Below are 69,456 nucleotides of genomic sequence, written 5' to 3' on the forward strand. Positions count from 1 at the left end.
TGGCAGAAATAACAAAATAGTGCTATTCTCGTTTCATGTAAGTATTTCTCCTCCTTCTAAATACAACTTTAATTAATTAATTACTGTTTGCGAAACTTAATCATCAACAATAATGATCTCTCCTTTCTAGCAACTACACATATTTTTCTGGTAGGGTTTTATGCTTTATATCATGTTCATATCAACATGTCTGTCTCTGTAGTTTGATGGTTTTGCAGTGGGGTGCTGTTAGGTTTTATGCTTTTTATCACTGTAGTTTTTTGTTGCAAAATTACAGTGACAAACCTAACAGCACCCCACTGCAAAACCATCAAACGGGACTTTATTATTTGCAACAGTCAGTTGGATCCTGGAGAGTTGTGCTCCAAGTCTGATATCTCCTTCAAAATGATGACCAAGATGTACATGAATATCTGCCACAAATAGTGCCTCCTGTGTTTAAGTTTGTTTGGTTGCATAGAGATTGATAATGTGAAAAAGAATTCAAGATTTTTATGTACAGAAAATTTCCTGATGCGGTAAAAAAGAAGAATGTGATCACCACGCGACTAGTTCAAAAATTGAAGGTACTTGAAACATTAAAATAAGAGTGCATTTTGAGCTCCTTTTTTCAATAGCTCGCTCTCTCTCTCTCTCTCTCTCTCTCTCTCTCTCTCTCTCTCTCTGATATAATATCTGTCACTGCTATATCTCTGTGTCTCCCTTGGCACACCGGAGGCCACACCTTTGCCTGAGAAAATAATACCTTCATTGACGCAGGGACGAAGCAATTGTAAAAGAATTTGCTTGGAAAGGAACGAAAACTATATATATCTGTGAAGAAACAAATCGCCACGCCGACCTATAAGCTTGAATGAAAAATCAGGTTTTGCTAAGATTTGAGAGTTACTTGTTTCTGAGAGGGCTAATTTATAACGACGATTATCCAGGATAGTGTTATCTTGTCAGACTAGCATATTTAAAAAAGTACTTATGTCACATACAAATCTAAATCATATATTATGGACAAAATCAACTTGAGCCGACAGATAATTTGGTAAAAGAGCATTCAGATATTTATTTATAGTGTGAGATTCTATATCTATAAGAGGGTTTATTTTTTCTTTTATGGAACGAACGTGTCGATTGACAGCTATTTCTTTCTTGCGAGAGTGGAGAAATAGTCACTCCCAATAGGACGCAATTCCCTAGGCCGACGTAAGCGGGCTCACATATCACACACATATACACTCACCTTTAAGGATCAAAAAGTAACTCTATACACACATATACATCATGAGTAAGGAAGGAGTTTATGTTGGAGAATAATGCAAGCCCCACATAGAAATGTCATTTTATTCTACCGACACAATGACCACAACTGATAGATACGCATGTTATGCACACACTACGCAGGACTTGGGAGCTTCCAAAACAGACACATCGTATTGGCTTCAGCAGGTTGCCATTTGGTGCTTAGGAGCTTTGCACCATTTTTTTGAGTTGGTTCTTACGCAATACATTGCGCAATGCTTTGGCTTCTTTTAAACTACTTTAATTGACGGTGCTTATTTTCGTAGGCATGCAAATATTTTGCGCCCAAGCTTCTGTTGACCAAAATTAAAAATCAGGTACAAATAGCTTCTTTGCATTAAGGTTTTCTAGAAGTAGATTTTTGTTAGAAAGTGCTTTTTTCAAAGTCTAAAGGCTTGTTTGGGAGAGTAATTATAGATGTTTTCCAGATGTTTCTACCCAAAAGTAATTATAGCTTATCTAAAATCACTCCCAAAAACCCTAAAACTTTATTCAACTTATTGACTTTCTTCATTGGGGTATGTTACTTGGCATTTGTCCATCTTTTCTGTCCATTTCTATGAATTTTAAGTTTATGGTGAACTTAATAATCAGCCGTGGGAAAAAAAAATGATAAGTTTAGATTGGCCACCTTTGTTTTATATTGGGTGTCACTCAATTAAATTTGGTTGTTTCTTTTGGTTCCCCAAGTTCATTGAACACGCACACAATCTTTCTAACTAATTTCTTTGTAAAAATAATTAATTTTTAATGCACATGGGGTGGCAAGCACCACAGTGGGAAAGTTGGTCAAACTCTCCCCCTTCTCCTCCACAAGTGTGCACCCGAACTCGATTTACGTAGGAGATAATCTTGAGGCAATCTCCCCTCTCTAGCGAATGACAAAAAAAAAAAAAAAAAACTTTGTAATGTCCTTGTAAAAATAATTAACTTTCCAGATTTCTACCACTAAAATACTTGTTTCATTCAAGTGACAGCCCATTAAAGATATAACTTTTTTTTTTCTGGTCAATTAGTGATATTGTGATTATAATTTAAATTACTTCTAGGTGGTTTTATTGAGTTTCCTTCTTCTTCTTTTTGGGTCTTGTGGGATGGGCTTATTTTGTCTTGGGTCAGGAATCTTCTTGAGGTTGGGCTATGTTATGGCTCAATAAGAAATATTACTGGCCCAATTATCATCTTCGTAGCTAATATATAGAGTGGTCGTCAATTATTTTCTTGCTCGGCCGGGGCCCAAAATAATTTTCCAATTATAACTTTTTAAATTTTTTTTGGAGAAGTTTTTCGATTTAATAATAAAATACAGAAATTAAACATGCTTCTTGTTCGGTCTACATATTTCTGAGCCCATTGACAGCAAACAAGAGCGCTCGGAGGGAGAGAGAGAGAGAGGGGAATCTAAACAATCTCTCCTTTTCTCTTCTCTTTTCAACTTTTTATTCTTCTCTGCTCCAGATTTGTTTGAGCAATGGCCGAGGAGCCTGCACCCACTCGATGGTCATTCCAGGTACTCATTACTTCTCTATCATTTTCTGTTTGATTTCTGAGAAAATGTTGTTGCTTGAGGGAAACTATGAGTGGAGTAGCTGTAAGCTTTTTATGAGCTTGAACTTGAAACTGAAGGAACCCAATTTATATATTTGGTTTTGTTTTGGGTTGCTTCTGTTTGCTCAGCTACCAAACACAAACTTAGTGTTCTTGAATATGTACTTTTACTCTTACGGTTACTTATATGCTAGAATTCAAGTAGATTTGGCTTAAATTTTGCTTGTTGAGGTTATTTAGTAGTTGCGATTCTTGATCTGATGGATAGGATTGAATCAAGAATTCGTGGGTTTATCTCAGCCAAAATTATGTGTATTTCTAGGATTTTAAATTGTTTTATGATGCCAAGTTTGGTAGAAAGAAAGTGGCGGAGCCGCAAAACGGGCAGTCTACTGATAAAGCCGTGAGTAATGGGAGTAGTTCGGGGGTGACTGCGAATGGGAATGGTCATGTTAAAAACACAGCTGATTTGGCCATCTATGAGCAATTTCAAAACCAGGTAGCTATTGCATTGTGTCTTATCATGTGCTCAATTGGTGTTGACATCATTGCATGGATTTTGTATAGTCAGATTGATTCGTACTTCGGTTTTGTCTGTTTGTTAGGATAGGAGCTCGGCACCTCACTCGAATGGAGTCTTATCTGATAGGCATGATCAGACACCGTATGGCTTCTCACTGTTTCTCATATTAATTTTATTGTATTAGTTTTTATTACCTTTTGGCTGCATGAGTTCTAGTTAAGGAATCTTAGAGTGAGTAACTAAACATAGTCTCATATCTACTCAAGAGACTAAAAAAAGTTGGAACAAATAATATTTAGCAAATTTCTACTAATTAGGTACTTAGAGGCTAAAATGTGAGTGGGAGTACTATAGTTTGTCAGGTGTTGAAGTCTGCTGTATGTGTTACTTGCATTACTGTGTGGTGCCTAAATGTTTCCTTAATGCATCGTTAATTTATTATTCATGGTATCGCTTGAGTATGCAAAAGCATTAATACAATAGATGAGCCTTATGTAGCCAAGTCCCCCATATTCTATTTAAGGGGCTAAGCGCGACTAAACTTCATCCTTTAATATTTTCACATTTGTCATGTTATTGGCTATTTATTCCTTTAAGATAATCACTCAAGGAAAGATACACAAGGTAAAATGCTTATTCAAGGTCGGACAAAGTAAGAGAGCTGATTTTAGCATGGACAACTTATAAGGCTTCCAATATGCTTAGAAGTACAATTCAAGTGTTGGACTTAAGAAGTTTCTGATGATAACAGTTGAATTTATTTAGACTATTGGACGAATTCTTTCAAGGGCTTTATACTAAACTGATTACTAAGTACTTATGTTACTTCCCATGTTATTTACCTCTTGATGGAAAAATGTTTTTGGATGCCTACTTCTTTAAGAACCTACTGACATGTTTTATGAACTCCACAGGCAGAAGTCTCTGTTGCCGGCTTTTGAATCGGCAGAAGTGCGATCGTTAGCAGAGAGTTTAGCCAGGTATTTTGAACGTAAAAGACTTCACACAGTGGAATACATGTAACTGTTATTGCATACATTTTGTCCAGTGGCCAAGGATAATTTCAGTTGCACCCTGAAAACTTCGTCACTTTTATTACCATGTATCACATCTTGTGCAGGGATATAGTTCGTGGTAATCCAGATGTTAAGTGGGAAAGCATCAAGGGCTTAGAGAATGCGAAACGTTTGCTTAAAGAAGCAGTGGTCATGCCAATTAAATATCCCAAGTAGGTCCAGTTAATGAGCACCTCATGTGCCACAATTTTGTACTCCACATTTATACATGCTTGTTCTTACATTTGTCTTGTCTCCCTGTATTTTCCGCATTGAAAAAGTTTAACAAACTACTTGTGGAATTATAAATCGAGAAAGTGTTGTTGCTTGGTTTCTCTATTCTAGAACTTGAGATCTTTGGAAATAATTTCTTGGGTTTCTTCATATTGATCCATATATGCAAGAGTTTTTTCATACTGTTTCTGGCAGCTACTTTACAAGTTTTGATAAATTTTAGGGCAAGCAGATTGAATTGCTAAATGGTTAAGCTTTTAAAATGATGAAATATCATTCCCAGACCTGATCTTTCCTTTTCCCCCTAGGTACTTTACTGGTCTTTTGTCACCGTGGAAAGGTATTCTCCTCTTTGGCCCTCCAGGGACAGGAAAGGTTCGTAATTTTTCACCTCCTGTTGTTTGTTTATCTTCGCTTTTCTATATTTCCCTGCTTTGGTTATGGTTGGTTTTCCGTTTCCGTGCCCCAGAAAGGTTTGGGGTTTTAGGTAGTTGATATTTTATTTATTAAAATCTGATTTCCTGCAACTTGGAGCTCTTAGCTTGTCTAGAAACATTACATGCTAAATTGCTCTTCCATGCAATGACGTTCTTGTGTCAAATTTACTTAGAAAGGAAGATGAATTCCCAGAATCCTGTATAACTTCAATTATGTTTTACAATGATGCTTTGGAAATAAAGTAAGTTAACATCTGATGTTGCAGACAATGCTTGCAAAGGCCGTTGCAACAGAGTGCAAGACCACATTTTTCAACATTTCAGCCTCATCTGTTGTCAGTAAATGGCGTGGTATGTCGGAGTTGAGCAATTTTCTGAAGATCTTGTTTGTCTGTTTGTTTGTCATAAAATGGTTACTCAATGGGGAAAGTTTAGTGGGGTCCAAATTTGCCACCTTGTTGGAAACTCAAATGAAACTTAATAATAATGACCTAATTGTGCACCGGAAATTTATCTTCTTCTTCATATCCGTTCTTCATTATTTTAATTAAAACAACTACTGGTACCTGAGTTGAAACTTTTTTTTTATTAGGAGAGTTTTATTTTCTTTTTGTAAATTTATGTTGGCTATTTCAATTTTAATGTTTGTGTGACTTTTCAGGCGACTCAGAGAAGTTAGTGAAGGTGTTATTTGAGCTTGCTAGGCACCATGCACCATCAACCATATTTATTGATGAAATTGATGCAATTATTAGTCAACGTGGTGAAGGACGAAGTGAGCATGAAGCAAGTAGGCGTTTGAAGACGGAACTACTCATACAGGTGATGTTTGTTTTCTATGAGTGCTACTTTCTGTATTTTCTTGCTCATCATATGTTCCGATCATCAAAACCTCTTTTGCATATTCCAATTCTGAACATGTCAACTGTGCTTGTTCAAAAATTGATGACTTGTATTAGATTGCAGATGGATGGCTTGACGCGGACAAGTGAACTTGTTTTTGTTTTGGCTGCAACAAACCTTCCTTGGGAACTGGATGCAGCCATGCTTCGGCGTCTTGAGAAGCGAGTATCCTTTTGAAAAGTGAAGTTTATGCTCAGTGATATGTGGTAATAAAACAATTATATCTGTCAATTGGAATTTACCCTAATCGAATGCTTTTGGCATGGATTCTAAATCAACTATATGGAAGCCTTGGAAGTCGTAATTGCTGGCATATTATATAAACAAGTTGTGGCTACTTCAAAGGCCTTTATGCTTGTAAATGGATTACGATTACAATCTAATCTGTTACTTGATTGAGAAACATAGTTTGCAATCGTTAACAGAGCACTAGTTAGTTGAGTGCAGTGCTTATGGTTATAGTTTCACAAACAGATTGCTATTGTTCGGTGTTTTGCATAGGATGCCAGGATACTCGTGATGTCTAAATAGATGTAGGATCATTATGTGGTTAGTTAGAAAACTTGATGTTGGCCCTAGAACAAGGAAAGGTTAAACTACTCTCATCCGTTGGGCCTTGTTTATCTTCTTGCTAGGTATCAAAATATGAGGCAGCTTTTTACATGATCAAGTATATTTTGCATTCAGTCTTTTTATTTATCAGGTTTTCCATTGACCATGAAAAATTAGATTCTTGTGCCTCTGCCTGAACCAGAAGCAAGAAGATCCATGTTTGAGGAGCTCCTGCCACTGGAGCCTGATGAAGAGAAGCTTCCTTATGATTTGTTGGTTGAAAGGACAGAAGGATATTCAGGTTCAGATATTCGATTGGTATGCAAGGAGGCTGCCATGCAGCCTTTGAGACGGTTAATGTCATTCCTTGAAGACAGAGAGGAAATAGTTCCCGAGGATGGTATGTGACTCCTAATTACATGTTTCTTATAACATAAGATGGGAGAAGACTTTTACAATATTAAATTTTAATGCATCTCACAAACGGGAAAATGTTACAAGGTGAGAAACATATAGGTTCATCTGGGGCTCTGAGGCTTTGCTTTGGTGGTAAATACACGAGCGAGATAACCTCCATCTTGTGTCGGGGGCTTAGCAAGGATATCCATCCCATTCTATTATTCAATCAACTCAATTGTTGCTCCCAGTGTTCAACAAAAATTGCATGCATATAAGTTGATATAAATCCTGCAATTTGTGCAAAGGGGCCTTTGCTTAGAATATAAGGGGACATACTCAGTAAGAGCTTATTCCAGGATGTTTTTTATTGCAGAACTGCCTAAGGTTGGACCAATCAAACACGAAGATATTGAGGCAGCTTTGAAGAACACAAGGCCATCTGCTCATCTCCAAGCTCATCGTTATGAGAAGTTCAATGCGGATTACGGTAGTCAAATACTCCAATGACGGCACATAACCTGTCTTGTCTTGTATGGTTAGATTTCTTAGTTCTGGATGTTGCTTAGATTACCATTGCCTATTGGACATCCAAGGGTTGTTCTGAGAAGTGTAATTTGCGTGAAACCGAATAAAAAGTTGGCTGTTTTCAGATGAAAATAGGTTGATTTGTTTTGATTTAAACGATTCAGATTTGATGTATGAAGAGCACAGGTTAGCCAGGACTGGCTTTATCTTTGTCTCTCTCGTTTGTATTCCCTCAAATTTAATTTATTTATTTAGTTGATTTCATTTCAATGAAATTAACAAACACAATTTCAATAATGACAACTGGTAAACTGATAAATATTATATATTCTTATTTTGTTTTTTTAAGGTAATAATTCCACGTTATTCAGCTCTTCCTCATTTGCAATTGCACCAATTATTAGTATTGAACCAACAAGTCCAGTGCAGAATTCAATTGCTTGAGAGAGGGGTCAACAACACTAAACGACGTCGTCTTTGGGCTTACTGAGTTCAATTGAGAGAGAGGTTTTAAACGAGACGATGCAATCATATAAAAATAATAAACGTCGTCGTCTTGGGCTTTCAATAAGCGATCCATAAAAATATAAGAAGAAAGAAAGAAAAGAATCACTATAAAGTAAAAACCTTTCAGAACCCTACTCCCCTCCTCGACGCAGCCGCCATTACCATCTTCTCTTTCCCTCTCACTCTTCCATTGAAGAAGGCTGTGACTGTGAGACTCTCTCTACCAAAGGTGAATGCTCACTCTTCTCTAAATACTCAATCTTCAAAAGTCTTATTTCCTATCTCTGTTTGCATTTTCAACGATTTATTCTCTGCGACTTTCAATCTCTGTTTGCGTTTTTGGCTGGATGATTTACGCAACACAACCTATTATATGTTGTTTTTAGACCTTAAATATAGGATAAGATAAGGGTTCTGATCGCTTTCATGGCTAAATGGGTCAGAGAGATTTATGAAGAACGAAAAAAAAAAAGTTGTAACTTTTGGTTTTGTTTGTGAGACTTCCTATCAAATATTGAGACTTTGGAAATGTTGGTTAGTAGCAGTGCGCTGTTTGCTCTGTTTTTTCTGGAAAATAACATGAAATTGTGATACCCAATTGAGTTCTTTGCTCTGTTTTTTGTATTTTGTAACTTGTGTTCCATTTATAATCGTAATGCTTGATGAAATTGTCTGGTCTCTTGATTCCCAAGTCCGGCATGGCTTGACATTGTTGCTTTCCATTTTACAATCCTCGTGCCGGCCTGCGGGTACTAGTAGGGTGTTCTCTATCTAATTTTACTTTCACTTTTGCTTGAAGAATGGACTCCACTGTGAAGCATGCTGTGGTTGTGAAAGTTATGGGTCGGACTGGATCTCGTGGGCAGGTGACTCAAGTAAGAGTCAAGTTTTTGGATGACCAGAATCGGTTCATCATGAGGAACGTGAAGGGACCAGTGAGGGAGGGGGATATCCTTACCTTGCTCGAGTCTGAGAGGGAAGCTAGAAGGTTGCGTTGATCGGAGATGCTCTCGTTTGTTGATGCTTGAACTTCAAAGTTTTGGTTACTTGCAAGCAACTGTTAATTGCTTTTTAATTTTATTAGTAGCATCGTAGACTTGATTGTTGTGATGAGATTTCTTTGTGGAATCTTTCGGAACTTCCATGTAGGTTTTGTTTGAACAAGTAACAAATATTCCTGCTTGCTGTGTCAAACCTTTGCTCTCCTTCTTGCCTGAGCTCAATGTGCAAATCCTTTCCCAAATCTTGTTGATGTAAAGGAGCGCTGATGATCACAATCTTTTTTTTCCTGACGATTAAACATTTGAAGCAATTCAAGCAACGAAGAAGAGGCCGAAATTTTGATAGAACTCACATATGAACTCACATATAAAGATATACCATAAACGCAATAACTAGTTTTGGAATAATGGCCGGGAAGCACTCAGAAAATACACAACACTTACTGTGTATAGATATGGAACAAGGACTTTGGCCCTTGTTTGCATTCTCGACTAGTTTATGCATCAAAGCATGAGGCAGTTTTTTACATGATCAGGTACATTGAGCAGCTGCAAGGCTTGTAGCTCAAGTGGTTAAGAACGTTTATCCATGCACCTTATCATAAGTTTGATTCTCCTCACTAATATCTGAACTTGTGCCTCGGCCTGAACCAAAAGCAAGAAAATCCATGTTTGAGTTTGAGGAGCTCCTGACAGTAGAGGCTGATTAGGAGAAGCATTCTTACAATTTGTTGCTGGAAAGGCTGCAGAAGGATATTCAGGTTCGGATATTCGATTCCTCAAAGACAAAGAAGAGGATAATAAAGAGGTTAACTTATAAGGTAACACTTATTTCTAAGTAATGAGGTTAACTTTGTCATGCTCTTACATCATAAGCTCGTAAGTACATATCCAGAGCTTAAGTCAAGTGATCAGTTGGCGATTGTATCACCATACAGAGAGCCAGTGGAACGCCTGAAACAACGTTTCAGAAGTACTTACGGTGTGGAGTTTGAGAAATTAGTGGAGATTACTACAGTTGATGGTTGCCAGGTAGGGTGGCTAATTCTTCTCATGGTTTTCGGGTGATCAAACTATTTCTTTTATGCTTGGGCAGCTTCCGAGATCAATTTGTTTGGTGGAATGTAATCATGTAATATGCATCTACTTGTCCACTGACTATTTCATTAGGTAGTGGGATCTGCATCAACATTAAGGAGGAATAAGCATTGGAAAAAGCCAAGTCATTCCGACTCAATGCTTATCATCATATGATATTCATAATTTCACATATATTTGTGATTTGATCATATGACATTGTTCTGGTGATTTATTGCAGGTTCCAAATAAGGACTTCGATTCATTTTTCAGTGATGAGAATATGAAATCGTTTGCAGTCAAGGAAGAATCCTCGTCAACGGAGGCGGTTCGCAATGATGATGTGGACAACTATGCACCTTCCGACAATCTTTGGGATGTTGACCAAGCACAGGAAGATGACAATGACTTTGGAGGAGGCGACATGGACATGGACATGGATAATGCAAGCTGCAGTGATGATTGAGTCTAGAAATTTCCAGGTTACTGATTTGATTTCGAAGCTTGTTGTGTAAGTTACTAGGTTTTACTTGAACCAGCTATTAAGATTAGAAGTGCAAATTGGATAAGGAATTCTTATTCATGACTGATTTCAATCTGCAAACTTCGGCGCACTTGAAACAAATCTCGACATTTGAAATTCCAAAATCTGAAGGAAAAAAAAATCTGGATAGGAACTGGAATGTACGTTAAGATTCCAGTTGGGTCATTTTTTGAAAGTATGAACAAAAAACTTTCATGCAACTCATATAAAAGAGAGAATAAATAAACAAAAAACCCGTTAAAAAAAATTTAGAAAGAAATCGGGTATAGCCGGGCGGCTATACTATTTTAAAAAAATCAAAATAACCGCTTAGCTGCCCACATGTCAAAATCTATACTATTTTTTTGACAAACATTAATAAAACTGCCTATCGCCGCGCGGCTATACCATTTTTTTAAAAAAAGGAAGTATAGGCGACAGGCTATACTGTTTAAGGAATGTTGATCAAACCACGTATAGCCGCGCGGCTATACTATTTAAAAAAAGAAAATAAAAAAATGAGTATCGCCGGACGACTATATTGTTTTTAAAAAAAATTAAAAAACCGGGTATAGCCAACCGGCTATACGATTTATTTATATATATAAAAAAAGGGAACGCTCAAGCGATTAGGTGCCACGTGTAAAAAAAAGCAGCCGGCTATACTTTTTTTATATGAAAAAACTGTTTATAGCCGATCGGCTATACTAATTTTTTTTTACATAAAAAGAGAACCCCCAGCGATTTCGGGACCACAACAAGGCTATTTTTAAAAATTAAAAAACACGGAGTATAGCCGTTCGGCTGTACAATTATGTTTTTTTAAAAAAGAGGACGTCTAACGATTAGGCGCCACATGTCAAAAATAAGTATAGCCGCGGGCTAAAAATCGTAGTATAGCCGCTCGGCTATACTATTTAATATTAAAAAAAAAAGAGAAAGGTGAGTTTGAAACTTCGATATTATAAAACCCAACAGCGATTCGTGAATATTAAAAACTAGAATTATTAATGCCAGTATCTTTCTTTTATTTGAATTATTTATCCTCCTTCGTCCCATCTTTCTTTGTCATTGCTTGGGACTCGAGGAAGAGCAGGCCAGAGCAGGGCAGGGCGGGGGTATTGATTATGCTCAAGACAAGAAAAATTATATATAAAGCAAAGCAAGAAAAAAAAAAGAAAATACCCCTCGGCAGTTTCCCTTTTTTGCATGGAATGATCTCCGCATGCAGCTGCCAATGCCCGGTCGTTCATGCTGCCTGCCTGCCTGCCTGCCTGCCTGCCTGCCAATGTAATATTGGTACTAGTTTTCCTGCTGGACTAGCAAGTTTATGTAATATTGGTACTAGTTTTCATGTGTGTGTAGGTGGTGGTTTGTGCTAAAATAAAATTACAGCTAGCTTTTCAATTAAAACCAACTCATTTCTTAATGACACTTGCTCTTGCATGCTTATTTTCTTCTGGCTAATCATAGAACTAAACTTAATTTGTTTGGTCAAATAATATAGGTTATTTTAATTTTAATTTGTCTTAGCCAAAATGGCCAACAAAGCGTCGAGCTACAACACTTTTCTTCGTAAGGACGTCAAAACCAAAGGAAGGACTCTTTTAGCTAAGAAAGCCATAAGAAGTCTCGAGAGCACAAGATGGCATTGATTGAATATGCATGTGTAGGGTATATATGGTATCCTCACACTTAAACTCGAGAGCAGATGATACTAGAGAGATAATAGCACTTGTCATGGCCATGTTATTAATATGATATGAGTTCAACTACAAATATGATAGTTCCAATACCAAATCCACATCAAATGATCATCGATTAGAGGCTACTACGCGAAACAGAAAGCGTTCCAGCCTACCATCTAAGACTTTAGAAAAAGCTATGTTCAATAGACTTCCATGACATTACAAAGAACCGTCCAGCAACAAAAGGACTAACTACCATAAAGCCTGCCAGAAGCAAAAAAACCACTTAAAATACAATGTTCTATAGCCCCAAATTGATTGAACACCTCTTCGATGATGAATCAGGGGTTTCTCCCGAATTTTGCTTCAGTCCATGCTTTGGCAACTGTTCTTTTCATCTCTGGATCCCCTTCTTCGTACATATTCTGCAAGTTGCATTTCATACAGTTATTAACCAGACAGATATATAGTGTACATGTACGTTTGTTCAATGTGATTGCATTCACATTTTCATATATGACAGTACAGGATTTGCATGCATATACATGTGTACATCCTATCAACCTCAAAGCTTGATAACCTTACCTTCATTATGGCCATGGCTCCTACAAAAGGATCTGGTTCTTCATCCCAATTTGGCATCGGCATCGGCTGCAAGATCAAACAATAAAACAATTAGTTCCATTTCTGCCTTTGCCGAAGCATAAAATGGGCGGTCCGAAGAAAATGATGAAGTACCCTTTCCTCCTTGAACTTCAAATCCAACCAGTAATCCCTTGAAGCTTTAACCAAAGTGATGACAACCTTTTCAGGCCTGGTTATCACCCTACACCTCCCTGGGACAATCTCCTTGTGCAGTTCAGGTATAGCAAATTTGTAATTCTTTCCTTCAACATCATGGACTTTGATGTGAAAGGACGAAGGCGTGAAGCCACCCTCTATGTTCTCCTGATCAACTCCCTTCAGATATATATATACCTGCAGTAGGAAGGAAAGAAGAACACCAAAAACCATAAAATTAGCAATTGGAAGACACATGATCATTGCTTATAAGCAGAACAATAGCATAATTCATTTTGTTGCTTTGATGTTGCCTCATTGCAGAACACGTAAATGAGACAAGTAACCTAGACGTGCTTATCCTACGTAAAATCACATGGTAAAAACATCATCACCTTGACATCAATATTATTTTGTTCCCAGCCGAATGACGCAAGCATCTCATAATGCCGAGCAGGGGTGCAAGTTGTAGCTAAAATTGGAATAGGCAAAGTAGCAGCCCCTTGTGATAACTGTAATAATCAAACAATATTAGCTTCTATAAGCGTATAAGCAAAGATAGAAAAGTTACTGTGTAGGCTTGACGTGGTGGGTTAAAACGAATTTAGTAAGTGCTACATGATACAATAATATCTCATCCTAGATGGTAAATACACATGGTAAATACATCCTCACCTTGACGTTATCATAATCTTGGTCCCAGCTGAATGGCACAGGCTTGTCATGTAGCAGAGCAGGGGTGGGAACTGCAGTAGCATCCCCTTGTGGCATCTGTAATGATCAAACAACATTAGCTGCTATAAGCCTATTATAAGCAAAGAAAGAAAAGTTAATGTATAGGCTTTACGTGGAACAATAATATCTCATTCTCTCTGAAAAAAAAAATAGTGGAGGACTTGTAGAGTTTAAATAATGCCAAATCAAACTTCAACAACACAGGTCAAAGAATCCACAGACATATTTGACATCATCGATCAGACAACAACTAAAGACACCACAATCATCTACAATCGTGTGATGGCACTCATTTGCATGCATGCCTGGAAAGAAATCACTTTGATCCACAACCAAACCCAAAACCAGGTTCAGGTTATTCATAACTCTACCCATCCCTGGTTATTATGATCAGTAGTTATAAGTTTTGGCCTCTTCTGCTAACAAGAGGAAGTCACAACAACACAACAAAAATTACAAAAGCACTCTGTTTTTCACCACCCAGAAAAGCATTTCTAAATTGTACCCATATCATATTGAACTCGCAAAAACTCACTTCATACGAGATAAAAATGAAAGACCCATTTTCTTCCATATCTGTAAACCCTTCTTTGTTGTAGATATAACTACTTCGCATACCCTGAAAGAATTCACCTTCATTTACCAGGAAAATGGACAGGGTTGGGGACTTTTTTCTTATCAAGAATCATGTAATACCAAGAAAAAGAGAAATCACCTTCTTTTGAAATTCCAAGAAGCGAGTTTATGCAACTAAGAACGATAACAGCCTCAAATAGGATGTTTTATTTTTGACCCACAATCGAAGAATCCATATCATATTGACCTCAAGAACTCAAGACCCATTTTCTTCAAAACTGTACCCACCCCATTTTCAGACACTCGTCAGCTAACAGGAAGTAGCAAAAAATTGCAAAAGCACTCAAGAACAATTTGTAAACCCATATCATATTGAACTCAAGAACTCAATACCCATTTTCTTCCATAACTGTAAACCCCATTTTCATACAATAAACTGGGTACATTATCAAGCAGTCGTACATATTTTCCGCAAAAACTTTGCGACCCATGCTTAAGATATGTAAGGAGAACAAAATAGTGGCTTGTAAATGAAACAGTACAGATATAAAAATGGGACCTTTTCCAAAGTGCGAATCGCAGAGGAAATGAAGTTGATGATATGGGGTCGTGTAGCAATGCTCTTAAGGTGGCGGAGCTCCACCAAATCTAGCGCCACTTCGTCTGCCATTTTCGTCTTTCTTTCACTCTACGCTTGGTTTCTTTTCCTTCACACTATCTTTGCTAATTGTAATTGCTCTCAAAAGAAACAGAGCGCCTTTGATGGTTTAGATGGGTAATTATATTTGGGTTAAGACAAGAAGCCGCATAAATTTGCTATAAGCTTAGCGAGGGAAATGAGAGGGGTATATCGGGAATTTACTGTTCCAATAAGGTTCTAGATTCGACGTTTCGGACCGGTTGCAAATAGTGGGCGCGATACACGTGAAAGTTTTGTTGGGGCTTATTATTTGGGCTTGGTTCTCGGCTGGCTGCTACTCAACAACCAGCCTGTTATTCTCAGATCCCATAGCCCAAAAGCCTATTCTCATCTGTTGTTAATGGAAAAAGTGGGAGTTGAATTTGAGACCTCTTTCAGAACTGAGAACAAAAACGTTACTCGGGTACGAGTTAGTTGCCACCCGAAATCCTATAAAAGCATCTTTTTTGTAAAGTCATAATATGATTTGCGTTGCAAATTATCAGAATTTGTGTACCAATGTATGTCTCTACAATTATTATGTACAATGATGCACTTGCAAGAGCGGCAATACTAGCATTGTCTTATGAGAATCAGATATATGCTAATGTGCACGCTGTGGTGATCAGGATTTGTAACTTCTGGCTTGTTTGTGTTTGGTTAGAATGGTTTGAAGCTGCTTTTGCAATTGGGCTCTAATTTGGTAATTAGAAGTCAACTTTCTATCAAGCTCCTCCTTCATAGCTAAAAGCTCAGACTTTCTCATTTCAGCCGCAGCTATCTCAGAATCACTTGTGCATCTGTCGCTGCCTTGGAATTTGACAAACCTCGATTGAATCTGTTAAGTTGTAAGAATCTTCATCAATCAAACATCTAAATTGCATCCTCAAAAGCCCTTGAATTTTGAAATTCCCAAATCTTGCTTTGCATATCACTAAAGTTGTGATCTGTAGGGGTTTGATTGGCTTCTTTTTTTACCTCATTGATGCCCTTCTTTAAATCTTGAACTTGCATTTGGCATTCAAAAGCAAACCTCTCCACATTTTGCTTGAACTCCTTCATTTCAGAGCCCTTCAGTTCATAAAACCTGCTCTTCTCCTTCTCCAAGTCCTCAAGCTCCTCCACCTCACTCTTCAAAACCCTAACATTCCATTCCCAATTCCAATACGATATTAAGTTCTAATTTTAACCTAATTAATCAATTGAGATGAAACTAATACCTCAATTGATGATAATCGGTTTGATTTTTCTCGTCGAGGCGATCGATCTCGGACCTCAGCGCCCAAATCTTGAAGCTTTGCGATGCGATCTTTTGGTCGAGCGCCAAGCACCTCTGCTCCGTGGCCCTCATGCTTGCGATCCTCAAAACCAACGCCTGAGACTTGTTCTCCTGCACTTCTTTCTCTGCCTGCAAACGAAGCCAGAACTAATCAGATTTTTGCTCCATTTTGGCCGCAGAGAAAGCGTAGGAAATTTGACGAAATAAGCAATTCTAAATTTCTGATTCTTAGAAAAATTGAACAGAATTGAAGGAGATTAGGGTTTGTGCTTGGTACCTGGAGGAGGGAGAGGCGTTGGTTACGAGTATGCTCCATGTGCTCAAGTCGTTCCCGAAACGCAGCGGAGAGCGCCATTGCAATCTGCAGAGGAGAAGGCTCAGAAATTGTGGTTTCTGAACGGTCAACGAAATTTTGAATTTTGAAATATATATAGAGGAGCTTAGAAGAATACGTGCTCTAATGAGATTGGTTAGAAAGAGTGGGCTTCCATTTTTTTTTTTTTTTTCGCATTAGTGAAGAAAATTAAAAATTGTGCTCTCGCAAACATGAACATTGTTTTGAAAACTTCTATTAATATACACAATATATATATATAACAGAAATACTTCTCTTATAGTATGATTTCTCTTGCATTTATTAATTTATGGCTTTATTAATACATTATTAATTCATGACTTCTTTTGCGTTTATTAATATATTAAAGATAAAAAATTATGTAGGTTTCATATTAAATTCGTAATGTAATATTCTCTTATTATGACTTCCCCAAATCTTAATAAGTAAACACGCTCTTAAATTAATGAGATTTCAGTATTTTGAATTATATATAGAATATGACCCACTCGTCATGATTATTGTACTTATTAATTTAGCTTGTTTTTTTTTAGTTGCTTTGTCTAGGGTTTATGTGGATTTTCCAAATAGTTTAAAAAATTTATAATCTTTATAATAAGTGCATGGTGCAAGGAGGTAGGTAGCTAGTTTCTATGACAAATATCATTATAGGGAGTGTGTTCCCCTCAATTTGGTGCGAACTTATACTATTTACCAACCGACCTTAATTAGTATATTAATGACGAGGTAAACAATGAGGAGAAATAACACTTTGAATCTAATTACCCCAAAAAAAAAAATCTACTTTGAATTTAAAACTTTTTTTTTTTTTGGGGAGAGAATTTAAAACTGTTTAGTCCTTAAATTTCTGCTCACTTTCTCCAAATGCTGACAAGGTTTTTATAATATTGATACAGTTGACAAAGAAAGAGCATATTGCACATGAAGAGCTATTGCAGATGGTGAGAGGTTAGTGACTTAGTGAGAAAGAAACAGATAATTAATAAAGAATAATAACAATATTGACTTGCATTGCTAGATAAATAAATAAAATAAAATATTAATTAAAATGGGTCCAAAGTTCCTAAATCCACAATTTAAATATTTTTACTTACCACTTTAACTCAAGGTGTATGCTCACTACCCTTCTTAATACATGACACGTGTTCATAGGCCTAATCATAGTTAACTTTGTACTTTGATTTTTTTAAATCTTAGTTATACTTATAGATACGCATCAAGTGTTGAGAAGGATGGTAAGCATACATCTTAAGTTAAAGTGACAAGTGAAAATACTCCCGATCTATAATATGAGCAGAATTTGTACTTTTTTTTTTAAATTTAAAATTTTTCCATATTGTTTACTATTAATGTATATCTGACTAAGCAACTGCCGAAAACTGAAAACTTCCCATGTGGAAGAGGACGGTGCCTTTATAAAAGCATCTTCCACAATTATGTACCAATTAAAGGCAACATTAAACAAGTAATTAATGCCTAATCCATCATGCATGATCCCTAAACATGGCATATGAGGCTAATCAACCTATCATTGTGCCCTTATTAAAATCACAATTATCGACAAATAAACTACCACAATCGAACAATTGCCTTTGACCCTTGGAAACAAAAGCAGGGGTCACTTTGCATATATAAATATATGAAAGCCATTTTATCGGCACTAGCTAGCATTTCACAAGGAGTAAAAGGCATGCAGATTCACATTGTATATGTCATTTGAGTAGGACCTTTCTAGTTTCTTTCCTTTTTCTTTTTGAGTAATTACTTTGTGATATATAATGTGTTTTTTTTTACAGAATGATATTCTAACAACTCTAATGTACGATGAGGAGAATCAAATTCTAATGCAAAAGAGCGAGCACACTGTCTTAACTAACTAGTCTAACTTCGCATATGCGATATATATATCATGTGTTTACGGGAATTGAATCCCACAAATATATGGAATTTTCCAACTTCAATCAATCATTTTTGGAATATTACAATCATGAATAATAATTCATGATCATCATGCTAATGTGACAAACAAATTATTAATTAAACTAATGTGAGCATATAAAATACACAAAAGGGAGTACCATATATTCTGTGTCAGATCATTAGTGTCGAAAGAATCATTTTCTAAGAATTATGGTGGGTCCAAAGCAGCATGCATCTCCTTTAGGTGATAATCTCTGACATCAAATCTCATTTAAATGTCCAAATAATTTTAAAAAGCCACCAAAAATGTGCCCTTTCCAAACCATGCAATGCAATATTGTGGTGAATCAAGGAAAAAGCCTTAAGCAGTAGATTAAAATATATTTAATATGTTTTTTTCTTCATATTATATATATATATATATATATATATATATATATATAGCTAGCTCTGTGATTGGATTTATATGCTGCCCTCACAAAGCTAAAAGGTTAAGGGAATTAAGAAGAAGAAGACAATTAAAAAGATAGCATGAAATGACACAAATAAATGTTGACAGATAAGCATATGCCTGTCTGATACATTGGACAGAAAACATAAGCAAATAATATATGACACATATCAAAATCCTATGAAAACTTGGAAATTGAGGCACATCAAATCATGCCACCTATCTTACATTATGGAATATGACGCTTACATATATATTCTTCTGGCTTAAATATAGGTTATTTTAATTTTAATCTAACTTGTCTTAGCCAAAAAGCCCAAGAAAACGCCGACCTACACCAGTTTTCCGCAGAAGTAGAGTTGTTGTTAATTAATTTCAGTAAAAAGGGTCAAAGAAAACTACTTTTTTTTTCTTTTTCACATAGAGAATCTAACTTCTTGATGGGTCTCTTAATAAAAATTACATTCGTAAACATGATTTAATGGAAAGGGACCTTGACTTGCAGACTACAATTGTCTTACGTTCGAGCCCCCATGATACCTTGGTAGTGTGTGTGAGAAGAAACTCTCATTCTTTTTGTAGTTTAGACTATCGCTTGTATTTATTTATTTTTTAAAAAAATTAATAATAAAAATTGCTTTATTTTTGCCCTTTTTTGTTTAAAATTCTAAAGAATATTGATGAGAAATCGTAGTGGGGGGTGTGGGAATTTGTTGGAGAGCATGTGCAGCATGTTGGATGATGTCAATAGGAAGACCATCCTCATCATGTTGAGCTAAGGCTGAGCTTACATTGTCTGCCTCTCAGCTCTTATAACAGACAAAGAAAAGCTAGAAGAAGAAAAAAAGCTCCTTTGCATAAAGCCATTGGCAAGGCAATCACCAATGCTGACGGTTTTTATAGGCTAGGGAGGAGAATAAAGTTTGGCCGCCCGTTGTCTGCTTCTTCAAGATAATAAAAAGAACCAAACAAGGCCTTTCCCTTTTTTACACTTTAGGATTTCATTATCTCATTTTTATACATGAACTTTATGCAGCATATTTTAATCTCTGAGAGAGAGAGAGAGAGAGAGAGAGAGAGAGAGAGAGAGCCACAGAGATGAATTTAAAGCAAATTTGAGAAATATTATACATGCAGGGAACTGTTATGGATTCCACGTTCCAAAGGAAACAGCTTTTCCTTGCAACCAATAGAAACAGACATATGAATTCTCTCACTATTTAGATTTTTTTTTTTCCTCTAAGCAACAACATGGTAAAATGTATAATCAAATGACATTGAAATTAAATTGTTTTAACTACATGATCTTGACGTAGGACTTGTCACAGTAAGAAAACACTTAAGTAAGCTGCTTCTGCATGATCAATTTCTGGTGTGTAATTCATTCTTCGAAATGTCGATTTGAAGGTCATTGCCTAATGAAGAAATCTTGTTTCTGAAGAATAGAGAGCTCATTATCTCTGTACCCATCAAAAGTAAATATTTACAACAACTCCCATTTGCTTAAAATGGTCTTCTCATATAAACTTGGAAGCTCAGCACAAATACAAGCATCCAGTACACCCAGCTTTGATTATATTCCATGGTTGCTGCCTGTTTCACAAAAAAAAAATTCCATTTAATTAGGAATAGAACAAAAGAATTAGGTCACAGTTAATCCAAATTTAGCACTCAATACTTAAAAAATTGGTTTTTTTTACGCATGCAGTACTTGAGGAACAAAAAAATCTGTAATCTATGTTGCACGGAGACTCCAATATTTTAGGTATGCAGTGTCCCCGTGTTGTGTCGTGTCATGTATCATGTGGTTGGGCCCGTGCAACATAGACTGTAATTTAATTATGTAGAAATAGCACTTGTTGCATTGATATGTGTATTAAGTACATACAAATCCCTATTACACTTTTGCCTTTCTGGCACATTTACATATGTTAAAGGAAAAAGAAATTTGAGGAAGCAAGAAAGAACCTATGATTTTACCTTTGTAGCAGAGGAAGTAAAATCAGAGACTGATGAGGTTGTTGTGGATGGAGTTGTGGCTGAATTAGTAGTTGACACGGAAGACAACCCAACATTATAAGCCATGGTGCCATCAGGGTGAAACAGGCCATAGTTCCTTTCGGAACTCGGCCCCGGCTTCATGTTCTCATTGAACAGAGCAAACACATAGACTTCCAGCCTCAGTTTAGGCCTCAAAGGCGTGCCTTCATTTTGCAGCTGCCTCCTCAACAGATTTCTATTGTAAATTGCAGCATTCTGCAAAGTTGCACCGATTTCATTTTCGTCCCCGTTGGATGGCCAGCCAGTCTCGGAGACCTTAACCTCAATGCCATTGAATCCCAGCCTAGCCATGGCATAAATGGCTGCATCAACTTGAGCATACAACATGTTGTCATAGTGTAGTTTGGTAAAAGGATCAACCATTCCTTGATTGGGGTTGAAAAGCACATAGTCCAAAGAGACACTACTTGGGTCACCTTTGTATGCAAAATATGGATAGGCATTGATCCAGAAAGGTGCCTTTGTGGTCTGAAGGAACTGTAACAATTGTGACATGACCCCAGAGACCTCAGTTTTGAAGCTACCTGCCGAAGGCGGATAAGATTCTTGAAGCACAGCCAAAGAACAAGGGGTTGAGAGTTTGATGTATTGGTCAAGGCCTAGCTGAGCTAGAGCCCCTTGAATGCTGACCATGGCTGGAACCAGATTGGATAGTAGAACTGTTGTGTCATCATCTGTAAAGACCTCATTGCCCACAGCAATGCTGGTGATTTTTGTGGCTGGAACATAAGGCTTGATGTGGGAGGTAACCCATTGGAAGGCTGCTTGGGGGTTACTTAATTGGCCTAGCATTGCGTTCTCAATGGTCACCATTATCTCAACACCAGAATTTGCAAATGCTGTGAGCACCTGAGGATTCGTGTCATAAATTCGTGCTTTCGTGATCCTAAGAGAGCTCAAGAGGTCCAGGACTTTCTCTGGTGGCAGCAAATTGTTGCCAAGTTGGCCATAATTGATACCAAGTGATGAAACTCCTTGCAGGAAACCAAAATCTGTAAAGAAAAGTTAAAAACATACAGTAACAAAAACAGAGAAAGTGCATTAGAATTTGAAGGGAAAATTAACAAAAAGATGACAAAAATGAAGAAAAACAAAGAGGGTACCTGAGAAACAGAGTGAACATAGAAGAAAAATCCTGAATGTGGAAATTCTGCTAAAAAAACTTGCCATAGAGAGAGAGAGAGAGAGAGAGAGAGAGAGATGTGAGAGAGATGTAAGAGAGAGTTTGAAGAATTGGAGAAGAAACTTGATAGGGAGATATAGAGTTGTGTTTTGTGTTTTGTGTAGGGAGAAGGAGAAGGAGAAGCTGAGAATTCCTTTCTTTTCTTGGCTATAATTTTTGGGGGGTTTGAGGCTTATAGCTTGCCTTGGCAATGTTGTCTTTGGTTTGGCTCTTACCTCTCAACTGGTTTTAAATGACTTGGGTTTGGGTGGATTGTATTTTCTTCGTCTCGATGGTTCCTTTCAGAGACTGGCCGGTTTGTCTCTTTCCAACCCACGCCAACTCCCCTACTTTATATGACCAAAAATACCCTCGCCACTTTCTTCCGATAAAGGCAAAGAGCAATCCCACTAAGTTGGTTAAACTTCAATATGTAAGACGACTGCAACTTGGCAATCCCAGAGAATATGAGAAACGAGTTTTGGACAAGCCTCAAAAACCAGGAACTAGAACTGAAATTTGTCTGAATGATGAGATAAATTTCTAGTTCAACTAGAAAAATTAACTCCTAATTTACAAAGAAAATCAAACACGAACCGAATCGAAAAAGGAAAAACCTAAAATAACAAAAACGGGAAAGTTTCCCAAAGTCTTTAAACACAAGGTACCTAAACAAAATTTCCTTTTTCATATAGTATATTCGTCTTGAAATTTTGGATGGAGAATAAGTTTGATGCACTTCATAAAATTGCATGTAATAGTTTGTCCAAACAACATTGTTTGGCTAGCCAAAGATTCGTTAAAGCTTTAGCCATATTGGCTCAAGAATCTTATGTTCTTTTCTTTTTCCACACTTGAGGCAAATTACACTAGCTAGTTAAAGTTAAAAGTAAATGGCTCCTAGGTAAAGTTAGTTTGAATCCAAACAACCCCAAGTGAGTGCATGTAGCTTCTACACCTCGGAAAACCCTAGCTATATTGGCTCATGAATCATATTTACCTTTTTCTTTGCTTCCACTTCTTTGCACATTTGTTCTTAAGCGTATTAGGGGAGGAAAAGAGAAGACCGAGAAAGAGAGTCTTCTTTCCCATATCCTTTTACTTGAGAGATGCATAGAAAAAGTTGAAAGAGAAACGTTTCACCTTTTCTTTTGTTCAAGAATCAAGAGAAATGTTTTACTTAATTAGGGCCAATTTTCTTTTCCTCTGTCGTGTCGCTTTTTATGATTCGACATTGTATATCTAATTTTATATGATCTTTCTTAATTCTAAACAAAAATGATTTTTTTTTAAAACTAATTAGTACACTCATGAACATGTGCCAAGAGACCAGTATATATTGTATCATATTGTAATTTGTTTATGTGGCATCTGGCATCATAATCTAGCAATATTCATAAAATAATAATCAATAAATTATTGTAAATGGGAAAAAAAATTAAAATTAACCGTGAATGCTTGGTAGAATTGTTGGTCAAGTGGTAAAATATATAAAGGAGCCCTAAGATCAATCCTTTTGAGAAGAGGACAAACAAATGTACATGTAATATTCGGTCTTGTATATATTTAACAAATAAAAAAAAATCAAAAAGTTAATTACGTGATTAGGCCAAATTGACCTCTTAAAAAGGGGTTAGCAGCCAAAATGTGCTGTATGCGGATAAGGGTTGAATCAAAATACGTGGGAATGATAGGGACCAAATGAGTGTCGTCCTACGTACTTATGTTTTATTTTCTTCTTCTTTGGCGACTTTACCAGGTGGCCTTGCATTCAAATACACCCTTTTATACCGTCAAATTTAGCTTCCTGTATATAATAACACGTGCAGAAATAGGGTCCAAGTTTGGCTCTGGATTGATAATTTTTTTAATTAATGATTAAACGGATCTTAATTAATTGTTAGGAAAGCAATATGACGAAGCTTAATTTGATCAAGTTAGTTAAGAATCCGAGTTTGCCAGAGGCAGTGAATTTTGTGTAGGTTGGTAAGGTATATATATTATATGATATTGCATTTGCATGCATGAGATATCAAATAAAGATTCTCTTAAACATATATATATATATATAAACTATGAGGGGCTTATTTGAGACACCCTATATATTGTATTCACTAATCCAAACCGTCTATTTTGTAGATACTCATTCAAAGATCATCTCTACAAAAAATCACTTGAATCCGTTATCATTTGACCACTCAATTGAATTATTGAAATTTTAGTATTTTCAAGCGCCGTATTCATTGATTTTATAGGACACAATTGGATATAGAAACGGTTTCCGATTTGTTTAATTTTTTTTTCAAAGATGATTTATGAATGTAGACTTAAAAAATAGATGGTTTGGGTCGTTAAAAAAAAAATCACAGGGGACCCTTAATATATATATATATATATATATATATTGTTTCTTACGATTGAAAGGATGACATCTCGTTATCGGATTGAAAGGTGAAAAAAATGATGAGCAAGAGAGAGACAAGTTGCGGTGAAGTTTCTCTTTTAGCAATTTGCAAACAAAGTGGCTCTCCCCCAGCCAGGCATGTGAATCGTGATCTCACTGCTAAAAGAGATAAAAAGAAAGTCTTACATTTCAAAGGTGAAAGGCCCTTTATTAATTTTCTTCAAATTAAAGCTAGCTAGCACTTGTAGTAGTCGATCGTCATCAAACCTCTGGAAATAGCTAGTAAAGATCTAAAGGAATGCATCATATTTATCCCTTGCTCATCACTCTCTCTCTCTCTCTCTCTCTTGTCTGATTCGTCGACAGACACATATATGTTCAACAATATATATGGTAAATATAGTTTCCTTGCTACATTCAATTGGATTTTTCTTGAACTACACCATCTTCAAAATTTCAATTTAAAATTTTAGTTATATTATTTTGGATTTTTTAATTATTAAGGTTTTTGGTGTGGTTTTTGGATGTATGGTAGAAAAATACCAATAGCACACTAATTATAAAAAATTCTATAGTTTTTGGTTTAATTAGTTGCATTTCTCTTCTTAATGTCATAAGAGATCTCAAGTCCAAGTCCCTAAATCCGTTGATTCAGTATACTCTCTCTCTCTCTCTCTCTCTCTCTCTCGTCTGATTCGTCGACAACACACATATATGTTCAACAATATACATGGTGAATATAGTTTCCTTGCTACATTCAATTGGATTTTTCTTGAACTAGACCATCTTCAAAATTTCAATTTAAAATTTTAGTTATATTATTTTGGATTTTGTAATTATTAAGGTTTTTGGTGTGGTTTTTGGATGTATAGTAGAAAAATACCAATAGCACACTAATTATAAAAAATTCTATAGTTTTTGGTTTAATTAGTTGTATTTCTCTTCTTAATGTCATAAGAGACCTCAAGTCCAAGTCCCTAAATCCGTTGATTCAGTATATATTCTCTCTTTTTTTTAATCCGTGGATGAATCAAAACAAGAATATGCATGTATGTTTATGCCCCCAGTCAATTATCACTTGGTCAATGCTATCTTTTTCCATGGATCCAAAAGGATTTGTATATACGCGAAAGGAGAGGATCGAGAGAAATCCAATCCAAAGAAGTTTTTGTAAAGAACATGCATGCTTTTGTTAAAGAGGAAGCATCATGGAAGAAGGAAAAAAGGAGGTGTGCTCAAAAGTAAGTTTATGAGGTGCAAATGCATGCGATGCATGAACGAATACACACAGCTCCACATGTATATGTTTGCCCAAAGACATGCTTCTTTTCAAGGGCCCTATCATTCTACACCAATTTGGTTGGAAAATGCAACAATATACAAGGGCAAGCCTTGCATTTGAAGGGTCATGGCTAGCCCTAGCCATATGCATGCATGCAAGTTGAAAACCATGTTAGGAGGGGAACAGTAAATTTTGCAACAAAAAAACATCTGTTATGGTGATAAGCCAGTTGAACTTTAAAGTTGAAAAGCAAGAAATGGTTATTGCTTGCTTATAGTTGTTGTTGTTTTTAGAGTTGTGAATTTTTTTTGATAAGGTAACATCCTCAAGCTATAATTTAGCTTTTGCTTTTTAGGTATAGCTAAGCTAGGCTGCTGTCCATCTTAGCATGGTAGCGTATTTTGGTCATCATGCAATAGTCGGCGCTGCAAACAAGTCCTGAAAATAGTGTCAAAAGAGGAAAATGCCTCATCATGTAGGGCCTTTTGCTATTTTGTTTGGTTTGAGTGCATGGCTCCAATTGGTGATCCTCTTGAATCTTATATTATTTTCAGTCAGAGTTTGATTCTCACTCCTTTTGTTCACTGATGTATATCTTCCAAAAAGTGAAAACATCAATTGCTTGCCTAACTCAAGTTAAAGAGCCTTGATAAAAAAGCTTTTTCAAAAGAAAACCTAATGTTTAATTCATTTGGATTGATAAATAACAAATAATAATTCATTGATGCATTTATTAGGAATGGGAGAAGTGGTGAATCAAGAAAGTTAGGAATATGATATAGAGAAATGAAAATGCGATCAACTACTTTCATAATCAATCTAATTTCTAGTTTGTTCGGTAATTCCTCGCTTTTCAGGTATTGAATTACAGTTACGAATATGTACATGATAAAACCTACCTGGCACTTTTAGATGCACCAAGTAATTTTAGTAGCAATGCATGTCGGTTTTTCTTCTTCTTCAAAAGAGCAATTAAGATGTGTAGCATGGAAGGAGGGAACTGGTAGGGGCCATGCACTGGATAAGGCTAAACTGTTCTGGTTTCAGTTTCAATCTTTGCCATTCATATCCATCAAAAGAAGAAAAAAGAAAAAGAGAGAAATGTTGCTTTTGTCACTCATACTGCTCATTGAGTCATTCTGTCGAACACTAGTCGGGCTTAAATTAGACGCTCGATAGAAGCAAAATAAGCTGCCGACTCTTAATTAAGTGGCTTCACCTTTATGGTCAGGTTTGGGCTGCAATAATATGTGGCCGAAGACTGGTTCATCAAAAACCCAATGGAATCCGTTGGAGCATCCCAAGTTTGAAAACCGATGGATCATGGGCTGATTGATTATTTCAAATATTTAACTATTGTTAGGCTTTGGATTTAATAATTTATTCAAGCTCATTTTATCCATTAAATTTCAAACCAATTTGATACTTTTTTTTCTTTCCATTTTACTACTTTGAAGTCCTCATGTAGGACACAAAACAAAAACAATTTTATCGCCATATCATTTGTATAGTATTAAAAACTTAGGCAGTTGCCATTACCACTCAACATTTTGTACGTCAAACTAATCCTTCTGCATTCGAAAATATTTCGAAATTATAGGTGTTAAAATGCACGAGATCTTGTGTTCGAATTCGAACCCCCAACATCAATTATATTAAAGAGAAAAGGAAAATTATACCATTGTAGTTTAATGAAATTTACATTTTTTAAAGATAGTTTTTGTATTTCGTTTGGAGATTAGGACCTAAGGTTTAATCTTTCAGGCTAACTCCCTAACCCTAAATTTCTAAACATTATTAATTAAGTGAAAATATAAACATTTGGGCGTTTTGAGAAGATTAAAATATATCATCAAAGCACGACACTCTCATATGAAGTTACGAACCAATTTTTTTTTTCTTTTTCAACAGTTATAACCAAAAAGATTGTATAAATAAACTATACGAAATCTCATGGATCACATAATAAGAAGAAAACCATAAAACAAAATCTGTAGTCATTTCTTGTTTTTTAAAAAAATCTTTAGTCATTAATTTTAAGAAAATTAACACACAAACAGACTCTCTCTCTTGCTCTGTTTCTCTTTTCTCTCTCTATCCCTGTCTCATATCGGGCTATCTATCAGCTGCTGGCTTCTCAAATCTTCGTCTCGCTTTGTCTTTGGTTTCTCTCTCTTCTCTCTTTCTCCCTCTATCTCTTTCACTTACAATGCGCTGTTAATGAGTTTGATGTCTCACCCCACAAAACGCTCCTCAGCCATCAACAACAACACCATTAGCAGCACCTCCTCCTCTCTCAACCCTTCTTCAGGCCCACCCATGAAAAAGGCCAAGTCTCAGGCCGTCGCCTGTTCCCTCGATCCCAGCAAGAATGGCCTCCACCACCACCACCACCACCATCCCCACACTCACCCTTCTCAGGACTCCGATAACGACGTCGTATTCGACCCCTCTACCATGGCCCTCGACGAAGATCTCAAGTCCGACGACCCCTCTTCCCGTGCCGTCGCCGCCAATTTGTCCCGCAAAAAGGCCCAGCCCCCTCAGCCTACCAAGAAGCTCGTCATCAAGCTCCTGAAAGGTACGCCTTCTTGATCCCAAAGCTATAATTTTGATATGCTCTAGTCGGATAGTGATTTCTAGGTTTTGTGGGATTGAATAACATCTTTGATTTTGCTTCGGGGTTTTGGGGCTTGGGCGATTTGTTGAATTAGGTTTTGGGCTTTGGGCCTTTTGGCTCTGCTATTAGGTCGAATTGATAGGGTGGTTTCGACATGGATGCTTAAATTTGATGTGGGTATTATCCAATATTGCAATTTGTGTCGTAATAGGCGGGAACCCTGAATTCCTTTTATCTTTTTGATTTAGCTGCTTGTCCTTAATTTCATTTCTACGGTAATTCAGCGGCTAATGTTTTTAACATTGGTGCTTGAGTTTCATGCGCGTTCCATGCAATTTGCATGTTTTTGATGAAAAATGTTTCACCTGGGGTGACTGTACTTGGCTGCTTGACCACTGTCTGGTCAGTGATTGAACTGGGAAGTTCCATTTCTGTTAATGGCAATCTGAATTAGGTTCCAGCATTGCTTTCCCAGATTCTCTATGCTTAGGAAGTACTCGGTGCATGAGTGAAGTGAGGGTTTTGCATGACATATAGCTGGAGCTTATTACCTGATGTATTTTAGTATCATTAGGTCTGAATTAGTGTTAGTGCTTTTTATGCGCTGTTATATATAAGTGAAAATAGCAGTGCATAGCACTTGATTAACTTGATAGAATTTACAGTGTTTCTATTAATGATGACATAAGTTCCAGAGTCTTTACAATGCCATGTTCATTTTCCCACGGAATACATACTGAAAAAGGTTACTGACATATTTCATGTTCGTTTTTTCCTTTTGCCTCAATAAAGCCAAACCCACGTTGCCCACAAATTTTGAAGAGGAAACATGGGCAAAGTTGAAGTCAGCCATTTGCGCTATATTTTTAAAGAAACCTGATTCTTGTGACTCAGAGAAGCTTTATCAGGTAGAACAACCACATTTCTCTTCGTATTAAATGCAATTTTTTTCTTTCAATGTGGACATATGTCATGCATAAGGAATTCACAGAAAACAAACTATGTTCTCCTCAGGCCGTTAATGATCTTTGCCTGCACAAGATGGGAGGAAGTCTTTATCAACGAATTGAAAAGGAGTGTGAAAGACACATAGCTGCAGCACTGCAATCTTTGGTTGGCCAGAGTCCAGACTTGGTGGTTTTTTTATCACTTGTTGAGAGATGCTGGCAAGATCTTTGTGACCAGATGTTGATGATTCGTGGTATAGCCTTGTATCTTGATAGAACATATGTGAAACAAACACCAAATGTGCGTTCATTGTGGGACATGGGACTGCAGCTTTTCCGCAAACATCTTTCTCTCTCTCCAGAAGTTGAGCACAAAACTGTCACGGGCCTCCTAAGACTGATCGAGAAAGAAAGGTTAGCCATATTCTATCAATTTAAGCAAATCATATGCTGTAGGACAGGCAATATGACTTGGGAAAAGTAGGTTTGGGAAAAGTAGTTTTCAACAATGATTGTAAACTTTCAAGACTAAATTTTATGTCCTTCCCATATTTCTCCCATTTCTAAAGGTGTGTGAGGGTTCTTTTGTTGTAGGTTAGATTGGGAATCAATTAGGCAAGGGTTTGATGGATGAATGTTCTCAGGGATGTTATGTTATATGTTATAGGCATTGAGATCTTCTCAGTTTCGAAAGAAACTTGTCATGTTTAAGTTAATAATATATGGCAAGATTGTGCCACTCATCATCTCACTGAGAAACCCACTTAATGCATACACTAATGTAATGTTTATACAACTTTTCATTCCATGATGTGGGGTCGGTAAGGGTTGCCACTGGCAGCACCATGTTTGTCTTATTTATGGGTTGGTCATCAGTAGTATGTGTGACATGCCAGATAAGCAGCCACACCACAAAGTAAAAAGCTTTTTAGAAAGTAGAGAGTAAAATGAAAAAAGAAACGTTTTTCTCCTACCAAAACATTAAACTTCATGGGTTTTTGAACTTGATAAATTAAGTTAAAAGATGGCTATTACATGATGTTGTGTCTGTAAGGTTGCCATTGACAGCGCCATGTTTGGCTTATTTATGGGTTGGCCATGACTATTATGTGTGGCATGTCATATAAGCAGCCATACCCTAAAGTAATCAGCTTATTGGAAATTAAAGAGTAAAAGTTTTAAAAAACAAGAAACATTTTTCTCGCCCCAAAACATTAAAGTTTATCGGTTTTTGAAAAATCAGCCATAAAAGTTGTCATCATCCCAGTGCTGTATGTGTTCACCATACCCTGTTTGCCTATCCTTTATATGATTTTCCACCTTAGTGTTAATCAAGACCTGAGAGTTGTACATTGATCTCTAATGTATTACAAGCCTCTCTATTAACTGTTGGGTTTACTTTTGCACAAAGTAACCTGTAATATTGTGGTTTTGGTTTTTCAGATTGGGTGAAGCGGTGGCTAGGACCCTGCTTAACCATCTTTTGAAGATGTTTACAGCTTTAGGAATCTACTCAGAAAGCTTTGAGAAGCCATTTCTTGAGTGCACTTCGGAATTTTATGCCGCTGAAGGTATGAAATACATGCAGCAAGCAGATGTTCCAGATTACTTGAAGCATGTGGAGGTGCATATTCTCTCTCTCTCTCTCTCTCTCTCTCTCTCTAAATTTTCTGGTCTATTTGATTTCCATTGCAGCATTTTTCTTCATGTCTGTATTTTTTGAACATAATGACTTGTTCCAATTACTTTGCACCTATCTAGCTTGTCTCTTTGCACTATGATGACTTATGCCTACCATTGGAGATTTTTGGATAACATGTTGCAGACAAGGTTGCATGAAGAACATGAAAGATGTTTAATCTACCTGGATGCAAGTACAAGGAAGCCATTAGTTGCAACAGCCGAAAAGCAGCTTTTAGAACGCCATATACCTGCCATTCTCGACAAGGTTTTTATCTGGTTATGAATTTTATGATTCTACGTTTTACTTTTCTGTCACTATGCATTGAATTTAAGTAATCACGGTTTCTCTTATATATATATATTCTAGGGATTTACATTGCTGATGGATGGGAATCGAATTGAGGATCTTCAAAGGATGTACACTCTTTTCTCTAGAGTCAATGCCCTTGAATCATTGAGGCAAGCGCTTAGCACATACATTCGGAGGACAGGGCAGGGCATGATCATGGATGAAGAAAAAGATAGAGAAATGGTTTCTTCCCTTTTGGAATTTAAGGCTTCTCTTGACACTATATGGGAAGAAAGCTTTTTCAAGAATGAAGCATTTTGCAACACCATAAAGGATGCATTTGAGCATCTTATTAATCTCCGTCAGGTGGCTTTTCATCCAATTCACTTTCCCCCCTTGTTTTATGTGTTTATTTTCTTTAACAATAAAATGAGGAAATGAACCCATCATCTACGATGTGGTTTCAAGTGTTGCACGGTAGGATAGCACAATTAAGCAAATAACTGATCATGGATGTGAAAGTATGTTTTACTTGGTGAGGAATCAGATATGTTTTGGTTATAACATTCCTATCATAAATAACCATGCTTTCAGTTATAACTTTCTATCTTAAGTAACCATGTATAAAATCTTTTTGTCTCACAGTTGAATCTAACTAGCTTGATTCCATGTACATTCCCCCCTTCCTTACTTTTTCCGGTGTGTTTGGAATTCAATTTCATTGTGCTGCTCATCATAGCTAATTTATGTAGACAATAGATATATTTGATCAAGAATTTTTTTTAATCTCCGATAGAACCGACCTGCTGAGCTGATTGCAAAGTTTTTGGACGAGAAGCTTCGTGCTGGGAATAAGGGTACTTCTGAAGAGGAATTGGAGGGAATGCTGGATAAAGTCTTGGTTTTATTCAGGTTTATACAGGTAAGATTGAAGTGTTAATAACCAAATTCAATAAGTTGACCTCCTCACTGTATGAACTAGCAGTTGTTTTGTACATGTTTTCTCTTATTGATACTTGCAAACTGTTGGTAACTGCTCGTGTGTGTCTGCAAAATGAAACTGATGAGAGATTTTTTTCTTGCTAATCCAGGGGAAGGATGTATTTGAAGCATTTTATAAGAAGGATCTTGCGAAAAGACTACTTTTGGGAAAGAGTGCTTCTATCGACGCAGAGAAATCTATGATTTCCAAGGTTAATGATGAAGTTTTCTTTTCTACGACTTATATGCATAGTGAACTCACCATCACTTGATTGTACTAACAAAGTTTTATCTCTGTACAGTTGAAGACTGAGTGTGGCAGTCAGTTTACGAACAAACTCGAAGGAATGTTTAAGGTGTGCGATTTTCTAAATCATACGAAATATATGTTAAAGATTAGTGATTAGTTAATATTGCCTCCCAGTATCTCATGCCAAAACTAGGGATGGCAGAATTTGCCTAACTGACCAGCCTCTTACCTATTTTTCTTCAGACTGACAAGACGCATCAGATTGACTATTAGAGTGCAATTTGTTTGGGAAAATGAGGTCCAGACCATCTGGTTTTGATTGTGGGTCCATTGTTTGCTTATCTCTATAGGATGCTTAATGACGAAAGGATCTTTTACAGGCTTGTTTAACTGTTATGTTTGAATGAGTTCTTGTGCTAATTTTAGCTATACCCGGTTACTTGCTAGAAGATGCTGTAGTTAGAATAGTATTATTGAGACACTCTGCAGGCTTAACTATCTGGCTGTTTTTCTTTTTGTCTGGTACTCTTGGCTTGACCATGGGAGGATTTTGTCACAGATCATAGATTTCATTAGCAATGCAAGCATTATTTGGATACATGCATTGTATGTTTCTACTTGAAGAAATGTGATACCCATTGGCTGATCAAAATCTGCGCATTGAATATGGGTCATTATTATTTTTTCCCTAATATGTGTTACACACATCGTGGTTTTTAAGTCAACCTTTTTGCTCATGTAGTTACTATGTTTAGTACAAGGGGAAGGAAAATAGGGAGGATGTATAGGGTTGTTACAAAATGAAGAAAAATGGAAGGATGTGGTGGAGTGTGTTGGTGGAGATCAACTTTGCCCATCTTATGTGTTGTGTGTCTTTTCTTTTCTTTTGGTGGGCAACATAAGAAAAAAGACAAATAATTGCACTATGTTGACCTTCTATGTTAGTAACAAGTCCATTTGTTTTTGAGCTCCTGTAGCTAGTTTGGGATTCATGGTCATGTTATGTATCAGCCTCTTTCTTCTTTCTTCTCAGAATCATATTCACTTTATGTAGAGATGGATTTGTGATCAACTGTATGAGCTTCTGTGGCTAGTTTTCTATGTAATGTTTAATGATTTGCTTTGCATGTACACTTTTTCAGGATATTGAACTGTCAAAAGAGATAAACGAGTCCTTCAAACAATCATCCCAGGCCAGGACAAAGCTCCCGTCAGGGATTGAGATGAGTGTTCATGTCCTTACGACTGGGTATGTTTAAAGTTTGGTTTTCATTTTTGTTTTAGAATGTGGCATGCGAAAAGTTTTGGTTTGGTTCCTTATGTTGTGTTCAATATGTTCCCTTAAAATATGATTGAAATTGAAAAGTGTAGCTTGTAATAAAATGAATCTGTTTAGTTTTAAACTGTCCATAAAGTTTGGTGACATTTTGGTTCAATTATGTCATTTTCTTGCACATTTTGATCTATTAAATAAGATATATATTGTTTAAATGCTTTTTTTTTTTTTTTTGGTGCACATATATCTTTAATTGAAAGTATACATTTTATATGTGAACATTATAAAGAACTTTACTTAAATCTTGCCTTAATTTTATCTACATTATTTATCTCTCTATGTCGGCAACGAGTTTAAGTGGTTTTTTTTGGGGATGGGTACAGGTACTGGCCAACATATCCTCCCATGGATGTTAGACTTCCTCATGAATTGAATGTCTACCAGGTTCAGTACATGCTACACAACAGATGCTTTTGTTGCTGGCAATATTAATGTGCTTTGTACAATATTCTCAGTCCCATTTTTCTTTGTGCAATAGGATATCTTCAAAGAGTTTTACTTAAGCAAGTACAGCGGTAGGCGTTTAATGTGGCAAAATTCATTAGGTCACTGTGTGTTGAAAGCAGAGTTTCCCAAGGGCAAAAAGGAGCTTGCAGTTTCTCTGTTTCAGGTTGGTTGCGTCTCGGCCCTTGTGCTTCTGTTTATCAGCATTAGTTATTTGTTTTCCTGGAGAATTCTTTAAATTTTACCTGTTCAAGTGGATTAAGTATGGTTGTTTTGTTTGCCAGACTGTTGTGTTGATGCTGTTTAATGATGCTGAGAAGCTAAGCCTTCAAGACATTAAGGATTCAACTGGCATTGAGGACAAGGAACTGAGAAGAACTCTGCAGTCCCTTGCATGTGGAAAAGTTCGCGTCCTGCAAAAGGTGGGTGGCCGGGTGGTCGTTCATTGCCAGATTCATATGTACAATATTTATCTGTAACATAATTGGAGATGTCAGCTCTTATCCTTTCCTTTTGTTTTCTCCCTTTTTAAATTTTTGTTACAGTTTCCCAAAGGGAGAGATGTGGAGGATGATGATACATTTACGTTCAATGACGGATTTACTGCTCCTCTCTACCGCATAAAGGTACTTTGGTTTGTATGTCCAGTTGTAACAAATTAACAATGATTATCAGAAGGCACCAAGCTTGCATAAGCACAAAGCTTATTATAGGCCTCAGGAGTTTAAAAAGTGAATTTTTATGTCCGAACGTCATAGACTCAATTTTCACCTCACTTTATAATACATCACTCTCATGTTCGCTACAGGATGATTTTATTTTGGAGTTCTGTTTTAGATTGCCACTCACAGGATGAACCTTTTATTTTATGGATGCAGGTGAATGCAATCCAAATGAAGGAAACAGTGGAGGAGAACACGAGCACCACTGAAAGAGTATTTCAAGACCGCCAATATCAGGTTGACCTTTTTTCTTTTTTTTTTCTTTTTTTTTTTGTATGTTCCAGATTTGTCCTATACACATGCTGGTTTCATCCCAAATTCCAGAACAGATTGTTCTCTTCTTTCCAATTGAAAATGTTGCATTACCTGATGTATTGCAGGTTGATGCTGCCATTGTTCGGATAATGAAAACTAGGAAGGTGCTGAGCCACACTCTTCTGATAACAGAACTGTTCCAACAGGTGAAAAAAAAGGCATTTGATTTTATTCAACTTTATAAATAAGTATTTATGTTCTAAAAATAAGGAATGAGTTTAAATTAAGCGAAACTATGTGTTGGTGTGTGTTTCGGTGAGCAGCTTAAATTTCCGATAAAGCCGGCAGATTTGAAGAAAAGGATTGAAAGCCTGATTGACAGGGAGTACCTAGAACGGGACAAGAACAACCCTCAAATTTACAACTACCTAGCGTAAGAAAATAAAAGAAAAAAATTGCAGCAGATTTTGAAGTTTCTCCATGTAAATGACACGGGAATATCTCTTCTATCTTCAAGAGGAACAGGAGGGAAGAGGGAAGAGGCACAGGATGTGAAGTCCAGTCCCCTGTCTGTCTTTGTTTTTATGTACAGTGACCTTGGTAGTTTTTTTTTTCCTTTTTTTTCATTTTTTGTTGCGGTCAATACTGATTGTAAAGAACTTTTTAGTCTCCCCTTTCATATTTATATTCCTGCGAAAGAGTCTAGTACTTGAAGAAATCAATTGCAGATATTTTTTTTCTTCTTCTTCTGTTTTCAATTTCTGAAATAGGGTTATGTTATATGTAAACAAAGAAAGCAAAAAATAAAAAATAAAAAATAAAAAAAATAAAAAAAATAAAAAAATCTCTCTTATTATCCTCCTATGGGTGTCTTCTTCTACGTATTCCCCATGCAAATATCAACAAAAGCATTTCCCGTATGAACTACAAACTTGAACTCATAAAAATTTTATTTTGGTAAACACAACGATTTTGGCGGCAGATGTGAGTCAGATCAATTTGCCGTGTTCTTTAGAATGTGCATTAGCATTAGGGATCTTCCTTATAAACACATTTGATTCATCCAAAAATTAAGTGTTGCTGTAAAGACGGTGACGGATCATAGTTGATTTGCAATAACAAAATAATTGGAAGAAGCTTTTCCAACGGAAGAAGGCAGCAGCAGTACATTGCATCATCATAAACAGATTACAGATCCAAATTCCAATACAAACATACAATTCGATTTCAATTTCACATCATTCTCACTCATCCATAATTGAATTGTCTTTCTTTTTCTTTTTTACAGAAGGAAACTGAGTGTACGATGGTGATGGGAAGAGGCAATATCAGACGGCCTTGAGCGCATCGGAATGAGCAGAAGTGGAGGTAGCAGCGGCCTTGGGATCTTCCTCCACCTCGATATGGATGGTGGTGGCGGTGGAGTTAGGGTTGAGAGGGGCGCGGATATCAGAGGAAACGACGTCGTCATCGGGATCGTAGTCGGGGTTAAGATTGCGATCGATGGCTTGGCGGCCTTGCTCAAGGCAAGGCTTGCAGGCAATCTCGATGGTTATCCAACCCAGCACCACCCCCACTATCGCTATCACTGCGCTGGTTATCGCTCCCATTCTTCTTCTCTCTTCTCTCTCTGCTGTTGCTTTGCTTTCACTCTCAACTCAAGTATCAACTGACGACTCTATCTGTGCCGCTACTAGGGATTTAGTCGGCCAACGGAAAACTGGACTAATTGGGTTGCACTGACCCAACCCAACCCAAACCAACCCTCATGGAAGCCCATTTCACGAAGCCCAGACCAAGAACCAGAGCAGTCTTAAACATGAAGATTTTATCTTAATCATTTTCAGAGAGAACATCTCATGCTCATGGTGAAACTTAAACAAAGATTCAAATCAAATATTAAACAAGAATTATGGGATAAATAAAAAAATTATGAAAGATTGGATTGATGAAATTTCAGTTTTTGTAAATTTTTTAGCATGAAAGATTGGATTGATGAAAGTTTTGGCATCCTCATATTAAGTGAGGCCTAGACAGAAAAAATGAATTTTATGATTAGTTATATATGAAGATTAATAGATAATATTTGTTTACACAGAGGATACAAGAATATGTAAAAAGGCCACAAAGGATACAAGAATACAAGACGACTAATAATAAGCTTTCATGACAAGAGAAATGCTAATTACTACTACGTACGGAAGATGCAACCAAAACTTGTTCCCTTTTATAATACAACACATTATAAGCTATGTAAGCTCATTTTGTTCGAAGTGGTTCTTCATGCTCCTCGGAAGCATAGGTCTTCAGTGCACTCACATCACCTCACCTCTAGGCAATTTCCTGGCTAGCCTGATTATCTGCTGCATGCACCTATTTCACCTGCGTATCTATAAGCAAGTAAACCCAAATTAATAGGTTGATATCTACCCCTCTGCCCATTGTCCTTTCTGAGACTTGAAAATCATCAGAGGGGTAGTGCAAGATCAATGACAACGTATAAAAATATAATACCATTTGGTCTTATTCAAGCCCTTGCACTTGAAGTCGAATGGAGTGAACCCTAACTCAATACAAAGTTTTTTCTTTTTTCTTTTCTTTTTAAAAGGACATGTTTGTATAGCGGCTTTCACACTATAAGGGCGGTAGCCCTCTCCATTAAAAATTAAGTGCACACCCACTCTCTAATGGTAGCTTTCACACGTTCCTTCATGGGTAGCCCTCTCCATATTTACTAAACGGTGTACTAGCTTCACAATAGGAAGCCGTTAATGTGGTGGCTTTCACTCTATTAGGGTGGTAGCCATCTTTGTTAGAAGTGAAGCATATAAACCTACCTACCTCAACATTAGCTTTCACTCAACCCTAATAGGTAGCCTTCTCCTAATTTATTGTGTACACCAATTTTGTATAGGTAGCTTTCACACCATAAAGGTGGTAGCCCTCTCCATTAGAGACTAAGTGTGCACCCACCTCCATGACAGCTTCACACATCCCCTACATGCAGCCATCTCTATACATAAACCCTTCTTAAAAAGTAACATTGGTGGTCAATCTAGATTCATCTTTTTACAAGACTTGGAAGGGTTTACTCCATTGGTCAATTTATAGTCTTTTACACCTCCTCACAAAGGAATTAGTGTAATTGTCAGAGACCTATAAAATGTTTGGCATTGAATAAGACCATAACCAACAATAGAAATATCATAACTCAGCCCACCGATTTTAGGTGGACACCCATGGTCTCGAGCTGAGGTCGGGGATGTCAACCCCTTACATGGATTCTACTTATCAACCTCAATGTTGAGTATGCGACGCAGCTCCATTGTGCAGACTCAACAGAGTGGTTTGGTGTGGGAGGAGGGCACTCCCCAGCTGGGGACAGGGATGGGGATGGGGATGAAAAGAAATGGGGCATTGGGAGTGCTTGTGGTGGGGGCGAATTCAGGTAGGATGGCCCTGCCCAACGTTCACCCCCGAGTGATGAAATGTAAAGCGTACCTGGACGACGACGAATGGCCCCTCCGCTGCGGCTCAACATGGTGAATTGTTGTAGAGTGATTGTGAGTATTTGTTTTTGGTCTGAAAGAGTGATTGTGAGTATGGTGATCAACTTTGGCGTGTAATATTTATAGGTTGTAGAAGGATCCGCATGGATAATGAAGAAATAGAAGGATTAGAAAAATTATTGTCTTGATTATCCTTTTGTGTTGTTTATCCTTGGACAAAATATAATGTTATCACTTTGTTTCTATTGCTACTTGAAATAAGGAAGGAAAGATAGGGCATCTTTGTTCGAAGTTTTATTTTATCTTATCCATAGAAGATAATTATTTTCCTTTTGTTTTTAATTATTTGCATTTAAATGGATTAGTGGATAAAGGATCATATAGATATATAGATGAACGACCAAACAAATCCGACTAGAATCCTAATCCAATTGGAACACCCTAATCTTATATCATATATAGATATATAGATCATAAGTTCTTTTTACCTTTATGTCAAATGGGTCAAGAAATTAACCAAATTTGCAAATTACACGTACCAAAAGATCGGAGACAAGTTTTTCACACGTTTTATGTTAGAAATCTGATTGGCACTTGTGCTAATCATGCATGCAGCTATGAATGAAACCAAAGATCGGCTAAGAATTCGAATAACAGACTCAAAGCACCAAAGATGGGAAATCCCACAACAAGGACTAATACATATCCAGCTCTCCTCTTCCCTCCCCAAAGCTAGGTCCTCCCTTTTCGGCCTCAGCGAGCACACCAAGTCCTCCTTCAAGCTCACCCCAGACCAGACCCTGACATTCTTGACCGCTGACATTGCCAGCGCCAATGCTAACCTCAAGCTATTAATTTGCAAGAATTCTCATTTAATTTACAAGGTTTCTTCCACTCCAAGCTATTAGTCAACTACTATTTGAAGGTGACCACATTGTATGTCTGTCACTGTTGCACCAGCTGTTGCTTTGCTTCATTCTCTCTGATGTGGTGTCATTTTTAACCCCCCAAACTCAGCTCTTCTCTCAACCTCAGATGCCAGAAATGAATCATTATTTCCTAATTTAAGCTTTTGATACAGCAACACTTAGAAACAATTAATATTTGAACAACCATGGAACTCAAAAGACCGTGGACTTAAAAGTTTCGTTCAGGGACAGCTGTATACCAAAGCTTTCTGTTCATTTGTTTGTTCACCCTTTTCTTTGAAGCTCACAACTTCGCGATCAATCTGTTCTACATGTCAATCCCCAAAAATGTTAAACACTAAAAAATCTTATGCAGATGCTCTAGCACCTAAACCACTCATCTAAGTATCATATTCAAAGCATGGAATGAGATCTAATAATCTTTTCTCCACCTCAACTGTAAAGAAAAAAACCTGCTACTTCATGATGCAGAAGAAGCAGGGCAATCTATCTGAATTACTTTTCAATTGTAGACGCAACACATATTGAGGGATGAAGGCAAGAACGGAAGGCAAAATCAAAGGATGAACAACCATATACTTAAATTCATACATTCCAATAACCACCAAACCCTTTTACACAACCATTATAGCTCAGTACAGCTTAAGTATTTTATATAGGAACTTATTTAAGGACATACAAAGTGATGAAACATGAAAAGCTAAGCAAACAGGACCTGTGAGCTTGAGGGTGTCAAGTCAGAGAAACAATCTGGGGAATCAACCACATTCCATTGAACACCAAAGCACCACTTCTTCTCACAAGTTCCTTTACGGCTAACCCTTGAGATGTGACCCTCAGCAACATGAAGGTTCCTACCCACAACATATATCCTGCAATCGCAGGCATTCACAGCAAAGGGTTTACATATCTGCTCTGGCAAAGGGGGCCCTTCTATTGTTTCCCACGTATCAGTATCCGCATCATAAACTTTAAGCTTCATCCTTTCAAGCTCTGAGACCACAAACAAATGGCCATAAATCACCACACTTGAACCTGTCCAGCCTTCTCTGAGTCCAACAGCCATACTCTCCCAACTATTAGTTCTTGGATCATAAACCTGACCCCTGGGAGAGACATAGAAAGGCCACAACCAGCCTTCGGTAACAAGAAGCTTTCCGTTGAGAACTGCTGCATCATAAGAGGCCATATTTGTTCCCATATTCGCAATGGGATGCCAAGTCCCTTCAACAGGGTCCAAAACCTCAGCTGAGTCAAGCTCAAAAAGATCCGTGCTGTTTCCTCCAGCCACATAAATCATCCCATCAATAACTCCACTTGCAAAAAATGACCTAGCACTTATCATCTGATTCACCACAGTCCACCGATTCTTCTGCATTTCATATTTCAGCACCAAGTCAAGTGGACAATCCGCATCAGAGACCGTTCCACCACAAACAAAGAGAGTGCCATCACGGGGAGTTGAAACACATCTGAATCCATGGGGACAAACTTTTTCTCTGCAGGGCATGGCTGGGATAGTGTGCCAAGAGAAATTAGTGAGATCAAGAACCTGCCACTGAATCTTTCCAGTGCACTTATGATAGGCAAAGACAAAAAGCCAAGGGTCTTTGAAGCCTAATTCTTTTCTTCGAGTGAAAAAACGCTCTTTACTACCAAGCAGTAGATGCCAACGCTTGCAGACAGCTTTGCTTGCTGTGTGGCTCTGGACTGGAAGCCGAAGGAGACAGTTAAGTGCAACATCATCAGGAAGGCCCGGAATGAGGGGTTCTCCCCCGTGAGATAACTCTAAGTCTGGGGAAGGATTCAACAAAGAAGATTGGATAACCGCTAACCTAAACTTGGGGGATAATGTAATTTGAGAATCCCCTAGCTTGTGCACGGGTGCCTGTTGGGAGGACAATCGAACCCGTTGCATCTTTCTCCTTTTGAGCAAAGTATATCAAGGCACTTCAAAAAAAAAATGAGGAGGCCCTTACTTCAACTGCAATTTATTGCCTGTGATAGTCTTTACTAAGAAAATTAACAGAATCCAATCCCAATCCAGAGAAACAAATTTATTCCGAATCCTCAAGTAAGCTTTCACAGTTTTTGTGCATACAAAAGGAATCCCAAAATCCAAATTTACATAAAAGTAGAGCACCAAACCCTTTACAGGATCAGAAAACGAACATACAAATGAACGACCATCTAAACATCCAAACTTAACTCACATGTATGAACAGAAAAAAAATAAGCTTTTCTTCACTTTATATACACCATAACCACTGTGGCCAATCAAGACAGCAAATTCAAAATCTAATGCTATGAAATTTCATCCTACTGGTGGGAGGAACAGAAAACACCCAAAATTCACAAATTCATAAAACAATACCTCAGAAGCAGCGCAAAATCTAAGCTCTTTGTCCTCTATCGTGAAAAATTCCAACCGCCGACAAAAACCCAGTTCGAAAATCACATACCAATGGACTTTTTGTGGCCTTATCAGCTTGAATATCCATCAAACACTGAACCCAGAACATAAATAAGCTGTACAACTTATTAACAAAACCAACATAGCAGAGACAAGAAGAAGGAGAAGGAAACTTGCAACAACAATAACTTACAACCAGAAAAGGCTGAGATATTATTATTAAAGATGGTGACTTTATGAGATTTATAGAGGTCTGGTTATTGCATCCCAATAGAGAGGGTGACCCATCAGGCTATTCTTCCTCATAAAGAATATTTTTTTATTTTCTGGCAAACATGGTTCTTTGATTCTAGATTAAGCAAAAACTACGCGCCAAATGAGCGAGTCATCGGAGGAAAGAGTGCTCAGCTAAAAAAGCATAAGCTGGACGGTGATTTTCACGCACCTTGATGAAGGTGTAGCAAGTTGTGCACTCTTACTTGGAAGATTCAAAAGGAAGATCGACTCTAGGCTTAAGCCTCTTAGCTAAAAAGTGTTACGTTTAATCCAGAATTTTATTTTATGTTCAAGTTCAACTCTAGACGTTGTTACCACTTGCACGTTTAATTTAACTCTACTTCTTTTTTCGTAGTTACTTAATTTATAACGTTATTAATGTGGTTTCATTATGTAGTACATTTTAACTGGAATTTGGTTGTTTCTACTTGAGGAGAAATTTGGTTGTTTCTACGTGTAACATAGAATTTTTACATACGTCTTTTTCAATTCTTCTCGGGATGGATCTAACATTTTAAAATAGGGTGGGTTAAATTTACTTTATATACACACCGAAGAGTGGAACATAAAGGTGCAGCTACTGCAGCTTACCAATTTGTTCTTTATTTATTTAACTTGTTTCACTTAAAGGGATTATGTGTGAAGAAAGTTATCAGTGAAAGGAAAATTAGCAATAGACTATTCATACAAATAATATATAAATAAAAAGAAGTTGGCAGTAGACTTAAAAGTAATAACAAGACGGAAATACTTTTCATTTTAGAGAGAATTTTACATAGAATTCAATTCATTAGTTTGTCTCATCTTCTTTTCCTTGAGTGTATTGTTAGATGAGCGATGAACATGTGAGTCTTTGGATTTGAAGTGGCATGATTGTCATTAGTAGGCATAAATGGGCTAAATTAAATTTTAGGATGATATAGCTCAGGACGGTCCCTAGAGTCCCTTCTAGGGACCAAGAAGGGACCATCCCTAGGTTCTTCGATGGTCATTGAATATGATGTTCCTCTTATAATCAAAGTTCTGATATTATACTGGACAATCATTAACAGAAAAATGTATGAGTTGTTGAGAAACAAATCAACCATGTGTATTAAACTCGTACTATGTGCATAAAATTGAATGAAAGGAACAAAATATTTTTGATCTAGAAAACTGAACCTTGGAGTGGAGGTAATCAGACGGATAAAAAAGAAAGATACCATTATTCTCCTTTAACCAAAAAAAAAAAAGAAGAAAAAAAGGGAAAAGGGCTGTCTCATCCCATTAAACCAGAAAGAGATGGATTGGTGGTCTAAATTTTGAGATACGTTCGGTATTTTACTCTTTAAGAATAGAGAGAGAGAGAGAGAGAGAGAGAGAGAGAGACGATATTGAAAAGGAAAGAAAGGCAAGTGGGAATCAAACCGAATCCACATAATATTTGCTTGCTCAAAACCTACCTCCTCCACGGCACCTCATCCTACCATCCCAATAAGATCTCTTATAATGAGTTTGGTTTGGTCCAAATCAAATCAAATCAAATCAAATAATCAAATGATATTGGATGGAGGGCCGATGACCATGAAACGAGCATGGCTTTTGGAACCCCCCAATCCCATTGAAGTCCAACCAATTTACGTCACTGCATTTGCTGCTTGTAGGCATGTCATTTTCGCACCTGCTACAGATCATAGTGCTATTCTTATTCTTGTTGGATTAGAATTGGAGCTTCCCTTTTGTGTTTCTCAGCACTAAGTTTTGGCAAAACATGCAAAGTTAGCAGAAATTCAAGAAAACGGAAATTGGGGATTGTCTGCTTATTTCAGTAAGATGACAGGAAGATCCGATCTACCACAATTTACTTGCCAGTGCAGTAACTAATATAGAAGGCTGAGAGAAAAAGTAAAACCAAATATACTTACCAGTGCAGTAATAAATTTGCTGATAGGGGTTGGCCCCTTGTTTTGTGGTTATACAATTCATTCAATTATCATAAAAAGAAATGTAAACCAAACTGAATTTTTAACAGATGAGTAAATCTGGAACAGTGGTGACCATTAACAAATGAGTAAAATTTCCTACCTGAATCTTCTTATGTTATTTTCTTAAATCTTATTTCCTGCCACCTCAAAAGGCATGCACCTGTCAAAACGAGGTGGCAAATGAATGTAAATTCTCTTCTACAATTCCACAACAAGGTTGGCAAAAACTTGAATAAATTCTTGCCGTATTGAGCCACACAGGATAAACTTCCAATGCAGACCAAAAACAGACAAGGATGTATTTCCAATAAGAATCTACAGGAGGCATTATCTTGACAAATGATTCCAACTGCTCGTTAATATCCTTGATCATGAATGATCTTCATAAAAACAAAACAATTTCCAATCGACAAAGAAAGAAAGAAAAGAAAAGAAGCAAGAAGTTTTCTGTGATGGTTCCATAAAAATAAAGCAATGAAGCCTAACAAGATCGTTTAAAAGAAACAAGGAAACAGCAACACACATGTTAATTAAATGCTCAAGTAATAAAATTCTGATAGTCTGAGCACAGCTAACAATGCTTAATGCGGTCGAACTTTTTACTGCTCAAATATTCAAGCACAATAAACAGAAAACCAAAAGAAAGAGTAAACGAATTAAAGCTGGTACCAAATGCATCTCCAGGGCAAGCTGCTTTTTAACTAGTACGGAGCCGTTGCTATCACTGACCCAAAAATTGAGGAAATAAGACCATTATGTCAAAAGAACAATGATAAGAAAGAGAGATGAATACATACTTGACAAAATAACTCAACAGCGTGCATACCATAGAATTCTCTGTGGGCATGCAACTGCCAAAGGTTTAAGCATTAACAATAACAAGCATTTCTGAGAAAGCAAAGAATATATACAAGTTACCAATACGGCAGTACTTTGCTCCACTGTATAACCTTATTAAAGATAACAGAAATGAACTTGTTGCTTACAACTCATGTAAGATAAATCAGAAAATTCTATGCACAATAGAAGATATTAAAGAAAGAGGGAACCCAATACTTGAAAACCTTGTAGGATACAGACTAAAACTGTATTGGACAACAATAATCCAAGACGCACTTAAGGCTTAACCAAGTTTGAATTGGATCAATAACTTCACCAGTATTTTAAAACCAAAATTCAAGGCGCACACTATAATTAGTAATAAACCAAAGAGGCACAGTCACAACAACCATATCTGTCTATTTGCCTAAAGAAATTCAATATAAGAACTATTTGCAAGGAAATAAAAATGAAAACAATGCTTCCCTGCTTTATTTGACACCTTTAATGTTAATTAATGGCAATTCCAAGGATAAAAAGGAGTATAGAATTAAATTATTGGCATTGTTTAAGAACAAAAAGAAAACGATAGATTCAGTAAAAATATGAAGGCATTAATGAATAAATAAATAAAATTTTCTTTTCATTTGAGAGAGAGAGAGAGAGTTCACTCCTTCTATCAAACCCATATATATATATATATATATATATATATTCACTGCTAGAAAACACATTGTATAAACAAAGCAGGTGTAAAGCTACAAATATAGAGATAGATCTAGATTTATTTGGCCTTCTTCTTTCGCATAAAACGACATACATGACCCAGAAAGGAGTGCTTATAATCTTAAAAGAAATTTAAGCTCTCTCTTCCGAGGCTTATCTGTTTCCGTTGTCACTTGGAGTTCTGTATAAATAAGACCAGTATGAAGCTACAGATGTAGAGAGAGATCGAGATCCATTTGGCCTTCCTCTTCTCCCGCATTAGAAGATATTCCTGCCCTGGAAAAGCAGTTCTCCACATCTTTAAAAAGAAGAAGCTCTCTCTTGGGAGGCTTATCGGTTTCCATTGACAACTCGGAGTTGATCTTAGGCCTTTTCCATTGACAATTCATCATCTCAGCACTTCCTCCAGCTTCACCTAAGCAGTGCCTCTTACCTACTTTAGAGGTTAAGAGAATTTGTGTCTTGTACTGACCAATTTCACCTTGGTCTGAAGATTGACTGGGATGTGGAGGCTTATCTGTTTCCATCAACAACTTGGAGTTTTTCTTAGGCCTTTTTGATGGATTCATTATCTCAGCAGCACTTCCTCCGGCTCCACCTATGCAGTGCTTCTTGCGACCTTTAGAGGTTGAGACAGTTTGTGTCTTATACCGACCAATTTCACCTTGGCCTGAAGATTCACTGGGATCTGGAGGCAAGGAACCAATAGTAATAGGTTCCTTGAAGCAAAGTGACTGTTTTGAGCTGAGATCTGGATGAAGATCAGTTACAGCATTCACAGGATATGCAATCATACCACAGTTGTGATCCTGAAAGTATGGCATGGCATTTGCAGAAAAAGATGGCATACCATCCCTAAAAGATCGAAATTGATCAGTATTAAACTGACAAACTCCATTTGAGACCAAACAGAATGGAGGATCCAAAGGAACACTAATTGGTATCATGCTACCAGAGGGAGCAGGTGCTATGAAGGATAAAGGTTTAGAATTTTGGATTTCAGCATGACCACTACTAGATGAACATTTTGGAGGCATAGCGCTCGTATTGTTCTCATAGAACCTGCTTATATTCACCCAGCTATTTTCATTTGAGTAGAGTCTCTTGGAGAAATCCAAAGGAGGGGTTACCTCACTGGAGAGAAGGCTTCCAGAAAAAATTTCAGGATGACGAATGCTGAAAGGTTGAGAACTATTGTTAGTAATGCTTACTGAGTTGCTGAAATGGCTAGGATAATTCCAGCTCCTCTTTGAGTTCATCTCTTCCTGATGAGCGCTAAGATGGCCCCCTAGAGCCTGGTGATTTTTGAATACTTTTTTGCAATACAAGCATTGGACACCCACATGCTTCTCTTCCTTTCCTTTGTCAGGGGTCAAAAGGAAATTCATTGTTGGAGCAAACACGGAGACCCTTAATGAGGCCTTTCAGAAGAAGGAAAAGAAGAAGAAGATAAAAACTAGCAGGAGTAGAAGCACAAACAATGAAGCGATGAGGAAGAGTGCCTTGCTCCTTACCTCTATTGTATCAGTTTGCAGGGAAGCTACAGGACATAGTGGTTAAGAATAATAAATGGTAAACGACAATTCTCATAAAAGCGCATTTGAGAAAAGAACACACAGAATACAAACGGGAAAAAAAAGTTGCCACGAAAAGCTCATGCAGGAGAAACTTTAAAGCAGTCCTATCGGCAAGAATCTGAATGAAGAAGAGCCATTAATGCTTAAAAAAATCTACAATGCATGAACACCTTGCAAAACAAATGTCATAGAACTACAGATAGTACACCTGCTATAACCAGGGTCATGAAACAACCTGTCACTAACACCTTTTGCATCTGTTAGAGGATAATATTGGAAATTGCAAGTTGCAAAGAAATTTAGAATGAAAACAGGTGCCTCAGTGTCATATTCAATACTTGTAAAATGCAGGCATAGTTCTTTCTTTAATAGCCTGCAATTCCCAAGGATTTCAGATAGTAACTCATTCCAGTTTTGAATGTGGATGTATAGTGAATAGAAACACAGGGGAGTGGTCACTCATATGCCTCTGACAAGGTTTAATCATGTGAGACCAGAAATGCAGAGATCAATAGCAGTCAAGTACCCTTTAAGAGCAGAAGTTGATTAAGTCATCAATTTTGATAGTATTTGCTTGGCTATATCTGACAGCTCATAATCACCTTGTCTTAGTCCGCTGTAGTAAATTTGTGTTTAAATAACATTTTGCAAAGGAATATGGTTGAGTCCACTTCAGCTGTCTTGTATCATGTGTACCTTGGTTCACACATAATAAGCTTAGGACCTCCAATCTCTGTTCCTAGGACCTTTCTTTGCCAGAAACAACACCAGGTACGGCCTATTTTGGTGTATGTAGATATATACATAAGTACTGTGTGTGCACATATATCTTAAGTCATTTAGAAGTTCACGTACAACAGGATGCTGCAGTGTAAAAGCATCATTAGAGCTGAATTGGCCTTAACATCATAGAGTGCATAATCGACTCTTGGCTTATTTCTTCTTTTGCTTAAATCTCCTTTTGTCATTACATTTATTATAATTTCAGACAAGGTTAGATTACAATGTACTATGTAATTAGACCAATTGTATGATAAGGGTATTATAACCATATAAGTACGAGTAAAACGTAGCCTTACTTGGTTTGATATTTTAGGTCGTAGTTCACTTTGAAACTCTCAATTGGGGAACTTTATTAGGATGTCTGTGCATGCATTCACGCACATGTCTTTTTTATGCTTATCTGCATATACACACACACACACACACACACACACACACACACACACATATATATGTATGTGCAGGTTCTGTAAACATATATAAGTTTGAAGATCATGATCTCACAGAAGTATAGTTTAAGATAAGTTCAAAACTATAGAGAATTGCCATTCATCAAACTTTGTAATTGTTAACAAACCAGCAGACAATAGAAACTTTCTAAATTAAAACTTGTTACCAATATGAAAGACGTTTAAAAACTAAACAGTCAAATTAAACCTATAAGAACAAAATTGACACAACTCATAATCAAACTGCTAACATCCTAAGTAAGTCTAAGCAATTATAAAAATCCTCAAATATGGAATATTCATTTTCTCCTAATTTAAGGAGATTTTAGATCTGTCTTTTCTAATTATATCTACCTACAGTTTTCTTCCTTCTTTACATTTTTTTTTTTGTTTTTTTTTTGGAAAGCCGGGTTGACTTTAGGTGACCAAAATACTCTTGAAACAAATAAAAAAAAAAAAATACAAAAACAAAAATAGAATAGAGAGACAAGACTTACCTTTCACATGGCACATGGTAACATCTTTTGAGGGTAAGCCTTTACCTATCACTTTGCTGCAATAAAACAGGCATTTTATCGCCGAAATGATGTATTGAGGATGTCAAAAGACTACTCAAAACCAAAACAAGCCCCATTAATTGCGGTTTGAGTAGTTCTCGTCAATATCATTGATGATATCAAACAAAATACTGACCTTGAAACCATTTTTAGGTTGGATTCAAATTGTTTCAAGTAGCCTTTTCAAAACCATTTCAAATGTTACAATGGTTTCGGGTTCTATACTTGAAACATTTTCAAGCTGGCTCAAAAGAGCTTTGATTAAAGTACTTCAAAACCATGTTTGCATTCTTTGTTTCAGGTGCATTGCTTGAAGATATTTTGAGCTGGTTTCAAACCTTAATGTCAGTAAAGTAAGCATGAGATGATTACAACATTAGAAAAGATTACAATGCATTTTCTTTAGATAATAAATTACTGAAGTAACTTTAGGCTAATTCATGTTTCAGTTCGAGGTAGCACACTCACTTTCGGAATTGATATGAAGAGTAATACGGTTCTTGTGGGTTTTACAGTAATGACCAGTTGCACCACATTTCCCACACTTCCGCGTAGACTTCTCTTCTCCAAGAGATTTAATTCCTTCCTTCTTGTGCCCTTCGCATGACTGCCGTGTACAAGAAAATTATTTTGGTGATCCCCTGATATCTTCTAATGCACATTGGCTAGCCATCCAAGCTTTCCTATAACTTATATTTACCCCAAGATCTTTCTGCAAATCCTTGACGATATCTTTTGGTTTGTAATGACACGGAACACCCTTGTACTTCGACTTTAATACTGACCAATAAGCCACCAGCTTGCTTGTTGAAGACTCTGATGAATAGCATCTAATGAACAAGAGTGGTGGCTATGATATCTTGTTATCATAAAATTCTCAGAGTCTGGAGACTTGTATGCATAGAGTTGTCATTCCCTCATTCAACTACAAATAGTTCTTTTGTGGACCTCTTCAATTTGAACTCAATTTTTTATTTTTGTTTTCCAATGCAGCAAGGCCTAACTTCTTCTGTATATCTCCCTCTGCATTCAGTATCGCATTAACCCTTTTTCTGTGAGTTTAAGTGAATATCAAGCACAAGGTGGTGAATTAGGAGGATTGAGAGACACATCATCAAGTTGCATATTGTCACAAGGCACATCAAATTGCAAGCTGTCATGAAGCACATTGTCAAATTCCAAGCCGGCACAAGGCATCTCATCAAATTGCAGGTTGTCATGGGGCACATCATCATGTCGCAGGTTGTTATGTTCCACATAAACTTCTATATTTTCATGCGGCTTATCATTTTCCAAATCATCAAGGATCAATCCATCACCACAATCCGAATTTTCTTGAGTCTCTGAAGTGAAGTCCACTGGCACTGGATCTGCATTGATTGCAATGGAATTTTGTTCTTCAGGTCAGTGTGCGGACCTCAAGAATGAGATTTGGTAGTTTGAGTTGCAAGGCAGATTGGAACACGTTCAATACTCCCACTTCCCGCAACTAATACCCTATGTTCAACAGTAATGCACAATGGAATTTTCCAGTCTCGTGCAGGACTCTCACAAATCAAAGCAGTCACATCACCATTATCTACTACCTCCCTGGGATAGGTAAGAGTTTTCCACAATCTACAGCCTTTATTACAACTCCATTACTCATTTGGATCTACTCTGACAATATCATGCAGTCTATCCTGAACATCCTCATAAGTAACTTTTTCAGCAACTAATGCCTTCATTTTACCACCCTTATATAAAGAATTAACCCACTTCCCATCATAATTAATCACAATTGTCAACTTAGTCATCTTCCTGAAAATAAAAAATCCTTAAGAGTTAGCGACAAAAACAATTAGAAAAAATAAATTAACAAAATAGTTGCAAAACACATTTTTGAGAACTACTCTAAATGGTTTCTACTTTCTAGTAAGTACTCAAAACGGTATCTAGCAGCATTCATAAGACATTTAACAATTCTATGGTTTGACAGGCAACTAAATTATTAAAGGAAGTTCTAATGCAAGTAAAAGGCTTGTAAATCAATCTGAACCAGGATCAGACAGGTCAGTGCCCCAGCTAGGCTAAGCCCATACACAGCAGATTTTCTCAAATAAAGAACAAGTACAGTCATTCACTAACATAGAGAAAAACACACTCTTAGAAAACCTATGATTGGTGGATGAATAAGTTGCCAATTGGAATAAGAATGTTGCACACAGATAAATATACAACACCAAATGCATCAAGGTACAAAAAATTACAACTGATTAGAAAACCTATGGGCATTGATCTATGGACAAAAAAGGTCTACCCAGCTCTTGGATTGTCATTAGCTCCAACTGGGATATGTTCTTTCATCATGGGCTTGCTGTTGTAAGCAAAGCTTATGTTATTGAAAGAATGTAGTTTGTGATTTAGGCCCAATCCAGTGGAACCCTAAAACCCAGCTACTCGACCCCTTTCTCCTACATTTTGCTTTTTAAACATCATCAAAAACTAATTTAGGCAGTGAGCGATTTCAATTATCACGTCCAAATTTTTTCTGTTTTGGTGCAGAAGGGGGCAGAAACCCTAAAACAAATCAATTTGCATAATTTCATCCAACAAGATGAAAGCTTGAAATCAAGAAAGAGTAAGAATATTTACCGGCGCCGAAAGCCACAAACTTATGCTGACTAGGGTTGTAGCGAATCCCGCGGCGGAGCTGACGGCGTCGTTTATAGGGATTTGGGTATGCAGGAAGCGGTTTAACGACAAGCATTGAGTAAAGGCGCCAAGGCTTGCCGGGTTCAGTAAGTGGGTTTGGAAATGGATATTGGGCCTTACAATCTCGGTTTGTGGGCCTGGGTGACCCATTAATCACGTCTAAACTATATTTCAATATTCAACCCAAAAAAAAAAACATATTTCAATATTTTTATAAGAGAAAATTAATTTCTCTTGATTTTTTAAAATTTATGTCTGCGGACGCGGAGGGTCCCTTTGGAGATGCATAAGAAATGGTCATTCTCACTAATGTATACGAACTCAGTTTTGTTGGTTACATTGGAGGGCATCGAACCTAACTCATTACCCTATTCTTTCTCATCACTTGGACTAACCCCAAGTGCTTCAATCCACCTTAATTTGATCCCAAAATAAGTTGGGAAAGCAAAACCTTCAGACTAACTTTTAAGTGTATTTTACTTTAGTTGCTTCTTGTATATTTGCTTCACGAGGTATCTAAAAGCCTCTCAAATCACCAAAAACATGAACCATACAAACCAACCAAAAATGTGCAATATGCCCTGTAATAATTAGTATATATTGTTGTTTTTTTTTAATACAAGCTATAATCTACTTTAAATTCATCTAAATTACTGAGAGAGAGATTCGAACTCGGATGCAAAATGAGAAGCACATCCACTTTAACCAACTTGGCTAAGCTTATGTCTTCAATTAACATACATTGCTGGTGAGAGTGAGATTAACATGAACCTAGATAGAGATGAAGCCAACCATACATTCGAATTGGATTCAGAAGGGCAAAAGGGTTTTGGGTGTAGGACGAATGGGTCTTTTTAGTGGTTCAAAATGCTTCAAGTTTGTTCAACTAGGGTAGGCCCATGGACACAAGTTGCTTCTTGGTGGCTTGTGCTTCTTGTTATGTTGTGTTCGATCAGAGCAATAGTTTGTTTGTTTCAGTTACTCCAAGACCAAACTAGGGCCAAAGTTAGGCCATTGGTTGGCACTTGAGTTGAGACCATCAAAGCAGCCAAGTGCCCTAATAAAGGTGATCACATGATAGAGCTAAGTTTGTTCTTCAACAATCACTGCCTAATTTGTGTTTGTATTTTTTTTTTCCAGGCATCACGATCTGGTTGAAAACTTGGACATGACTTTAGAAGTGATTTGTCACCACATCATATATGGATATTTATTTTGCATTCAAATCATGTTACAATTAATACAAAAAAAGGTCCTTTCAAACTTGATTTTTACCGATCGATGCATCAATTTGAGCCCGAAAATTCGCAGGCAATGTTGCGTAAGGTAGGGGCAATATAATTTCATGATAAAGATGATAAGTTGTGTTAATATCTAAACTTAGATCGACTTTCTACTCAATGTGACCAATTATATTCTGTGATGCTTGAGTGAACATATATACTTGTTTGAAAGGTAATGTGATGTATAAAGAGATTAGTTGTGGTTTGTATAAACTGATTCTAGCCAGATACATTGTGACATGTCTGGTAAATGGTCACTTCCCTTACTAAATGGATGTCAATCTCACTTTCTATGATGTGCCCTTTCCTGCTCTCCTACTCTGTATTACTAGTGCCTCCTCATCTTGATCAACCCATTGAAAGATCATTATATACAACTATATATGCATTTGAATGACCTAAAATATTAGTTTAATTTTGTGCGAGCTAAAATTACTCCTCAAGAAATGTGTCCATTAGCACGGCTAAATTTGGGAAAGTAGAGCTACAATCAAGCAACATAGTTTTTCCATTTTCTATTCATGATCGCATGTGAATAAAATCATGAGATTATAGTGGAACTTGATGGCCAAGGCCTACCACGACAAACATGTCTTGTGCCTCGTTGTGACTAAAGACAAGCATAATGGAATGATAGTTGATTGTGGGAGAGAAACAATGAACATGAGGCTTTGAGCCCAGGATTTCAATGTCTACATAAGACCAATTAACTCACCAACAAACAAATTATTCTAAACTATACTATAATCTTCTTGAATTCTTGCTAACTCGAGCGACATAGTGTTTTCTTGTAGATACCCCCTCCCTCATTGTTGGCAAGAGAAGATTTCAGGAGTTGGAATTTTATGCTCCAAATAATTTGCATGTTAATTAAGTGTATCACCCATTAAACTTATTCCTTGCAAAACCTAGACTCCACGCAAAAAGGTATACATATGCATGCATGACCTCTAAGCTCAATACATGAATTCAGCTGGACATGTTCCATGATATACAATGGATGTAGGACAATCTACGCCGACTCCACTTTTACTTTATTTAAAAGAAGCAAAACATTCCTTTGGCATTTTGAGCATGGCCTTTCACAAGGCCATTAAATTCACATGGCAATTAAAATGTCACACAATGTTAGCCGCAGTTTTCAACGTGAAAAGATGAAAAAGACAATGCAATGGAAACCAATGTCGACACAATTAATTTTCCATTGTTTTCTTCCTCATAAAGTATCCACTATCCTAATTTTCATTGCAATCATGGCAATTTCCGACACGACTCAAAATCAACACGATTAATTTTTTGGGTCAACTTAGCATGATCCGTTTAATAAATTGGTGGGTTTCGGATCAATCCATCAACATGCTAAAATACTTATATAACCCATTTTTTAAAAACAAATCATGGCGGGTCAACCCGCTAACACGTTTCTAAATGTATTTTAGTTTCTACCACTTAGCTTGTCAACTTGATATACGACTCGTAATCCGCATGGGAAATTAGTGGATCAAACCGACACGACACGTTTATTAAATGGATCGAATATAAATAGAGCATTCTTGACAAGTATATGATCCTAACATGATACGATCCATGTCATTCTCATCACATCAAATTTTCTGCAGAATTAACGTATCTATAAGCTTATAATTACTTTATTTAATTTGACAAAGTAATTAATGAATTATTTTTCCCAAAACTTGTAGAAAATGGAAAATCGACATGGACACGGGAGGTATAAAATGGAAATATGACATGGATTATTGATGAGTTTAGAGGAAAGGGTGTGCAAGTGGAGAGAGGAGCTATCTCATTCTGGGTGGTGACAGCAAGACAAGTGACATGGAGTTTAATTTAGGGTTATATATGTGGCTGGCCTGCCCCCTAGGCCTTGTTGCGTGTGGCTTGCCACTGCTTTTGCCAGTTATAATATAATATAATATGCTGTAGCCCGTAGCCACACCACATAAGTAGTTTTTTGTTTGGTCAAAGCCACATAAGATGTTGATGTGGGATTTGTTTGACGTATGCGCAACTTGGTTTCTCCACAATCCTCGGGTCCAATTGCAAATGGAAAACCATCCAACAACACTTTGTTTGTCCATTCAACTTGGCAGGCACTAACACAACTTATATGATCACCACTTTTCTCCTGAAAATTTTGGTCAATTCATTGCATAAACCCCCCATGCAAGATATTAAATAATTGCACCATTTTCACCGACTGATTCTCTCTAGGAAAGGAGATGGAATTTTGACCCCAAATGATGCATTAGTATTGTCCCGAAATGCATATTGTTCAGTCTGACAATATAAACATTTGCTTCATAATACAAGTCATACGAAATAAAGCATTACCGATATCGATATATATTAGGACCTAGCTGACTGGTTTATGTCTTCTAACGACTACTGGCCTATACATTGAACATTGGTGGATGCTTTGTAATTGAAGAGAGCAATAAAACAGCTCCCAGTGTAAGATTTGTGGTTCCCAGAATCCCAGATAGTCAGATACCATTGGCCTGGTTCATGCACCAGGACGAATAAAAACCTAATTGAGTAGACTAGTTATGAAGACAAGCAAGAAAGAAAAAGAAAAGTGGTTGGAGTGGAAATTTAGCAAACTGATCGAGAAGGCTAAGCACTTTTATGAAGAGAGGGTGGTGGAAAAGTAACATATATATGGTTAAAGAAAAACGTACGAAACTCTTGAAATATATATATAGAATACGTGATTTGCTCGAACACACCTACAGACAGAAAATCTGGCAAATATATCATTGGAATATTTTGTGTTGCAATCAGTCCTCCTATAATAATTAATTGGAAAAGTTTATTAGACTAATTACATTTGACAATTTGCAAAACAACATGAGAGTTTTCTTGATAAAAACTCAATTATCCCACATCAAATTAAAGATGCTCTTCTTAGTTGAGATCATCAAATGTCTAACCACCTCTCCCCTCCCAATATTCCATGCATTATACATCCCATGTGATGTGCTACCAACTTCAATCTACTCTCTCTCTCTCTCTCTCTCTCTCTCTCTCTCTCTCTCTCACACACACACACACACACCTTTTGACCAAGGTAAGAGAGAGAGAGAAAGAGAGAGTAAAAAGGAAGATTACTGGTATGGCAATAATTATATATTAGTTAAGTAACTATTTAGTTAATTACTTAATAAATTAATGGAGATTGGTGTAGTTAGGTAGGTCTTGGCAGTTGGTAGTTTATTTCCGGTCAGTCAGATCGGTTGGGGAATCTGTTAATTATTTATAGAGGTCCATGTGTGGACCATCTTCTTGCAATCGCCAATCACCAATTATATTCTATCAATATTGAAACAAAGAGCAAGAGAGGACCACATGATTTGCATCCCAATATGCATACACTGTGCTCCAGTGAGCTTTGTGTGTAAGAAATTTTTTTTAAAAAAAGGTTTGGGAAAAGAGAGTTTGGCAGGCATATAGGGTAAGTATTCTCCACATACCTAAACTTTGATTTGCATAATCTCTACCTGCCAAACTATTTAGAAAAAGAAGTTAGGGAAAACTAGAAGGGGTTGTGTCAAAAGGCAAGGGACTTTTCTTGCTTACCAATAATATTAATAAAACTTACTAATAAATGTTAATTTTTGTAGTTAGGCCGACATTAACTTTTTAAAGTAGTCAATCTTCATTTATCCCACTTTATATATACAATAATTAACATGGCATTTCATTCAACACCATAGCCAATTAGACTTGAGTCTTCCTTAATTGTTGGTTACAAATGAAAAGGAAACAAAAGGATTAGACACATTTATTAATGTAGGAGAGCTTTAATCATGTTATCTACCGCGTTACTGATTGTTTAATAAATTTTTAGTATGACTGTCACACCGCACTTAAGTTACAAAGATTTTTAAACGAATTAACTAGAGGTCATATGTCTAATGTGGGTATACACATGGGCAACCATGTGTGCACGTGGGAGTAACGAAACCAAACACTCTTGCATGCTTAATATATACAATCTAAACCAAACAATTGTATGCACTTTTTTTTTTGGGAGTCATTCTCCCCAAATCGTTTTCACTTGTTGATTTGGGAAAAGTTTTGTCCATATCCGTCGTACTGCTATTGTAATGGCTCTCTTGTCTGTTTCATCTAATAAACTTCTATTATTTTTTTATTAATAATATTTATAAATAAAAAAAACTTATTAGTTATATATTATTATTGTATATTTCCTTATCAAGTTTCATTTAATTAAATAAATTCAAGCTACCCGAAAAAGATTGTAAACTACCACATATATTTCTAGCAACAACAACCGACTTCTTGATTGCTATATAATTATTTATTTCTCAACTTTCCTTTTTTTATTTTCTTTTTCTTTAAATTATTGTTTCCTTTTACTTGCTTTGGAATCATATTTGCATTGCACATCTTAAATAATATTGTTAACTTGTCATCATTTGAGACCACTTTCTTAAATCAGAATTAATGCTGCATATTCTTGGTTCTTTGCAAGATCTTTTCTTGGTGATCATTGTGCATTCCATGTGCCAACTGCTAACTACCACAATAACCAACTTCTTGATTTGAAATAATCATGTTTCTGAGCTTTAACCCCAACCATTAACTCATTATTGGTCCATGTTATAATTATAATAAGCGGTTTATAAGGTTTAATTGATTAAACTTTCGAGTGCTAACATGTGATTTGTCCGGCTTTATTGATCGCAAACTTAGTTATCCTAAGCTTTTAGTGATTATGGCTAATCCACTCAACTAATTAATCTTTAAACATACGCGTAAAGCCTTATCCAAGGTGGTGCTTCTCAAATCAATCACTAAAAAATAATTTGATCCACACTACGTACTACTGCATAAAACCGAAAGCAAAGAGTTTGATTAATTTCTCTTCCTCTTTCCAAAATCAGGGTTAGTGTCCACTTTGTTTAAATACCAATACCAAAACCGAATATAAAATTAACAATTCATTGCCTCCAAGGTCGGTAGCTGTGATCACCACATTTGCTGTAGTAGATCTAGAAGTACCTTTGTCCCTGTATTGTGAAGCAATTCGTCTGGTTCGTCATTATCAAGGCCAATCAGATGAGCTGTGGACATGGACAATGAAGGTTAAAATGTCATGTCGTTTTACAAGTGGATTGCAACATTTTCCTTCAATAGCTTTCCATTGTTTGAACGAATGTGAAAACCATTTTGTTGTTGCTGTTGGCCCAAGTTAAAAACCAATATATGTAGGGTACGAAATAAATCAGATTGATTTTTCGATTAGAGTTTAGTAGCCGAAAGTTCTACTAGCTTACGACATCTGAAATATAAATTAGGATTGTTACGAAACACAGTTATTTTCAATTAACTAACTCATTCTGTGAAACCCTAATGACTCCATTTTCATCTTCATTTTGCAAAGCTACAACTTCAAGCGATCACATGGAAACCATTAATTGCTTCTCCAAGCTGTGCTGTGGTACCATTTGTCCCCGATTCGTGAAGCAAGTAATTGGGTGGTTTGTCATTGTCAAAGCCAATCAGATCCATATGAGCTAGCTGGGGACAAGGCCTCCTATATATATATATATGGCCAAACAAATGTCATGGCTTTTCACAAGTAGACCGCTACATTTCCCTTCATTGGCTTCGACTTGTTTTAACCAGTAACAGCCGTTCGTTTATATATAAACATATGCATATACTGGCATATTTAGCAATCTCTGAATTTGGAACACTTTACTTGTTTTAATACAAAAAATATATATAAATATATATATAATTAATAATGATCTTGTACTATTAACTTTTTTGCAACTTGTATGTTGGACTTTACTAGGATTGCCATGCAATTGCTCACAATTTTCATCATTGATTTCACCAGTGGTGTTTGTCGCTGACCCCATCTGATCTTGTCCTTCAGATGTGTCCCAGTCACTTTGATTTATGTTCTCTTGGACGGATCGATGTACTAATTTTAAACCGCGCATCTTGCACCAAAAATTCAAACTTAATTTTACTTCCATTTCAGAAAAAGTTGTCCCGATTTCTTGAACTACAAGGGTTCAAGAGATATGTGGTCACTTAGTTGGATGTAAATTCAATAATTTACTCACTCTTGACTCATTTTAAGAACTTTTTGAACCGTTAGATTAACATCCAATGATAAGTGACCACAATCTCTTGACTGGTCCAAGACATCAGGGCTGATTATATATGTATACTTTTTGAGTTCAAATGATAGTTTAAATTACGGGAATGGGGTTTCTCACATACACTATTAAGGTGTTATGGGATTCAAATATGAGATCTTTGGATTGCAAATAAAGACCTTTTTCCACTCGGTTCGACCCTCCAACAAGTAATTAACTATATATATATATATACTTAGTTATTGGTCTTGGTCATATTTATATAGGAAGGAGATTTCATAAGTATTAGAAAATATGATTGCCCCCCTAGGATACCTTAAGGGCTAATAGAGTTCAAGCTTCATTAGAAATTATATGTAAATTTCTTCAATTATTAATTATAATTCAATCAAAAAGAAAATAAATTATTAATTAAAGAAGACAGTCCCCACTCTAGCCAGGTTAGGTTTGAAGTTTGATATATATATATATATATATATATATATATATATGTCTTCTCCAAGAGCGAAAAAGAAAAGAAAAAAACAAATCATATTAAAGTAGCTTAATTTAATCCAATGAAGAGTGGAGAGGTGAAGTGAAGTACCATCAGCCATCTTTGTCCGGTGGCCCTCGACAGTGCCTCCGGTGGCTTAGATATTGGACAGCAACCAGAATATATATATATATATATATATACATATTTCCTAAAATACAAAATCAACCACCTAATTACCTACCTTCATTTCATCAATTAATGCCATCATCTAGCATCAGCCCACATTTGTATACCATTCATGTGACATGTCTGTATCATATGCCACATCAATTAACTCAATGAAATATATTTTAATAAAAGAAAAAAAAAGGTGTTAATCGTATTAATTAGCTGATTTGGTATGTACACATCAACTGCCACATCATGTGATATGGAATTACACAGGCTATTTTCTAAATTAACCATCAACATGGGATTGCCTGTAATGGGATATCGAACTTGGTTGGGACTCAATGCACAGCTCGCACTTTATCAATTGAACCAACCCATATTGACAATTGGGTTGGGATTTTTAAATGTAGAGAAACACAAACTATATGATATATATGACAAAAAGAAAGTATTGCATTAAATCAATGGGCACAACATAAATAATAAGAATACAAATTTATAAAAAAAACTCAATCCTAAGCATGTATTTATAAAAAAAACTCAAACACTATTTAAACATAGAAACACACACAAAATCAACCCCAAAGTCAACTTTTTTGGGTGTGTTTATAAATGGGTTTCAAGTGTGTGTAATGATGGGTTTTGGGTGTGTTTCCATGTTTAAATAGTGTTTGGGTTTTTTTTATAATTTCAATCCCCATTTTGGGTGTTTTAGTGAAACTCCCTACTAAGAAAATGGGTCGCGGGAACGTGCTAGTCACATATTTAGGGGGCCATGGATGTTTGATACAGAGCATGAAATAGACCATGACAGCCCTCATATTCATAATATGTTCATCGACAAATGGGTAGTGAAAAATGCTAAAGAAATCGTAGTTTTTGGATTTGTTTGGCAGTAAATCACTTTTTAGTGGGGATGCTTCTTCTTTAAGAAACACTTTAAAATGTTTGTAGAGAAGTACCGACATTTTTTAATGAAGCTTATGTTGTTTTACTAATAAAAGCGCTTATAGCAAAAATGCTTATCATCATGCGTCCTTTCTTAGTAAACACTACTCTAAACGAGTCATTAATTAACTTGTGTAGTTGTTGTTATGACTAATTATTTAGATGACATATCAACAATTATTTTTTAACTAATGTAATCTAAAATGTGGCATCGTTAACATTATTTTTAGATTATAGTATAATATATATTATATGTATAGATTTTCTTTTATGCGGACGTCGGAACGTTATTATCATGTGAACATCACGTATTTTTTACTTGCCCTCTTTGCTTTCCTCTATGTTATAATAGCATCTATTCTATATAATAATAACGTTATTAGAACGTGACAAGAAACGTAATGACGTCCGTATGTAAGAAGAAATGTATATATGCGTGTGTGATGTGGGGGCAAGTGATTTGACCAAGATTTGAGTGGTGGAAAGAGAGCAGAAAACGGCCACGTGGGGTAGGGTAACGCAACCAACCATATGATTCCTCAAGAGGGAGGTACGCGGAGTTGCATAAAAAAAAGGGCATCACTTGGACATGGAGTGGAGATGACTACTGCTCATTATCTCCATTTATGTTTTTTTTTTTCTATTTTTGTAATGTTCGCTCTTATTTTTTTATTGGTTCCTAATTCCAAGACCCCATCCAATTATAAACTATTTTTTTAATTCCCCTTCTATTTCAATTTTTTTTAAAATATAATATTTTTATTTTTGTTTGGAAAATAAGAATTGGGATTGGACCCTCTCTCGAATGTCAATCCCCAATTGCCCTTTCCACCAATCCAACACTATACGTGGTCTTTTCTCAAGATGTCTGAGGTGGACTGGACCCTCCCTCACAAGCGAACACTTCTTCTTCTTCTTTTCACCTCCCTCCCCACAACTCTATTTATACTCCAAATTTCCTCTTCCTTTCTCCCCCAGACCTCACTCCCTCCCTCTCTCGCTTTCTCTTTCTCTCTCTCTCCTCTTCGCTTCTTCAAAATTCAAATCGGAGAGAGCAAATCTTTATCTGAAGCGAAAACACACCTTGCGTGCATACATACATACACAACACAGATATGGCTGCTCTTCCAAAAGCACCCAATTCTAATACTTGGGCTACCTCTACAGCCCAAATGCCTCACACTCTCCTCTCTTCCTCCTCTTCTTCTCTAGTGGATCCTATGGGCTTCCCAAAAAGGTCCATCTTCTTGAGAAAAACACACCCCAAAACAGCAACTCGCAGAACCACCAGCATTCACTGTGCTTTACAATCTCCCTCGGTTCTTCACTTCCCAAACCAACCTTATAATCAACCAATTATTACCAAGGAAGCCACTTCTCTAAAACCCAACAACAGCACCCACCATCATCACCAACCTCCACAGTGGAATTTACTACAGAAAGCGGCAGCCATGGCCATAGACACTGTCGAAGGCGCCTTGGTCTCCCGTGAGCGCCAAAACCCACTTCCCAAAACCTCTGACCCAAGAGTCCAAATCGCCGGAAACTACGCTCCCGTGCCGGAGCAACCAGTCCGCCACTCCCTACCCATAACCGGCACCATCCCAGAATGCATTAACGGCGTCTACGTCCGTAACGGCGCCAACCCTTTATTTGAGCCTGTCGCCGGCCACCATTTGTTCGACGGTGACGGCATGGTGCACGCCGTCACCATAGACTCCGGGTCGGCCAGTTACTCCTGCCGGTTCACCGAAACCCAGAGACTCGTCCAAGAACGCGAGTTCGGGCGACCCGTTTTCCCCAAGGCCATTGGCGAGCTCCACGGCCACTCCGGCATCGCCCGCCTCCTCTTATTTTACGCACGTGGGGTTTTAGGCCTCGTCGACAAAAACCACGGCACTGGCGTCGCCAACGCCGGTCTGGTCTATCACAACGGCCGGCTGCTGGCCATGTCGGAGGACGACTTGCCGTACCAGGTGCGAGTCACGAAATCCGGCGACCTCGAAACGGTCGGTCGTTACGATTTCAACAGCCAGCTGGGGTCCACAATGATCGCCCACCCGAAGGTCGACCCGGAATCCGGCTCCCTCTTCGCCCTCAGCTACGACGTCGTTCAGAAACCGTATCTCAAGTACTTCCAAGTCTCTCCAGACGGCGCAAAATCCCCAGACGTCGAAATCCCCCTAGCGGGGCCCACCATGATGCACGACTTTGCCATCACAGAAAATTACGTGGTAATCCCGGACCAGCAGGTGGTGTTCAAGCTGCAGGAGATGATCACGGGAGGCTCCCCCGTGATCTATGACAAGGACAAGATGTCGAGATTCGGAATTCTCAAAAAGAATGCCAAAAACGCTGACGACCTGGTGTGGGTGGACTCCCCCGACACGTTCTGCTTCCACCTGTGGAACGCGTGGGAGGAGCCCGAGTCAGACGAGGTTGTCGTGATCGGGTCCTGCATGACGCCGCCGGACTCCATCTTCAACGAATGCGACGAGAGCCTCAAGAGCGTGCTGTCCGAAATCAGGCTCAATTTGAAAACCGGCCAGTCAACACGGAGGGCGATTCTGTCGGAATCGGAGCATGTGAATTTGGAGGCGGGAATGGTGAACCGGAACCGGCTCGGGAGGAAAACCCGGTTCGCGTACCTCGCAATTGCGGAGCCGTGGCCGAAAGTATCGGGCTTCGCGAAGGTGGATGTTTCCACCGGAGAGGTAAAAAAATTTATATACGGTGATAAAAAGTACGGCGGCGAGCCGTTTTTTGTCCCGAATACGGAATTGGGTTCATCGGAAGACGACGGGTACATAATGACTTTTGTGCACGATGAAAAAACGTGGAAATCGGAGCTCCAGATTGTGAATGCGGTAAATTTGAAACTGGAAGCGACGGTGAAATTACCATCAAGGGTCCCGTACGGATTTCATGGGACGTTTATAGAATCAAAGGACTTGGCAAATCAGGCATAGCCTAGCGGACTGTTTAATAGTGCTGGGTGGTCTTGCTGCTGTTGGTGGTGGTGGCGGCGAAAATAGGAAGGGAGAAAATTGCCAGAGGGATGGTAGAGAGAGACAGGGTCCCCGGGACTTCTCCTGGAATATTTAAAACCCTAACAACTTTTTTGTTTTTGTTAGGCTGTAGCTTAGCTTGTAACGTTTTTTTTTTACAGTCTTCTTTGTTTTGGTGACTGTAACTTTTTTTGATCGTCATGAACCAGCTCGTAGCTTTTGGACTGTAGGTAGCTTTTGCGAGCTCAGCTGGTTTATGTTTCTTTTTCTTTTTTTGGTCGAAGTTTATGTTTCTTCTTCTTCTTCTTTCAGTGTAATATTATATTAATGGAGAAGATCTCTCTCTCTCTCTCTCTCTCTCTCTCTCTCTCTCTCTCTCAGCTTTTGCTCTGTTGTAAATGAGTAAGAAATTTACAGTTTTACGTAACATGGTTTGCTTACTTTTGCAAATTGTATGCAACCAACAATAATTAGGTTGACCAATTGTTGACTATTCATGTTTCATTTGCAATTCCAATGACTTTTACTTTGGGGTTTACCCGAGTTGAACCGGGCAGCCCGGGAACTTTTTGAATTCATTGTCAGCACAAAGCCCGAAATACCCACCAACCCAACGGTCGGTTACAGAGCTTTTTTGGCCTTTTCCCCCGACCAAGTAACCACGGTCAAAGCCAACATCACCGCCTAACCTTTGGGCAAGAGCAGAGGAGAGAGGAGGTAAGAAGGAAATTACTGAATTGCTTAGTTTCTGCATGGCTTCTCTTAATCCCACTGGAACATAATTAGCTTTCATGGAAGAACTCTTGCAATCTAGTCCACACAACATAATCTAATTATTGGCTAAAAACCAAATCGAACATGATTCCTATGACTAACATGGATCAATGATTATCGGGTTTGCAAGACAACAAATGATGCATTACAGAAAATATCATGTCTCTAATAAGATAACGTACAACGTGAATTATCGCTGACAGAGCATGCGTACACGATAGATAATAATTAGTGATGGATACATATAATAAACCACATCTTATGTCACATTATTACCAAGTTAAAAAAAATTTGTATTGTTGTTTCCTTTTAATTGTACTGTTGTTGTATTATAAAGACGATGACCACATGACGTTGATAACATGGTCCTCCACGGATACGTATTGAATAGTTTCTGTATTTGCACATATGTTTACTTACCCTGTGGAAAGTGGTGATAGTGAAACCCCACATGCAGCTCTATTAATTCCTTTATTTAAATACAAAAATTATGCACATAGCTAGGGTCATTTTTTTTTTTTCAAAAGGCATTTATTCTTATTTTGCCGGAGAATCAATGGGAGCCATAACTTTGCAAAAGATGTTTATGGGCAATGAAAGTTACATCAAAGTGGGGGTGGGGGAACAAAAAGTCCCACTTAACTTTATCATAGAGAGGTTTTGTCTAAAAGTTCCCGCCTTTGCTTCCAAATATATCACTATTGGAAATGGACTAAGAAAGGTCATCTTTTACTTTTCTCTCTCTCTCTCTCTCTCTCTCTCTCTCTCTCTCTCTCTCTCTATATGTATATATATAGTTATTCTCTTATCTGAATACGTTATTATTATGTGGATCTATTATAAACAGACACAAAAGTAAGGAGGAGTAGTACAAAATACATGGACGTTCACATAATAATAACATTCAGACGTTCGCATAAGAGAATTTATATATATATATGGATGGTTGCCTTTCTTCTAATTGCTTGAAAACAAACTATTAATAATTAGCTATGGATAATAGTACCTTATTATGAGGAAACTGAAAATGGTGTTACTAGCTAGTGCTGTTATGACGCATCGATGCACTTTCAAATACTATAATAAGTGAGTGAATGGTGAGGTGCATTATAAATACCTTTGAATAATTGGATAAGTTAATTTTTATATAAACGTGCAATTCAGATTCACAGTCAATTTATTCGAAATTTTACCGTACATGTGAATAAGTTAATCATACGGATGATGGATGCTGCAGAGGAGACTTTGTCACCTATAATGAAGAAAACTCGACCGACCGTAATACAAACTAAAAATCCCCACACAAAAAGCATGAGCCATTTTATATTATATGCACAAAGTCTCTCTCCCTTCTATCACGATCACACTCATGAAAGACAGATATTGGGGACACGAGCAGCAGGGTGGTTAGCCATTATTCAAATGTTATGTTTTTCTCAACATCCCTAGTCCCTTATAATGTCAAAGGTGTTTTGTTTTGTAATTGGATGTGGGACTGTGGCATTAATTATGACTGTTCTTGCCCCATTTTTTTTAATTTAGTTAAAGAAAATTGTTGTGTTCCCTCTAGGCTGTGACCATCTGCTTAATTAGTTTTATGAAATGTTTATTAATCCATAATTGGATTAGGAGGAATTGAATTGAGGAGGAGTTAGATTGAGAATAATTAGATTTCGATTCCTATTGAAGTTGTTTATTAAACCTTATGGAATTTGGGTTAGAGTAGTGTAAATTACTAAAATGTCCTCGTTGTTGGGTTAAAAGTATGGCAAATTTTCATACCAAAAAAAAAGTATGGCAAATTTGAAATTATTAAAATTATGTGAGGATATAATGGGTAAAAAAGATGAATTCATGATGGATTAGTTCTCCATGAATTAGAATACCACATCCCACCCAAGAATTGAATTCCTCAAAATGAGAAATTGAATTCCTAATTTTATGTCGGTCCCACTTACTTTTTAATTCCGTGATGTGAAGTAAACACAAGAATACTCAATAATTGGAATTCAGTTCCTGATTCTAATTCCAATTTTTAATTAATAAACACCCCATTAATTTGATGCTAATATGATTTCCACTATATGCATTTTTAATTTTTTTTAATTAAAAGCGATATTAATTTTATTGATAACACATAAAAAAGTACAAAATAGTCGCAATGCCAAATATGAGTACAACATCTCCAGTGACCAAACACAAAAATAAATTGGTTTGATATGGAGAGAATTACGCAGGCCAAAAAAACCTAAAAACTCCAATTTGGCAAACAAGAAGCATCTGTACTCGGACCTACAATACAGATCCACCGTGGAACGACAGTAAAGGCAAACCCGCATCGAAAAGTCAAACACTAAATACATACATCAACAAACTCATATTAAGTTTATGAGAATTATTAGACTAAAATAAACACAGAAACAAGGACACCGCACCACTTCCTCTCCAACAAACCAAATAGACTCGTAGCACCAACATGGCTAAACCTCTTATTTTGTATAGGCAAAACCCGATTCCACACAAACCAACAACAATCACTTTTCCGACTCCAAACATTGAATTGGAGCAAATTCCATATGCGTGGACCAAAAGCTGCAACAAAATCATTGCGTCTGCGGTGGATTGCAGTACTTGCTTCAAAAACACAATGAAAACCAAATAGAAAAGCTGGGTCGACAACACCACACCGCAACCATCTTAGTGATAGCAAGACACATCTAAGAACAACAAAAGTCACAAAGGACCTACAATAGAAAACACACAAACAAACAAACAAAGGCAAGAGGACCCAAAATCCAGACAAATATAGGGAGAGAATATGAGAGGGGAAGAAAACTAGAAAATGAGAAAGGGAAATGAGGAGAGAAAGATGAAAGATGGGGGGCGGCGGCTGCAGTCAAGCTCACAGTTTACCTTCAGAGAGAGTTTAGATGCATTTTTAATTAGTCCATTAATCAAACGTCTTAATCAAGGGAAAATTATTTGATTAATGGTTGTAAACAATAGTATCTTATTTATGGTGTGTCAAAATTGTAATGATGGAGTAAAATCGATCGAATAAAAAAGAAGCATGCAGTAAATTAATTTGTTATTGTCGTGGTATGCATGAGTGGACTTTTAAAAAGATGACTTGCTTCACTTTTGACACATGCTTGTTGTCTGTCTGTTGGTAATAATCCCCAGCCCTGGCCACGCCAGCAGAGCAGTCGTATGGTATATATGGAAGCTAGCTATAGCTTTTGAAACTTGAAAAGATTTTGTCTTCTTTGTCGGCAATGACGTGATCACCATCTTCTTCTGCAAAACCCTAGCTTATGCTAGCTGCTTGCTGTGTTGTCAGTCGTAAGATTTTTAAGTGGTGCACTGGAAGTCTGTGTGCCATTTCCAAGCCAACAATAAAAAGGATTTGGATTTGGAAGCCAACAACAACAAAGTATATATTTGTAATAAATTACTGAGAATCACATCCCTTTTTTGTCTATTTATTTTTATATTATTTTCTACTCTTCAGAATACTTCGAAATGTTTTTAGATCTCTGGCCCCCACTATTACCTGCAACATTATTAATATAATGGAATAGAACCTTGAAAAAAACAAATACTGTACAATTTCTTGAAATGTGACTCAAAAGTTCAAGCCTCTACATAAGATGATAAATGGAATCAAATTGTTTAGAACATGAGTAGAGTGCGACAGGGGCGGAATTATGAATTTTTTGATAGGTGGGTTAGTTAAATTTTTAGTGTAAAATGTAATTATTATTTTTTATACTTACAATTTATATATTTTTTTTAGACGAACACAAAATGCATGCAAGAAGAGTATTTTATTGAAGAAATCATTATCGTGTATCTTACATATTAAGGTTCATTACTGTAATATAATCCTACAAGTACACCCTTAGTAAAATAATTATTATCCTTGAGGTAAACCATATTAGATTTTTGGGACATTTTGGAAAAAGTAAAAGGAGAGAGAAAAATTTTAAAAGAAGCAAAAATGGACAAAAATGCCCTTATTTATTTTTAGATTTCCTAAGGAATCCAATACATTTGCATGTCTTTGACTTGAAAGTTGAGTGGTTTTTGTCTTTTTGAAAAAGCTGGCTTTTTCCAAAAGTGAAATTTTTTTTATGTCTAAAACCTAAAAAACCTTAGATTTTTTCCACAAAAAGCGTACACACACAAGAGATTAACAAAGAGAACCCAATCTAATTAAAAAGACATTGGATATTTAGAAATGGCAAGTTGATGGACTATATAGGTATATTTGTGTGTATATATATATATATATATTTTATGGGTTGTACCTGTATAGTTTTATTTTTATCCATATATATATATATATAGATATATATATTTTCGAAGAGCTACTTGGGCTACAGCCCACTGTAGTCCTCTATTTAGTTCTGCCGTGTAAGTAATGTAATGAGAATTCAAGCTTGAGATCTGTTTTGATTTAGT

At 36.9% G+C, this 69,456-nt stretch overlaps 10 protein-coding genes across 12 annotated transcripts; 4 read left to right on the forward strand and 6 right to left on the reverse strand.

The window, feature by feature from the left end:
• The first annotated feature begins 2,622 nt into the window (after nt 1-2,622).
• CCP1 (P-loop containing nucleoside triphosphate hydrolases superfamily protein) lies at nt 2,623-7,757 on the forward strand. 2 transcript variants are annotated; one of them, XM_008227264.2, is made up of 11 exons: nt 2,623-2,803; nt 3,164-3,340; nt 3,447-3,505; nt 4,279-4,344; nt 4,485-4,592; nt 4,962-5,028; nt 5,357-5,441; nt 5,752-5,912; nt 6,057-6,158; nt 6,723-6,945; nt 7,318-7,757. In XM_008227264.2, exons 1-11 carry the CDS (start codon nt 2,765-2,767, stop codon nt 7,449-7,451), a joined length of 1,221 nt encoding a protein of 406 aa, XP_008225486.1. In that variant the 5' UTR covers nt 2,623-2,764; the 3' UTR covers nt 7,452-7,757. The 2 variants fall into 2 exon arrangements, with proteins under 2 accessions (XP_008225486.1, XP_008225487.1); XM_008227265.2 differs by having other exon boundaries at nt 3,191-3,340.
• A 286-nt stretch (nt 7,758-8,043) lies between these two features.
• LOC103325129 (small ribosomal subunit protein eS28) lies at nt 8,044-10,741 on the forward strand. Of its 2 annotated transcripts, XM_089049416.1 has the most exons (3): nt 8,062-8,205; nt 8,776-10,009; nt 10,296-10,741. In XM_089049416.1, exons 2-3 carry the CDS (start codon nt 9,836-9,838, stop codon nt 10,518-10,520), a joined length of 399 nt encoding a protein of 132 aa, XP_088905542.1. In that variant the 5' UTR covers nt 8,062-8,205; nt 8,776-9,835; the 3' UTR covers nt 10,521-10,741. The 2 variants fall into 2 exon arrangements, with proteins under 2 accessions (XP_008225488.1, XP_088905542.1); XM_008227266.2 differs by lacking the exon at nt 10,296-10,741 and having other exon boundaries at nt 8,044-8,205; nt 8,776-9,170.
• Nucleotides 10,742-12,295: 1,554 nt separating this feature from the next.
• LOC103325197 (SGS domain-containing protein) lies at nt 12,296-15,142 on the reverse strand. The gene is made up of 6 exons (XM_016793023.2): nt 14,916-15,142; nt 13,721-13,816; nt 13,441-13,557; nt 13,004-13,243; nt 12,851-12,916; nt 12,296-12,690 (listed from the first exon to the last, which is right to left on the reverse strand). The coding sequence occupies exons 1-6, from the start codon at nt 15,024-15,026 to the stop codon at nt 12,607-12,609; spliced, it is 714 nt and encodes a 237-aa protein (XP_016648509.2). The 5' UTR covers nt 15,027-15,142; the 3' UTR covers nt 12,296-12,606.
• A 268-nt stretch (nt 15,143-15,410) lies between these two features.
• On the reverse strand, nt 15,411-16,813 carry LOC103325130 (cytomegalovirus UL139 protein). Its single transcript, XM_008227267.3, has 4 exons — nt 16,592-16,813; nt 16,256-16,443; nt 16,014-16,176; nt 15,411-15,873 (listed from the first exon to the last, which is right to left on the reverse strand). Exons 1-4 carry the CDS (start codon nt 16,667-16,669, stop codon nt 15,661-15,663), a joined length of 642 nt encoding a protein of 213 aa, XP_008225489.2. The 5' UTR covers nt 16,670-16,813; the 3' UTR covers nt 15,411-15,660.
• Nucleotides 16,814-20,143: 3,330 nt separating this feature from the next.
• Nucleotides 20,144-22,639, reverse strand: LOC103325131 (Glycosyl hydrolase superfamily protein). Its single transcript, XM_008227269.2, has 3 exons — nt 22,205-22,639; nt 21,021-22,093; nt 20,144-20,633 (listed from the first exon to the last, which is right to left on the reverse strand). The coding sequence occupies exons 1-3, from the start codon at nt 22,269-22,271 to the stop codon at nt 20,544-20,546; spliced, it is 1,230 nt and encodes a 409-aa protein (XP_008225491.1). The 5' UTR covers nt 22,272-22,639; the 3' UTR covers nt 20,144-20,543.
• A 5,184-nt stretch (nt 22,640-27,823) lies between these two features.
• On the forward strand, nt 27,824-36,220 carry CUL4 (cullin4). The gene is made up of 17 exons (XM_089049371.1): nt 27,824-28,530; nt 29,362-29,477; nt 29,584-29,930; nt 30,960-31,140; nt 31,342-31,464; nt 31,567-31,854; nt 32,285-32,410; nt 32,580-32,681; nt 32,772-32,825; nt 33,862-33,968; nt 34,379-34,439; nt 34,534-34,665; nt 34,784-34,921; nt 35,045-35,125; nt 35,378-35,458; nt 35,602-35,682; nt 35,800-36,220. The coding sequence occupies exons 1-17, from the start codon at nt 28,170-28,172 to the stop codon at nt 35,911-35,913; spliced, it is 2,493 nt and encodes an 830-aa protein (XP_088905497.1). The 5' UTR covers nt 27,824-28,169; the 3' UTR covers nt 35,914-36,220.
• A 394-nt stretch (nt 36,221-36,614) lies between these two features.
• LOC103325133 (uncharacterized) lies at nt 36,615-37,160 on the reverse strand. The gene has a single exon (XM_008227270.3). It carries the CDS (start codon nt 37,084-37,086, stop codon nt 36,805-36,807), a length of 282 nt encoding a protein of 93 aa, XP_008225492.2. The 5' UTR covers nt 37,087-37,160; the 3' UTR covers nt 36,615-36,804.
• A 3,318-nt stretch (nt 37,161-40,478) lies between these two features.
• On the reverse strand, nt 40,479-42,542 carry LOC103325134 (Galactose oxidase/kelch repeat superfamily protein). Its single transcript, XM_008227271.2, has 2 exons — nt 42,289-42,542; nt 40,479-41,864 (listed from the first exon to the last, which is right to left on the reverse strand). Exon 2 carries the CDS (start codon nt 41,830-41,832, stop codon nt 40,615-40,617), a length of 1,218 nt encoding a protein of 405 aa, XP_008225493.2. The 5' UTR covers nt 41,833-41,864; nt 42,289-42,542; the 3' UTR covers nt 40,479-40,614.
• Nucleotides 42,543-46,004: 3,462 nt separating this feature from the next.
• On the reverse strand, nt 46,005-52,271 carry LOC107880769 (uncharacterized). Its single transcript, XM_089049260.1, has 3 exons — nt 52,113-52,271; nt 49,947-51,278; nt 46,005-49,474 (listed from the first exon to the last, which is right to left on the reverse strand). The coding sequence occupies exon 3, from the start codon at nt 47,498-47,500 to the stop codon at nt 46,319-46,321; it is 1,182 nt and encodes a 393-aa protein (XP_088905386.1). The 5' UTR covers nt 47,501-49,474; nt 49,947-51,278; nt 52,113-52,271; the 3' UTR covers nt 46,005-46,318.
• Nucleotides 52,272-62,177: 9,906 nt separating this feature from the next.
• Nucleotides 62,178-64,553, forward strand: NCED5 (nine-cis-epoxycarotenoid dioxygenase 5). Its single transcript, XM_008227273.2, has one exon. It carries the CDS (start codon nt 62,326-62,328, stop codon nt 64,177-64,179), a length of 1,854 nt encoding a protein of 617 aa, XP_008225495.2. The 5' UTR covers nt 62,178-62,325; the 3' UTR covers nt 64,180-64,553.
• Nucleotides 64,554-69,456: the final 4,903 nt, after the last annotated feature.

Source organism: Prunus mume, linkage group LG3 (genome assembly GCF_029339155.1).
Source record: "Prunus mume cultivar Tortuosa linkage group LG3, ASM2933915v1, whole genome shotgun sequence".
Classification (NCBI taxonomy): Eukaryota; Viridiplantae; Streptophyta; class Magnoliopsida; order Rosales; family Rosaceae; genus Prunus; species Prunus mume.

Coding starts and splice junctions, on each gene's coding strand:
- NCED5 (XM_008227273.2), top strand. CDS start 62,326: ATGGCTGCTCTTCCAAAAGCACCCAATTCTAATACTTGGGCTACCTCT.
- LOC103325130 (XM_008227267.3), bottom strand. CDS start 16,669: ATGGCGCTCTCCGCTGCGTTTCGGGAACGACTTGAGCACATGGAGCAT. Junction 16,177..16,255: donor ACCGATTATCATCAATTGAG/GTATTAGTTTCA, acceptor ATGGAATGTTAG/GGTTTTGAAGAGTGAGGTGG. Junction 15,874..16,013: donor TAAAGAAGGGCATCAATGAG/GTAAAAAAAGAA, acceptor ACAACTTAACAG/ATTCAATCGAGGTTTGTCAA.
- LOC103325133 (XM_008227270.3), bottom strand. CDS start 37,086: ATGGGAGCGATAACCAGCGCAGTGATAGCGATAGTGGGGGTGGTGCTG.
- CUL4 (XM_089049371.1), top strand. CDS start 28,170: ATGAGTTTGATGTCTCACCCCACAAAACGCTCCTCAGCCATCAACAAC. Junction 34,440..34,533: donor ATGAATTGAATGTCTACCAG/GTTCAGTACATG, acceptor TTTGTGCAATAG/GATATCTTCAAAGAGTTTTA. Junction 35,459..35,601: donor TTCAAGACCGCCAATATCAG/GTTGACCTTTTT, acceptor GATGTATTGCAG/GTTGATGCTGCCATTGTTCG.
- LOC103325131 (XM_008227269.2), bottom strand. CDS start 22,271: ATGGCAAGTTTTTTTAGCAGAATTTCCACATTCAGGATTTTTCTTCTA. Junction 22,094..22,204: donor ATGTTCACTCTGTTTCTCAG/GTACCCTCTTTG, acceptor TTTTCTTTACAG/ATTTTGGTTTCCTGCAAGGA. Junction 20,634..21,020: donor TTACTTCCTCTGCTACAAAG/GTAAAATCATAG, acceptor TTTGTGAAACAG/GCAGCAACCATGGAATATAA.
- LOC103325197 (XM_016793023.2), bottom strand. CDS start 15,026: ATGGCAGACGAAGTGGCGCTAGATTTGGTGGAGCTCCGCCACCTTAAG. Junction 12,917..13,003: donor TGAAGTTCAAGGAGGAAAGG/GTACTTCATCAT, acceptor TTGATCTTGCAG/CCGATGCCGATGCCAAATTG. Junction 12,691..12,850: donor GAGCCATGGCCATAATGAAG/GTAAGGTTATCA, acceptor TGCAACTTGCAG/AATATGTACGAAGAAGGGGA.
- LOC103325129 (XM_089049416.1), top strand. CDS start 9,836: ATGCTCTTACATCATAAGCTCGTAAGTACATATCCAGAGCTTAAGTCA. Junction 10,010..10,295: donor CTACAGTTGATGGTTGCCAG/GTAGGGTGGCTA, acceptor GATTTATTGCAG/GTTCCAAATAAGGACTTCGA.
- CCP1 (XM_008227264.2), top strand. CDS start 2,765: ATGGCCGAGGAGCCTGCACCCACTCGATGGTCATTCCAG. Junction 5,029..5,356: donor GCCCTCCAGGGACAGGAAAG/GTTCGTAATTTT, acceptor CTGATGTTGCAG/ACAATGCTTGCAAAGGCCGT. Junction 6,159..6,722: donor TTCGGCGTCTTGAGAAGCGA/GTATCCTTTTGA, acceptor ATGAAAAATTAG/ATTCTTGTGCCTCTGCCTGA.
- LOC103325134 (XM_008227271.2), bottom strand. CDS start 41,832: ATGCAACGGGTTCGATTGTCCTCCCAACAGGCACCCGTGCACAAGCTA.
- LOC107880769 (XM_089049260.1), bottom strand. CDS start 47,500: ATGAATTTCCTTTTGACCCCTGACAAAGGAAAGGAAGAGAAGCATGTG.